Source organism: Ischnura elegans, chromosome 2 (genome assembly GCF_921293095.1).
Source record: "Ischnura elegans chromosome 2, ioIscEleg1.1, whole genome shotgun sequence".
NCBI lineage: Eukaryota > Metazoa > Arthropoda > Insecta > Odonata > Coenagrionidae > Ischnura > Ischnura elegans.
This window is the reverse complement of record NC_060247.1, coordinates 144,680,784-144,752,872: the sequence shown is the minus strand read 5'-3', so window position 1 is coordinate 144,752,872 and position 72,089 is coordinate 144,680,784. Positions and strand designations below refer to the sequence as shown.

General features: G+C 38.9%; 1 protein-coding gene across 2 annotated transcripts; it reads right to left on the bottom strand.

The window, feature by feature from the left end:
* Positions 1–17,039: 17,039 nt before the first annotated feature.
* On the bottom strand, positions 17,040–62,147 carry LOC124154745. Of its 2 annotated transcripts, none has more exons than XM_046528651.1 (2): positions 61,761–62,147; positions 17,040–20,481 (listed from the first exon to the last, which is right to left on the bottom strand). In XM_046528651.1, the coding sequence occupies exon 2, from the start codon at positions 20,474–20,476 to the stop codon at positions 19,910–19,912; it is 567 nt and encodes a 188-aa protein (XP_046384607.1). In that variant the 5' UTR covers positions 20,477–20,481; positions 61,761–62,147; the 3' UTR covers positions 17,040–19,909. The 2 variants fall into 2 exon arrangements, with proteins under 2 accessions (XP_046384607.1, XP_046384606.1); XM_046528650.1 differs by having other exon boundaries at positions 61,765–62,147.
* Between the last annotated feature and the right edge of the window lie 9,942 nt (positions 62,148–72,089).

Below are 72,089 nucleotides of genomic sequence, written 5' to 3'. Positions count from 1 at the left end.
GTTGTAGCGAGAGAACGAAAAGGAGGAAAACGAATGCAAAAGGTAGATAAAGTAACCGTCCTCGGAGGAAAGAAGGACTCTTGCCAAGTGGATAAAATGCGACCCCGAGTATTATGTGATGCCAGATTAAGAGGCCCTTTCACTAAGTAATTGTTTCCATACAGCTCACAAAATTTCAGTACAAGGGTCTTCGAAAATTTGAAATGCCATTGATATGATCTTAACCCCAGTTATGAGAGCATACGATTCCATTTACGCGAGTGAAATTATTGTAGCAGAGGCTATACATGAAGTTTCCAAAAATGGTTTTGGATCATACCGCGTCTCGAATCACAACGTGCATTTCAACAGATCCAAGTCTCGCGTCGCATATGTGCACTTTAATTTGCAAACACGGCTTTGACAGCAGTTAGGACATGCGCAATATAATCACATGTGGGAACGGGAGCGTATGTCTCATGAATTCTTGCTCGTTAGCACCCTTGTGCCTTCTTGTTTTGGTGAAAGATGCTCTTCGTTAGGTAAAGGATGAAACAGGTACGAGTATGCAAAAGTAATCACAATTATTCTAGATTTCCTCTCTTAATAGCCATCACTGACGCTTTAAAAACATTATTGCATGCCACCGACCGTACATAAGATCTTCATTCACGGAGCTGACATTGCAAATGAGTCCATTCTCAATTGTGACAACTGTCAGGGGAAGCAATGGAGGCACGCAATAAGGACGTGAGAAAGTTCTGTGAACGGTTGACTAGAAAAATAGCACGAGTAGCCACAAATCAGGATTTATTCCGAAGACAACTCCTAACGTCATATCTGATAATTACAAAAATTACGCCAATTAAACTGGAAGAGACATACAGCTTGCCGAAAAATGTAATGGATGTGTTTTTGAAAAAGGAAAACAAAGCTTGAGCTCAGATAGTGAAAGTGATAAGGACTCGTCTGATAGTAAATGAAAAACAGTAAATTTTTATTGCTTACAGTGCTAATTGCAGTATGTTAGTTGGAAAAGTGTAAATTGTGTTACTTTTGTATATGATTAGTTTTTACGGTAAAATATTTCTAAGAAATAACGATTTTGTCAGCAGCGCAGTTAATTAAAAATAACGACTGTGATATATACATGAGAGATTTAAATCGATACTTTAAATTGAGCATAAGGCATAAATTAAAATTAAGTGTATTTCTTTGAAATCATACCTTATCCGATGTAAGTAAAATGCCAATATTTTCGGTAACAAGTTTACCATCTTTATCAAAATAACGAATTCACGGTTGAAGATTTTCCCTGACGCTTTCTCTTCGAATAATTCGCCAAGTACTTTTTTCTTGAACTTTCGCATTTCATTTCGCATTGATTTCTTGGTAATTGAGCGTTTTGTAGCGTTACTTTCTTTTTCTTCAAGTTCCTTTGATTTATTACCGACCGTATTGGACTCTATATAAGTTATATAGCTTTCTCTGTTTCCTGAATTTCCTACAGACATCATTTTTGTACCAGGGTGGTTCTTTATCATCAATGTTTTAGTTTTTGCGGAATATATCCATTGATTCCTTGGCGTAGGAGTTCTTAGAAGTGCTTCCACGTAACATCTGTGCTTTTATCCTCCTTTCTAACTACGAATGTTATAACTAGAGGGATAAAAAGATAAACATGTGTTGTTGTGAATTGCTGCCGAAGGAGGGCAGTGATGTACTCCCGCACGGGCAAGACGACCTTGGGTCCTATCCCTCCCTCTTTCCCTCCCAAGAAGTGCTAAGGTCGCTTTCCACGGGGCAAGGAATTGCGCAGGTTAAAGCTGCATTCTTTCTAAAATGCCGTGGAATAGCGCGAATGCTTGAACGAAATTAGAGCAGGGACGCATTCTCGCATGTGTTCTAGCAATTCACCGCTTTACACGACGCAATTTTGATTGCGCCTTCGCACGTACGTCAGGTTGCGCAATTCCGTGTACCGTGTAATACGGCCTTTAGACGAGGGATAGGGAAGACAGTCGTCCTCTCGGCCCCAGGGAAGACGAATACCCCGTTTACACTACGATCGTATCGACGTTGATCGCAACTACGGCGCGTTTACACGTCTAAAAGTTACCATCGTAACTCAGGGCTGCCCTCCTTGTGGAATTGCGTCAGATAACAACTGACGACATGACTGCACGAGGAAACTGAAATCCTGGAAATTAAGAAGCAAAAAATCAATATTTTCTATGCTAAAATTACAGCTAGACCGAACTGTTGGTAAAACTTTGAAGAATGTAGGATTCATTATAGGAATGTGTCCTAAGTACAATATTCATGCAGTAAAGACAGTAGATATGTCGCTTCGCTACGGATTTAGGTGACCAGTTAACAATATATTCCAAATTGGAATGTATGGTTAACTGGTCATCTTATTATAATATCGACTCAATCCGGCTTGAACGTACCCAAAATAAATTTCTCAAATTAAATAATTACGATTTAGGAATCTCACTGTCTGATTACAACACTTCATATCTTCAATCCCTAGTCAATTTGAAAAACCTTACACGACATACGATCCTCCAACAATGCCCTATTCCTCTACAAAATTATCAATTCCTATTTAGATTGTTCCTATCTCCTTTATTAGTAAATTTTAATGGATCCTGTCACAACTATACAAATCCTCACCTCCTTGTTTTTAATTGCCATAGAGCAAATAATGTCTTCAACTTCCAGCTATCCAGAATGATGAGGTATAACTAAAACTAGTCATAACAGTCCGTGAAGCCTTTAAGGGGGCGCCCTAGCGTTTGAATTTCCCAATTTAACGGCTCATGAAGGCCTCCAGCCGCAGCGCCGGGATATGGAGACAGAAGCCGAAGCGCCGCGAGGGAGAGAAAGGGGGGGGAAGGCTACTGTCGCCCACCTTCACCCGCGACGACTCCGAGGAGAAATTTGATACTCAGGATAAATTTGATACGGGTCGCTGGAACAGGGGTCGCAGTCGAAGTTGATATGTGACACCTAAGTGGCGGCGAGCCAATTAAAAATAGTAGAAGCCAACTTCTGGTTCCTCTCTCATGCCCTGAAAAAATAGGCTTGTGAATGCGAAGGTCCTTTCGAGTTTACACCTTTTCCGAAATTGTTGGCTTTGATATCTTCATTATGTAAACAGGCATTTCGTCAACATAACGCCGCCGACCACAGTGTCGGCTGGGTAATGTCCTCGCCTGCCAAACATGAAATCGCGGGTTCGAGTCCCGCCTGGCTAGGCTTGGTCGTTCGTGTAAATAATTGTCAAACTTTTTGAATACTCAATACAAAATGGCTCAATTTGAGCTATATTCGGTGGTTTTGGAATAAAACAAAATTAAAAAATAAAATTTCAGAATTGAATTGTGGTTTATGATGTTATTTTAACGGAATGTAGAGTCATTTTACGTAATGAAAACATCGCACGCAGTTTTCGAAACGGAAGGGAAAAACGGGTGGCAAACGAAAAATGGAGAGGTTTCTCATTTGATATATACTTACGTGAAATATATTAAACCAACATAATTAATTATTAATAAAATGTAACAATATATGTCAGCTAGCTTGCTTGAAAATCACACTTGGATGCGCAAAGCAATGGTGACTTAAGTTAGAGCTAGAAATATTTTTTTATTAACACCGATGAAAAGAAGCAATAAAACAGAACATGATAAAAAAAACTCCGTGGGAGAGCCGAAACCTGCATTTTAGACAAAAGTAGTAAGTACTGAATTAGAAGTTGAACTTTGTGTCATCATTTTTTCTGATATAACACTCATCAGAAATCACCTCGCAAACATTTTATATTTTGAAAATGCAATGGAAAACATGAAATTATATATGAATCATTATAAATTAACAAAAGTATTTAAATCATAAGGTAACATCAAGAATAAGTTCACCTGCTCCACAACTAGTTTTCATTTGCATTCAAGGGAAAAGTTGACCCCGTGATTATCACTGAATCTTGGCATTGATGCTATGATGCGCGAGGCTGTGTGATTCAGAAGCCCTTGAAGGTCCACTTTAAATTTTTTTCTTCCACTGATGCCCCCTCTGGGTATGAAGATTTTTTTTCGTCCAGCCCTTTCATAACTAGGATAAAGCTGATAGCCACGGATCTTGGCAGTCTTACGAATAATTTTGGATAGAAATTTTGTCAAATTGCCATCAACAATCAGCGAAATAGCTTCTTCTGGCGTCAGTGCATTTTGAATTGTAGGTATTTTCCTCAATTTCTGTAATATCCGTTTCCTTCGGGTGGGGGTGGTCGTGGTCATTTCCGTGATTATCTTCGCTGCCGCATCATTCCCTTGCGAGCGCAGTGTCACAGATGTGGCTAGCGATAGCTCAGCTGCTGTTGCTTTCTCGAACCAGTCACTTTTCTGCTCTTATTGTTATACCTATCTCTAGACCTCTTAAAGTCTCTCTTAAGCCATTCTTTGCTGCTTTACCCAGAAAAACCAGGAATTAGATAGCAATAGTGACATAAAATCGCCTAGGAGGAAAGTAAAGCCAATACGAATACGTTAACCAATAATAGGTTACAAACTGTGCAAGGAGTCTCAAGGAGGTTATTATGCATGTCAGGTGGGTATACCCTTCTCTAACCAACATCGACGTTTTATTTCAAACCTGTCGCTGGTTCTCTTGCATTCGTCCCATTTCTGGAAATACGTATTGAAAAAGTATATGTTCATGACATTCAGCATCACTTCCTTCCTCTTCACTTCCTGCTTCCAGTTAAACTTATTGAGAAGATATTGAACGGCAAATTTACGTTTTGAGGACAACGAATTTCCACTTCCATTAACAATAACGTCATGTATTTCTTTTCGTGTTACTTCCATTCGCTCAATTTTTCTTATCCGAAATATCAACAATCTGGATCATCAAAGATGAAAATCGAAATTAGAATATAATACCCTGCACAATACAGCACACGAAATCAGTGAGATATTTATCTTGGAAATCATAGGAACCTTTTTATCGTTGCGAGATATCCTCCAGTAGTGGTAGTTCGTCCTCAATGCTGAAATCTCACGCTCTAGGGAAAATAGACTTTAGTTCCTCGCTTCCGTAGCACAAGCACTGATATCCTTTGACACTTACTAGTAAAAATTGACTAATTTTCTCGGTAAAATCGTGAAAGGAATGTTTTTCAATCAATTGGGAAGAGCATTTGTGGAAAACTCCGGGCTAGCCACCTCGTAGAAATCACCTGTATCGAAGATAAGCGATCCTAAAAATGGCAAAAACCCTTCATATAACGAGGCAATAAAGCAGGTAGCGGCATTTCTACAAACGGACAGCTATGCTTTCAATAGAAAATTTTTTAAACGCTAGATAAAAATCGTAAGACTTAGGTAGGGTTTACGGTCACTATAGGGGTTACCGCGGTGGGCAGGGTAGTGCCCGCCGCCACTCTTGAGCCCTTTCCAATGTTTGAGCTAATGGGAGCTATGAAAGACCTAGGAGAATGTGGTTACCAAAATGCGGGTGCATTGCGGTAAGATATGGGTTCACCAAGAATAAGAAACTATTTCCTTGCAGCCGCGCGCTTTCCGAGACAAGCTTCTGACTTGCCAGCGCAATCATTGAGTCCGTAACATATATCTCACGAATAAAATCGTAATTTGCACATTCAAAAAATAAAAAAAACGCTTATATGGAATTTATAATGTATGCAAGTGTAGAAAACTAATATCGTCTCATCTTAAGCGAAATATCCTCAACTCTTAACTAATGCTGAACTAATTTCCGCATCTAATCATCGCGTCGGGTGGTTGGACACTCAGGCACATAACTTGATAGGAGAGGTGGGGTGGCAGGTTGGTGCAAGATTTCTCTTCTGAGAATCAAAGTTGATAATTTTTTTGCTATGCGGTGTAAGATCTTATGCGTAGCAATGTGAATAAACATGAAGTTTTTCTCTCACCATGTTATCAAGACGTGAAAAATAAAAAATTTTCATCGTTTCATAAAAAATAATAGAAACTATCAATAGAAAAGAAATTTTTACTACTACGGAATCTAATCATATTCATTCTTGCTATGGCATCCTTAAAAATTACTCATTTTAAAACAAAACGCACTGTTGACATATACTTCTGACAATTTTATCAAAAGATAAGAAAACATTATTGAGATCATTTTATGTTAATTTGACATAAGTCTCTGTTTGTTGCACGTCTTCCTTTTCCAAGGCTTTCATTCTTTTCGACGGCGTCGTTTCCCTTGGGGCTTGCTAGACACTTCCATCGCGCCACAAAAAGAAATTCGCAAAACGAAAGAACGACGATGCGACCTCAAAATCAAGCAGCTAAGAAAACGTATAACCGGGCGGCTGCTGGTGTTGCCTTTGAGGGGAGGGCCTGCGCGCCTAGGAAGGGAGGGCCAGGAGGGGAGGCAAAGAAGTGAAGGATGACTCGCGGAAGAAGGAAAGGTGTTTAGGATGACTCGAAACGACTGCGCGTTATCGAAAAACTGGCTGCAAGGTCTCACTATTTCCCAAATTGTAGCTTTGATTTACGACGTGTGGCATACGTGCAGCCTTTGCTTGTAGTTGAAGGATTAAATTACGCTTTGGCTGGTTGGATTTTCTTTACGCGATTTTGCGCCGTGGTGATAGTCATTGAAAAAAATCGAAATTCGTGAAATTAACCGTCAAGTATCTCCTGTAGGAAACCTGGTAAAAGACCCGTCTTTGTCTCAAGGCACAGATTTAACCTTTATAAATATTCAAGTCAAGAAACCACTATGTACCTATAACGAACGAAGCACAAACTGGTTAATAGAAAGGGTCTGCATCGCCTTCCGCGACCGTGCTAGGGCGCCCCCTTAAGAATCTAGATTCATCGAGAGAATATATCAACATATTAAAGAATATTCACGCATTAAAGAATACATTTATAGTGCATAGAATTTATTTACAGTACATACAGTATATATTTGCTCTTATTATTTAACTATAAAAGGCTTACATTTCGTCTTAATTCGGTACATGTATCCATTTCTCTATGTCTTCACCTAAATGTTATAGTTATTTGTGGCGAATGTTATCGTAAAATCCTGTATACAACGATTTTAATTGGTTAATATTTTGTGTATGTTTGTTATTTTGCACCATCTGTGAAGTATAATGTAAGGATACATGGTTATAGGTTAACCTGTAAATAAATAAATGCATAAAACCGGTATGGTATAGAATATCCGATATCATTTGCTAAATAGAACAGCAGTAAATTCTTTCCCTTAACCTCCTTCCATTACCTGCTCAATAATGCCTTCAATCGTTGCCATATCTATATATCATTAAGCCCACTTACGACCACTCACTCACTCATACAAATGTTTGGGGTGAACTAGACGGGATACGACAAAAAGTCTTATGAAGACCCCCTCTAAAATTGTCTGAAACCCCAGGAAAAATTATGAAAACACTAAAATTCTCGCTATATATCCGTATAAAGCCCACTAACGACCACTCACTCACTCATACAAATGTTTGGGGTGAACTAGACGAGATACGACAAAAAGTCTTACGAAGACCGCCTCTAAAATTGTCTGAAACCCCAGGAAAAATTATGAAAACACTAAATTTCTCGCTAAATATCCGTATATTCATAAAAAATTGAGTATGAAGATTAGTTCCAAAAATGGCCACCAAAATCCAATGTCGGCGCGGCGGTCATAGAAACAAATAATCATAGCAACACCTTTGTTTATGCAAGCAAGAGGGTCTAAATTGGAAAATAAGATAAAGGAATTAAATCGAAAAACTGATAAAGATAAGATAGAAAATTTAGAAAGTAATTTTTGAAAAGTCGATTTCTTTACGTCTTCTTTCCACATGAACAAACATTTGTTTAAATCAAAGCGTATTCAAACGAAAAGAGGAGAAATATAATATAAACAAACCTTCCTTAAAAGATAGGTAGGTAAAAATGATTTATTTTCATTCTTTGTGATGGTGATATCGTTTTATTTTTCTTTACGTCCTTTTTCTGTTACTAACCTTTTTAATGTGAAGTGTTATCCGTGAGCTGGTGCATCAATGACAGTTAACGATAGAATATGGAGTATAAGTGCTATTATAGAATCGAAAGTGTGGTTGTTATTAATTCCATAGTTAACAAGTGCGCATAATGTAGTTCCTCTCTTGTTGCCGATACACGATTGCAGTAGAAAGCTATCTGAACAACCTTTCCTTTAAAGATAGGTAGGTAAAAATTAATTTTAGCGTTTTATTTTTCTTTAAGTTCTTTTTCTGTTACAATTTTGTGAGCTGGAGCATCGTAGGAAATGAATCATAGAATATGGAGGATAAGTGCAGTCATAGGTATTTCTTATTCAATTATTTGTCCTACGAAAAGCACGTTTCATTGAGTGACTAAGTTATTTAGCTTAAATATATTCTAAATCATGACATTTATGATGCCTTGTTCATCAAAAGTTGTCATCTGCTACTCACCAGATGATTTAGTTTCGCATTATATTGGATATTAAAGCTGTAAGGAGAAGTTTGTGTATACCAACTCATTAAAAAATTTATAGAGGTTTTCCTGAAGTGGTATCATTCGCGATCATGACGAATAATTTTTCAATAAAATTGTCATTTCTAAATTCGTCATACTAGGCCCAATTCATGCTAAGGATCTCCACTTTGTGCATTATCTCTAGATATTGATAGTTAGTTCCTACGTAATTCTATTGTGTGTATCGTCCTCTCCTAAGATTACGTAGGGGAACTGCAGTAACACCTTATTCCTATTTCAAGAATTTGGTTGAATGATGAGAAAAATAATTAGTAAACGTGTTTTTAATATTTATCAAGACAACCGATTAGCTTGGTCGATAGAGTCTGTTATGACGCGTCAGGGGCCCGTGTTTAGTACCCTATCTTCTCCGCTTTCTTGTATTTATTTTGAGGTAACCTATATCAGAGAGGAGAACCTATATTGAACTCCTAATTTTATGATTTTCAATCAGAGCAATATTTTTCTGGGAGGAAATTCTTTCATATGCTCACGCTACGTCGCGTTTATGCATTTGGTCATTGTTGTTTTATCGATCTGATGGGCGCGATGTTGATAGTATTTATCGAACTACACTTATCAAACTTGTTTGTTAGAAGTAATAGAAGTACTATTCAATTCTCGATATTAATCCAAATTGCGAAGAGTTCGATCAGAAACTGGTATTCCTAACTAGGTTTTTTGCGGTGTTTACTCGCTTTCTATTATTCTTTATCAATTAAAATGTAGTTTACTGTAGTTCATTGTATTTCGTAAATTCGTTGTTATGATATTAAGTAAGTATAAATTGAGTGTTACAGGGGAACATGCTCTCGACGTTATTTTGTAGTTGAATGAATAAGATAGAAACTCTGTCAGACTCATAGAAATCCATTTTATTTTTTTAGTCCCTCAGAAAAACGTTCCTCTTCATTAATATTTTCATATTGAAACCGACGTACCATACGCTCGTTTTACTTGAAAGTGGAAATATTACTTATATCTAATGTAGCCAAATGAAAAGTAATAGATCCGTAAGTAACAAGCGGCATAAAAAAGTATATGACCTTCCCTAGCGACCACAAGGCCGAAGGCCTTTTTCGGGGGGTCGAGCAAAGAGAGTATCTTAGATATATTAGTTAATAATGAAATATCAATTATTGTATCAAAATTGCAACGGCGCGAAAGAATTGTATAGGCAGCGATCTTCATTTCTTAACTCTTTTTTCTAACAGTAGCGCTAACCATGGTAAGTTCGGCAGTGTTAGGTACTAAGGCCTACGATGGTATCTCTGCGCGTTTACACTACGTTTTGAGGTTACGCGCGTACGGATCAACGTCGATACGATCGTAGTGTAAACGGGGTATTAAGCTATTTATTCCGCCCACCGGGAAATCCCAACCACCGCCCTCTGCTCACTTGCAATGAATTGCACTTCGGCCAATGGGGATGAACGGAGGAAGGGACGAGGATAATGGACCTTTTCGCTGACCGCTTGGGCAGAGAGTTGGGACAAAAGAAGGCGGGGATAGGAGAGATCGCCTGGCGAGCTGCGTCTTCCACGAGTCCTTCCCTCTTTCTTCAAAGTCAAATTTGAAAGATAATATCACTGATTGTCTTTTGTCGGAAGAGATGATATTAAGCCACTTTGTGAAACTTATAGGGCTCCATTTAATGAGGCAATGAAATATTATCCGTGAATATTTCCACGCTGATAAGTTGATGCAAAACTAGAGACAAATTTATGATAGGAGGAATCCTTCGTTCAGAGTTTCTTATTTCAGGAATGAAGAGCAAATAAAATGTAAATGATTGCGCTCAGCTACATGCGAAAAGAATTACTCACAAAATAATTCACCTTCTCAATCCATTTCACTAACTCAAAAATTCTCCTGCAAACGGGTGTTTTTGATGTACGCCGAAAATAGGGTATTTGCAGTCCAATTCTAAAGTAAACGACCCCGTATACCCTCCTAGAAAATGTTTTTTCTTTGATGGAAGTATGTTTAACTTCTGAAAACATTTCACTAGTTTTCAATCTTCGGAAAATAAGTCCCTGGGAATGGAGGAAAATGAGGGTTTTACCTTGGGAAAATTATTGATAGATGGCATTTCAGCCACTCAGAGGAAGTATATCTGGAAAGGCTCGTCAACAGGTCATTTGCAGTTTGAAGTTTGAACTTTATGTTGCACTACACTTGAAATAAATCCTGTACTAATGTTGAAAATCAATATTGTAATGAATAGTTTGCTATCTAAGACAAAAGCATTACTTTTGGCCCGTTACATTCTTCGCAAAAAGCAATAAATGTCTACGGTACATAACATCACAACATCGGTTATAAGAACAATATGTGAGATCTTCGAATTTATTTCCACCAAATGGAAAGTAATTTCCAATGAATATATAAAAAGGTAGAGCGTTTTGAGACAAGTTGGAAGATAAATAACCTGTACATGGTAATTAATTGCATGAAATAAATACCACATTAATGTCATAAATAGTAAATCATGGTGTTTAAAATACTTAGAATCAATCATAAGTTGAAACAGTAAAGTTAACGGTTCACTTTCTAGTATATTTTCCTTCGATTGTGGTCAAATTCTTTGGCACAGAAACAATTCAAGAAATAAGAATTGAGTTCAACTTATTGACGGATAGATTCAGGTGGTGACTTGATGTTGCTGTATTGTAGTACGCAAAAACACTGCATTGGCAGAGAAAAAGCTTCAAATGGAAACTCAGATGAATTGTGGCAACACCCTTCTGAAAATATTACATGCTATCAATATATCTATGGACTGCCTTGAAATATTTTATGCACGAAATAATTCTATAAAAATGTTTTAAACGAGTAAACGTACACAATTAACAGAATTTAATGTGATCAAGAAATTTTAATGTTGCTTTAAAAGAATGCAGAAGCTAATCTGAAGTGACGGGAAGTATACGTGAGCGTATAAATGGAGTTTCTATCGGTAAAAATGGAAACCATGTCACAAAAATAATTTCCTCATCTATGAAATAATAATTTTCGGATTTTAGTCGAAGTGAACGTTGGGAAAATTTACAATGCATGCCACACTGATGCTATTCAAGAATTTAGGATTTAATTACCGCAAGGTAACACAAGAAGCTCTTCTCTATACAAAGACAGAAATTCAACATTACTGACGCGGTAAACGCTGAAGGAAAGTGATAGTGAATGGAGCCAAGAGCACACTGAAAATTGTGTTATACATTATGATACAGCAACAGATGTTTTTAAAGTATATACAAGAGCCGACTACAGCAGACCAGTCTTCCTACAGCCAAACTTGGTAAACTTTCTCAAAATGAAAAATAAACCTTAAGCATCCTCCGACAACATTGTCTTCGGTCGGCATAACTCACAAAATGAGTGCAAAGAAACTTTATATTGGGTAGCAAGGCCCCAGAATTCGAAGCCATCTAATTTAAAAGAAGAGCCAGGGCGAAATGCGTCGTTCAAAGCCGTCAAAATTTGCGCATCATTGTATTGAAATAACAACATTCCTGTTACGACGTATGAATATTATCCTTTCGGATATGTAACAAATAAGTACACATTTCCAAAAGTATACGTTGACAAAAATCTTCTTTTCCGCCCGAGAATTTTCCCTCCGCGCGCGTCGAGGTTGCACGACAAAGCGAGAAGTTCAACTCAGGGACGCCGTAATATTTTTTCGTAAGATCAAAACCTTATAATTCCCTTCCAAATTGGAGATGGTAAATGATTTTTTCAATACCTTTACAGTTTTCTTCAAATTTGATTTACAGCATATAGGGACTTATGACGTAAGAAACGTAAGATAGTAGGCGACTGCTTTTGGCCTTACAAATAATACAATATTCTTGTCCTAATGGGTGTAAAATCGGTAAAACAAATTTTTTCCCCATCAACTGTGAAAAAGGTGAAAACCTTAAAAGAGAAAATAGTATGAAGAAATTTATGCAGAAGATTCAATTCAATAGACTCAACGGTTGAGCGTTAACTGCGAGAAGAAAATAAAGTAAAAAAATACGCGTTTCTAACGGAAATTTAACGAAATGTTTTTTTATAGCTTTTTTTATAATTTTTATGGCCAAAATATAGGCTCCAATAAATGCAGCATATCTTTCTACGTAAGAATACATTTTTTTAAACAACGCAGAGCACAATATGAATTCTAATGCTTATGGAGATTAACATGGGAAACGAATCTCCATAAGAACACATACCGTCAACTGAATGTGAAACACTCTATACGACGAGAGTCAAAAAGCCCGCGCGATTGGAGCATTGAGCACTAGAGCCATCTGAGCCACAGCTCCAGAACTACGTCAAAAACGCATACGCTCGGATAATCATAATTGGACGGCATGAAAATCGGCCCTGACACCATTCCTGTTGATTCTAACGTAAAATGACCTCCTAAATTCGAATATTCGAAAATCCGCTCCTCCTCATCACCCACCATTTTCGGGATGGGAGCTCCCCCCATCCAATTTTTATCACTTTTCGGTCATTTGGAGGAATTCAAAGGATTATTTCAGCATTTAAATATTTCCTGGAGGTTTTGAGGGGTGCAAAATTTAAAAAAAATGAATATTTATGGTAAGGAGGTAGATTTAGGCGTAATTAGTCTCCGTTAATTGTATAAAAAAGCATTTATAATGATCAATTTTCTCAAATTTTCACGTATTTTTTATTTTTTCAGCTTCCATTTCACATCATCCTAACCCGAATGATACAAATATGTACCAACAAGAAACAGCAGTAAAAATAAAAATATTTTACAGCATAGCATAGCAACAATATTTAAAATATGTGGCAAAGGCTCGGTAGATTCACTTTACTACGCTGGCGCTCGCAATGCGCCGCCCGCTCAGGCTTTGACGGCAATTCTCTTGATTTCGCAGCTAAAGAAGGAAAAGTAATACTTTCTAATTCCACGAAAAATATAACATTGACATTTTATATTCTCATTGGAGTTAAAAAGTATTATTATTTCTCCTTAATCATAGAGTTCCAAAAAGTATCAGCCTCTCAAATTAATTATGTTCATTGAAGTTGACGTCATCTTCCCTCGGAATATCTCTAGCGATCGCAGAATCAATTCTTCCAGTTTTCTAGACAGGGATCCCTATTTTCCATCCCAAAGGGCATAGCTGAATAAGAGGGTGAAAACAATCGGTATGAGCGTTTGCGCTAGTGAGAGGACGAAATGTTTGTAAGTTTTAATAGGGTGGTTTCCTATTCTTTTTTTATTGCCTAAATCGAAAGATTATTACTCCTGGAGTACGTATTTCACGCTTTTAGATTTTTAAATGACGATATCTATTTTTCGCGATTAAATGAAAAGTGAAAATTTTTAAGCGCGCGAAAGTCTAACCCGGTATTTCTAAAACAAAATAATTTGTATATTATGAATACACTAATGGTGGGTAACGAATCGCAATCGATGCCTTTCGTTTTCTTTGATGAAGGAAACCACCCTATTATGTAAAACAAGAGAAATTGTTTTACTCTTGTTTATTACGGTTTACAAAGATTATATCCATCATTTAGTGCGTAATTATGCTACGCGTGTGTAAAAATCGTCCTCATCGCTTCTTCTTGGCTTGCGATGAATTGAATTAAACATCGCAACAATAACCTCTTTCCTTGATTCTTAAAACTAGTTATAAATTTTACTTTTGCTGCCTAGTTTGCGGTCAGGGCTAGGATTGGCCTACAAGGGTTTTCTGCGCCACTTGCTACAGTAGTCTGACCAAATATACGGTCAAACTACAGTAACATACGGCACAAAGTCAAGCGTAAATGGATACCATATCTTTAGAAAGGGCATAAAATCTTTCCCAATAAGACAAGACAGTCAACACTGAAATTACTTCTTACGAAAGATGAGGGCTTGGTTCTTTACTGTAATTAAATGCATTGTTGATAGAACTGATGATGTCATGTGTCCCAGAAAAATGGAGACTTTATGTATTCGTCAAAGAAAATGTTTAAAATGGTCCTGTTGGCTAACGGAATGAGTCACCTTCTGTCCTGTCTGCATACTCTGCTGATATAAAGGAGACGTACGAAAATATTAGCCGAATCGTCACTCATGTTTCCCTGTTTTTGACAGAAATTTTTCACTTGCCACCATTGCACATCAAACTAGGACAGATTGTGAAAGCAATCGACTAGACAGGAGCTGAATTTCAATTTTTAACTTACTTTTCTCATCTTAGTGAGGCTAAAATCAAGGAAGTAATATCCGTCGGTCCCCAGATTAGGAAACTTTTCCAAGATTTGACGATTATGAAACACCTGAATCATAAAGAAAATCAAGCTATTCTTGGATTCTGAAACGTGTGTTAGAACTTTTCGGATAATAAAAAAGCTATGGTTATGTCGCTCATGCCGAGGAATTGCTGTCAGTGTCTGAGGCCATGGGAAGTAACATATCACTAAAAATGCATTCCCTTCATTCACACCAGGATCTTTTCTTAGAAAATTTAGGAGCAGTTTCAGAATAACACTGGGAACGGCTCCATTAAGACATCACCAAATGGCATAGCTGAATAAGAGGGTGAAAACAATCGGTATGAGCGTTTGCGCTAGTGAGAGGACGAAATGTTTGTAAAATTGTCAGTAAAGGGTGTTATGGAGGGCATGAACATAGAGAAAACAGGAAAAATTGGCCAAAATCACATATTCTTCTCTTTTCGCGATGTTCTACCACCTAAAAAATTTACCGATGCACTAGCCAAAAGGTATTCAAAAACGCTCCCGAAACATATTTTTTCTTCGTGGCCCACTCAAAAATATTTTGTGAAAACATGCCTTTTTTTTGCTGCACATCAATATATCGATACTGAAAGACGAAGACAACGGAAGAATTTCAGCCGATTCAGGTAAGTGCACGATTTATTAAAGCTGATTTAGTTTTCTTTGGTTACGATCGGGGACCATGCTTTTATTAAAATCATTTAAACCTCAGAAAGAAAACCTCAGAAACCCACCTGATAAACAGAGACCTCCTAGAAAGATATCAGCTGAGGTATTTATGCCGATATATGTACTATTGGATAACTTATGCCTGTGTTAAATTTTCCACGTCTTCTTACCCGTGAACCCTAAGTGAACCTTACCAGTGGTTATCCAATGTCATAATAAGTTCAACTCTTAAGTCTCTGTATCTCAGTGACGGGTAAGAATAATGTCAAATCAGGTATATTCCCATCAAGGTCACCCTGGCTTTTTTTCCGATTTCCGGCCCCTGTCATGACCACCTAGATACTCACATAGCCCACTAGATACTATGTATATAGGTGGTCATGCCCCTGTGCGGCGGCCACAACCAGACCCGGAGACGACGTACACTGGGCTGAAATCGAAAACAGCTGGACAAAACCCCCAAAACATTTTTTGAGTACGGAATTCGAAACTTTGCACAGTTGTTGTCAATACGTTGGTGCATTTTTTGACGTAAACAATTTTTCAAAGGTTACATTTGTAAACAAATAACTTAGCGTCAAAGTTGAACAATTTTCGCAAAAATTACCCGCACTGATTTTATTTTGAAATTCAACTTGTTGAAACTAATGCCACAATTTCTGTAGCAATTCAATACCAACAAATACTTGGAATATATTATGAATACAAGTATGAACAGGAGTTTACTTTATATCCACAATGCAGAAGCTTCATAGAAAGGCGTGGTATGCGTCGCTTGGCTACACACGGCGGAAGTATCTACTTTTTCTTCACGTTTATGTAATACAATTGGCTGAAAATAGGTTCCATCATTCTGCTAAATATATCTAAGGTTAATAATAAAATAAAATCAGAGTAAAGCCTTCAAATGGAAGAGATACTAGTGCTTTTTAACATGGTTTGACTTTTTTGTCAATAATGCAATTCACGACACCACTGCAAGAGAACAAAGTTGGCAATTTACATAAAGAATCTACGGCAGTCGATTTTGGCGACATTTATTCTACTTTGACCTCATATATATTGTTAACATGAGGGCACTGAAAAGAATAAGTATGTGAAGTTGTGCACAATTAATTTAAAAATAATGCGAAGTTTCAACTTCCTATCGCAATAAAATGGCTTTTGAGGTTTTGGCCAACTTTTTTCGATTCCAGTCGCCATCAGTCTGCAAAAGCCGTTTTTTTTACGGGTCTACAGTACTTCTTTTACCTTTTTGAATGCGTCTTTGCTACTACATAGTATTTCTGGCTAATAATAATACCAGAGATTTTCCGTATGCAATCGGCAGTGGTAAATTTCCATTTAGGAAGATTAATTTTCCGGAATTCGTCATTTCTTAGGACAGTAGTGGCAAGTGTAAAATCTGTAGTATTATCGGCAAGACGTCAATTAGCCTCCGACACGAAGGGGCGCTATGAATAGCGTACTTCTTCGCTGACCTACTCTTAATGACAGGCAGGGAAGATTTTTATATGTGCTGTCTAATTTCCCAAAAAGAAAGGCCCTTCCGTGAAATGAAAGCAGTCATTCTGTATTCATGAATTTTATTATGATTCACATCACCTTGGTGATGCTTACAGCAACGTAGTAGATAATACATAGAAAGCACTTTAGTAAAGATGATATATGCCTGCCAATGAATGGGCTAACGCCATAAAACTTACCTCACTTTGTAACGCATTCCTCAATATGTTCCTCACTCTAATTATTCATGTATAAAATGATCCATGACGGCACTGACACTTTATTTCAGTACACGTACGCACAAATATTTCGCACGGCTCGCAGCCCCCATTCGCTCAAACGCAAGTCACAGTCTCGATTGCTCGAATGCTACATCAAACAGAAGAAACTGTAGTTATTTCCAACATCAAAAATTTTCATTGATCAAATGCTTCGTCCAGCAAAAAGGAAGTTGATTGAGATAGCTGTGTACAAACGCGATGTCACTCGTAAAATGATCACTTCTTGTCTTTCGTCTAATTAATAATTGCATTGAGAAATTGAAGAACTCGATTGCTATTTAGAATATTTATTTAGACCTTAGGAGGCTTTCAAACATCGGGCTAATTTTCTCCCTTGCTGATCCGATCGCGGCATTATTATAATGATCTAGATTCAATGCTCCGAATGAACTTTTCACGAACGTTCTGTGCTTTTTGGTGTGTCTTGCGAATCAGCAAACTTGACCACTATGTATCGTGATCGTTGAATTTGCTCTAGGAGAATAAAATGTTGCATTGCCTGCCAGAATGGTAAAATGACTATCAGGTACTTGGCATGGCTTGCTGCCATAAATGGAAATAAATTAGCTGCACTTTATTACAAACGATACTTTGCAAGTACCAATTTTGCGAATTAATTTTAATACAATACAAATCTGAGTCAATTTTGGAAAAGTTTATTTCAAGATTCCAAAAATGTATATGAAAACTTTCTCGTAGCTCAATAACAGAGAGCCACAGACATAAAAAAATAAATGCATATCCATTAATGTTGACTCTTTTAATAATTCATCACTGGCAAATATTCATATCATCATATAATTTGAAGGGTGAAGTAATTTCATAAGATGACTATCGCTCATCCATAAATATTCAACATAAACCAGTCTCACTATCCAATTTATCCATTTCTGCCAAAAAGGATTAGTGATTTTTTTCTTTAACATGAACGAAACACATTCATGCCACTATAATCATCAATAACTTTATCCGTAGGCCATTAAGGCAGTCGTGCATTAATGCAGCTACAAGTCAAATGCCTGCCTCCTCCAAACTGCCATTTGTCAATCACCATCAGTTACCTCAATCGAGTGAAATCCACCTCTCTTTTTCCACATACCTCCCTTTACCTTGATTGGTGTACTAATTGAAAAGAACATGGTTATAAAAATTTAGATTAATGCAATTTCGGACAACGCTCTATTTTTAAATGTAATGATATTAACAGCAAGCGATTACGTAACATACTCTCAGTTAGTTAAAACTTCCCTATTTATACACATTTTTCTTCAAACAACGAACATATGACACCAAATTCCACGCTAGATTATTTGTGTTCGCCAGCATATCAATCATCTTCAGATTTTTTTTTATTTAAAGCATTTCGGTTCACAATTTTTCAAATATTTTTTGGGGAAGCATCACAAGTACGCGATATGATAATAATCGGCGTAAATCTCTGTAGTGGACTCGATTCCACGGCTTGAATGAGATGATAAAATATGCGTTAACGATAACTTTATAGATATATTTCAACGAAGTTAAAGTTTTAATTTCCTTGACCAAAGTATTTCATTAAAAATGAAGCAATTAAAAAGGGCACCAAAAATTACTGCGCAATATTAATCAGCAATATATCTTCGTAATAAGTCCCCACAGATATATAAAAAACATCTCAATAGAGATGCAAGGTACCTGTACATAACCTTGAATACATTGGTAGACACTTCTATAGCGAAAGCCCAATTCATCCGATTTACAATACCCAAACGCCCTAGTTAAGAGCATTCATACCAATATATACAGGGATACGTCAAATCAAGAACAAAATTAAAAATTCTTATCACAGATATGTTGTGTGTACACTTGACTACTTCGCTGGAACTCCTTACAGGTACCAAAGAATTTGAATTATGATTCCAATTCACTGCTCGCGAAATTATAATATTGACCTTTTTTCTCCTCAGGTTTACTGTGATTACCACAGACCCTGAGCTATGACTATTGGCACATACCTCACTCATTTCAATGCTATTTTGACCTCAGAGCTAACATTCGACTCCAGTGTGAACACCCAATATCCCAGACTCCAGTATTCCCACCGTTAATAAACCAAGAATTGGATGACCTGCCATGGTGACTGACAGGGTCAAAAGTAAAACCAAATGAGTAACACGATAAGGAGTATGTAATTTGTGTCCTGGATGAAAACTCAAAATGCAAGTGTCAAAACCGCTCCACACAAGGAGCACAAAAGAGTGCGTACACACCGAGTTCCACCCCAGTTTTGCATAAACGATTGCGTTTGCACAAAACGTTGATTTGAATGCAGCAAATGGACTGAGCGTAAAAAAACGTCAGCAAAATGGCTAGGAGTTGTTCACGCACTAATACTTCAGTAATATCGGCCGGGGCATTCTCCTCAAGCACGACTTCATTAACACATTCTTTAATTTCTGGACGTTAAAAATATAAATACCCGATGACACTTGTCTACTTTTAAGGCCTAAATTTATCCCAACCTAACCATTAAAATGAAATATTGGTCAGCATTCCTAGGAGTGTCCATTGTACTTGAGTTGCCTCGGGCCCAGATAGATATGGCGCCGAAGCGTCCGAAGAAATCACAGCGAAAAAGACCTCTCCCGATACGAGAGAGGACGCGCAGCAACGCTACGACTCAATGGCCGAAGCGATCAGGTTGTGGAAGACGCACGACGTGGATTCTGCGTGCAGCATAGCGGCGTGGTGTCCGCAAGAGAACTGAGGTCCTTCCCGCCGAGGCACCTGCTCGGTCACAGCCGCTGGGCAACCGCTTCGAAGGAGCTGCTGTTCCGCTTCTTCCGCTTTCCGCTTCCTCCGCCGCCTCGCCTCGCTCATGAGCAGCGCCTCGTCCTGCTCGTCGTCAATGGCACTGAGCATGCGCGGGGGCGTCCGCGAGGGCGGCATGCAGAAGAGCACGAGTGGCTCCAACGCCACCTCCTGGCCCTTGCTCTTATCCTCCCTGGCCTCCCGTTGCAGCCTTCGCACCGTGTTGTTGATGAGGACGGATCGGCGCAGGGAGCTCTCCGGGTCTTCGATTCGGCGCAGCTTTGCCACCGAGATCTTGAGTACCTTTCGCCGTTCCTCCTTCAGCCGGTACTTAGCGCTGATCATGGACGGCCGCGCATAACAGGGGCCCGCGCCGATCCGACGCCGGCCTACGCCGAACGCCTCTTCAGCTCCCTCGGTAGGCTTCATGGCGCCTGCAATTAAAGACGCAGAGAAGTGAGTTAATTTAGGAAAAAAGGTTACTGAAAGTCATGCCGATGAAAAATTTCAATCAGTCTTTTCACTATTCCTTGACTGTAAACATTAAATTAAATGCAAAAGACAATATTAAATATATGGACTAAACAGGAGTATAATTGGGTGCCTCGTTTTGCCTCTTTTTATAGGAAAGAATCGTTACATCCGGCAAAAGTTGTGTGCCGATATGAGTAGGTACTGCAAATATGATTTTTTTGTCAAATAGGTTAATAACTTCTGCCCGCCATTTTGCCAAGAAATTTCAAAACTTTTTACGAAAAATGTTCAAAATGTAAGTAATTTGAATTTGGTTTGATCGAGCGCTCATTCATAGCAATGAGGTATAACTTTGGACTGTAATTGATATTTTTTTAACAAATTCGTGAGCTAAATTGCTTTTAATTATCGAGAAAATGACATTTTATTATGTCCTCGATAACAATTACGTAGGGCAGGAAACCAGTAAACACGTCGCCTCGTTTACGCTATGCTTGAGATAAAAACACCAACAATTGACGTTTATTTCAATCAATATCGCGGAAATCATGTCTGAAAATGTCAAGGACTACTGTTGGCGTCAAAATTATGTGCCGCTGTCATTTGCAGCTTTATATCTGGGCTTCAGTGCATGCTACAATGATGGGTGATGCGTCATTTTAAAGATAATTTTATTTTAAATTCTAATTTATTTTCTGTTTTATGAACAATTCAAAAATGTAGACACTTCAGTGCAACAAATGACTCCCTGCACCGTAAAATTAGCCGTTTTGTCAACTTCATGGACTTTGTAACTCAGCCTAGGGAAAACTACAACGCCTACAGCATTCAGCTTCCACAATAAGTTGCTCACATCTATGTAAACTAATAAAATGGCTTTTTAGATTTTTTTAAGAATGTGCGAGTACCCTAAAATTCAAGACGAGTCGAGTAATTGGTACTCGCCTCGAGAGTTTGAGTAGCATTACGAATGTCGAGTCGAGTAGTTACGGCTACAGAGCTTTCGAGGCTAGTAAGTCCAGCAATCTGCCGACCGGAAGCGATATCATGATACTCATGAAATAATACAGTTTTTAAAGCCGATAAGTCATTCTAATGCCTTGACCTGGTAGTTTCGACTTGCTGTATACACTACCTGTAGTTGTGGACGTGGGCGCCGAATACCTTTACGTCAGCCGCAGCGGCCGATCGTCTTCCGACCCGGCACATTAATTTTCATTCATCTTCTACTTCTGACTAGCCGTCCACGATCCTTTTCCTCCTTACATTAGGCTAGATATTCATCATAGAAAATTGGAGTAGAATATATTGTAGTATGCATTGCTGTATTGCCTAGTTCAGAAATTATCATACTCGACTCGACATCAAAAAGTGCTAATCGAATATCCGAAGTATTTTTAGAACGCATATTTTGTTTTAAGTTAACAAAAATGTTTAAACATTATCTAATCCTATATTTAACCCCGAAAGAAGAAATAAAACTAATATAAACACTTTTTAATTTCCAAGTAGGCTTCCGCGGAGATTATGATGATAAATGCGGAAAAATACTCGGAAAAATCACCAGATATCACTTTTTAATTTATTTGAAATTTTTTTTGATCTGAAAATTTATTATTTATATGTACCATAAATTATATGTGGGCATTATGAAAGTGCGCCGGAGTGAACGAATGCTGCGTTGCCACGTCTTGAGCGCGGAACTAAAAAAAAAAAAAAACATTCGGGTGACTTGCGACTGAAACATTTTCCTTGGAGCTTCAGGAAACGTTCAAGAAATCAAACTATTAAATAAATCCATCATAAATGCTTGACATGCGTATTACCTTATTTGTTCCTCTAATAAAGTAGCCCTCTTTTCATCACTTTAAGAATGTTTCGTTGCTAATTCCTCTCAAACCAGGAGCTAGAATGAATGTAAATAACCAATGAAAATCTACCTTCTCAATCCTTTGAGCAGCCTCACAACGCTATTCCTATCCTCCCTTGTAACCCGTGTGCACAATTTCGATGGTACACACCCGTGAAACCCATCCACGCCCCTCAACCCGCCCCGCGTCCACGCGAGAGTGCTCCACGAAGAACAAGACTAGGGTTAAGCGCAGCGCCTCAAGGAGACAATGCGCATACGAGGGCACAACTTCCCTAAAAATACTTCAGAAAGGTTTTCAACCCTGCCTGCTTTCTAACATGGCCCTACGCATGGCTATGATGATTCGGACTCATCACGGTGTGACACCCAAACCTACGATTCTCATATCGAAATCATTTTTTCAGTCTAACGTTGCCACTTTACCATGGCTAGGCGCTGCAAAATTGGAACAGGAAGTGACAAGAGAAGGACGAAAAGTTTGTAAAGCTCATCGCTCAATTGTTTTCATGGATTTGTCCAAGCAAGGAAGAATACGGGTGGAAGAAAAATGATAGATTAAATACACGGTCATACCATTAATTTTTTTTTTTTTCAAAATCGTCAATCGTATTTCGATGACCCTTGGGTACACAAGGATAGGCAAAAAAATATTTTCGAAAAAATTTAAATGATTAGTTAGGGGGAGGCGCCTAAATACCAACACCCTTAATTTGTCATACGATTCCGCGACAACTGCCAATATAAGGGTAATCGGGGTAAGTTATGACCCATTGCACAAAATTTTCGCCGGTTTTAGCGTATCTTTCACCATTTAGGCTTTGCGGCCCGCGCAGCCTGGCGCCAAGAGTGGCGCAAAGCGATGCGGCTCGCGCGACGCATATCTCAGCCGCGGCTGAGGCCGTTCCCCTCCCCTCCTCCTCACCCACGGTCGACCGCCATGCTCACATGCTTGTTCAGTGACTCTCTCTCAAAGTCAGATTTTGAACTCGTTTCGTAGACCAAATCATGTCGGCACGTATGGTAATCTATCTTCAATTCATTCTGGAAAATCGTTACAATTTGTTAACCTACTGAGAAAATTATTCAACAAAACCAGGTTTCAGTTGAGCTCTTTCTTCTTACCCTCATTTATCATTTTTCGAAACTGGTAAACGGTCTGCAGCGAATACTGCTTTTGTTCTTCGTCGTTGGTTATGCTGCTATTGAATTTGTGATTAGGTCCACCATGGCTCATCCCTTCTCATCCATCCCCACCTATGGTCGGTATAGGCTTGATGATATCCTTACAATAACTGCAAGCACAATTACAGAGTTCAGATTTTTTCAGATATAAGTATTTTTGGGCACTGTTTGCACTGACCTGTACGAACAACTTGACTGATCATAACTCTTTTCTTTTTAACATTGATTTCCCGTGGGCCTACAACTTGTTCATCTCAATAGGAATGGTTTGTTTAGTTCATTACATTGTTAGAAAGATGTTAGTTAATTACATTGTTTAGTTAATTACATTGTTAGAAAGCCTTTGGATTACATTGCTTCATGATTTTTACATGCTTAGTTTTCTAGTAGCATGATGCAGTGGGTATTCATGAACTGTTTGAAAATCGGCTATTCTTAATCCAGGATGAGAATGTGTGCTCCTAAGGGTGAAGTTCGATGTGTTGACCTTATTGCTACTTTTGCCAGCATTTGTGAAATCTTCTTTCCATGAAATCTAGACATGATTGCAGTGCATATTTACAATATGTTTTTAGCCAATGACCTTTCAGCCTTTCACTCATGTGCATCGGTTTTGAAATTATTTTAGTCAACTTGCACAACATTTTCAAAAAGTTATATTTTGTTCGTCCTGAACTCATGTTCTATTTTACATGACTATCCCTCTTTAATTATCAAAACATACTTCAGTGAAAATAGATAAAGTTTTGCGATTAAGTTAACAGTGAAGATTGTAGTGAATTATAATGTAAGGATTTGATTATGATGCGACTACACCTTTTATTTCTCTCCTTTACCGAACTTGAGTCTCTCAACTCGCTGCTGGGGACACCCTACGACGCACAGTGTTCCAAAATCGGAAAAAGCCGGACAAATGTCCAAAATGGCTTTTTTTGGGATAGAGATTTAAAACTTAGCATAAATACTCATAAATGATGGCTGATTATGAATGTGTATGCCATTTTTAAATACATTTGATCCATTGCTGAGATACAGCAGCTCAAACATGACCAATTCTTCAAAAACGCGCGCGATCTCGTTTTTCCCTGAAAATCTTGGAACTTGGAGCAGGTGGTGTTGCAGTTGAATGATTTTTTCTATGGAATAAAAAACACAATATTCCTTTGACCAGATGCCTTGGCTATCTTTTCCATGATTTTTGAAGATTTTGGTTCACATCTGCATGGTTTTACAACACAAAATGGCGTATCTATTTTTCGCGTCAAATTTTAAATAAAGTAGACATTATCTTCCATTTACGAAATATGGTAATCGGGAAATTTACATCACAGTGTGAAGTAGAAATTTCTTCAGGAGAATGTGAAGAAATCTTGGAAAAAAGTTTGCGACCAAGGAAATGAGAGCGATTTTTCGATCGCGCGTCAAGTCTGAGCTACGCGACGCGGGACTCTGAGGCTCGCCAACTGCGGTCGATTTATCAAGTTTTTTTCAGAATGAATTCTTGAAAATCGTCATTTGAAGCATGGCACATAGTTTTTATTGACCTAAACCACTATTACCACGATTATGGATCGATCGACTTGACCGTTAAACGCATTACCGCATAACGCGGTATCGTTGACCTTAACTACGCCTGTGGATTCGGTAGTTGATTCATTCAAGGCTATAGGGATGAATTTGAACCATATTGTGTTACTCTCCACCGTAGTTGGTCGAGTGCGAGACCAAGCAGGCAATTTTCAGCGGGTGAAAATCTTGCTCGATAGTGCGAGTCAAGGTTCATTCATAAATAACGTTTGGGGTTGCCTATTGAAAGGACAACCACATCCATTTTCGGTTTAGCCCGAACCGCCGGGGGTGTCGCGTGGGGTAAAATGACCGTCGTATATAAAATGACCGACCTGGATGGGCGGACCATTAGAAGTCGAAGCCTTGATTATTGAGAATATTGCGCGGTGCCATAAGATTGGGGTACAAAAGAAGCAGTGGCCACACATACGCAATCTCGCATTAGCGGATCCTCAGTATTATCGGCCAGAGGCTATTGATATTTTGTTGGGTGCCGAATGGTTGGGCACTGTAATGATTGGGAATACAATAGCAGGTCCAAAGGGTATTCCGAGTGCCATCGAGACACTGTGGGATATTGCCTAGTGTGAAAGGTGCACCAAACGGCCGAAAATACAGATTCCTTTTGTTGAGTCACAATTGGATTACTGTATACGAAAGTTTTGGGAGGTAGAGGAACCACCAACCGTTCCTTACCTGAGTGAGGATGACAGGAAATGTGAATCTCACTTTCAGGTGACGGTACGTAGGGAAGAATGTGGTCGCTACGTTGTAGAACTACCTTTTCGAAATGATGCGCCGCTCTTGGGGAATAGTCGAAATGCTGCATTGCGTCGGTTTATTCCACTTGAATGGCGTCTGGATAAAAATCCCAAACTCAGGCAATACTACAATGTTTTCATGGCAGATTACGAGTCACAAGGTCATATGATTCCAGCCTCCATGACATCAACAATTTCTGCACCTTTCTATATCCCACATCAGTGTATTTATCGCGGAGAATACGCATTGGGAAAATTTCGAGTGGTCTTTGATGCCTCCATGAAATCGGAAAGTGGGCCATCATTAAATGAGATATTGCATACTGGGCCAAAACTGCAATTGAATATCGTAGATGTTCAGTTAGAGTTTAAAATGCACAATGTGGTTGTTATCGCAGACATCCGTCAAATGTACAGAAACATTGGTAGGTATTATTGAAAGACATTATGATTTTCAAAGAGTGTTTTGGAGGGCAAGCAGTGACTTGCCAATTGCTGAATATAATGTTACAACTGTAACATACGGCGTTGCATCAGCCCCATATTTGGCAATCAGAACGTTGCATAAATTAGTAGAGGATGAGGGGGCTGCCTACCCGGGGGCATCGCATGCCCTTAAGAGATCAACCTATATGGACGACACAGTGATATCGGTTGAATCAACCGAGGAAGCGGTCATGCTTAGAGACGAGTTGATGAAGCTGTTGTCTTTGGGTGGATTTGAATTGCGAAAATGGGTGAGCAATTGCTCTGCTGTATTAGATGGTATACCGTAATTTTGTCGGATATTTCCCGGCTGTATGATCCGCTGGGATTCATCGCACCAGTTGTTAATTGGGAAATGTATTATTCAGCAGTTGTGGGAATTAGGGGTGGGATGGAATGACGTGTTGAAAAGATGGGAAGTATTTCGCCGAGAGTTGCCAATGCTAAGTAGGTTTACCCTTCCAAGATGCCTAAGGTTTGATTCTGCAGTGAATGTTCAAATTCATGGCTTTGCAGATAGTTCAGAGTAGGGATACGCAGCATTGTGCATTCAAGAGTGACACTTAATATCGGGGAAGTGGTAGTAAGTTTGATAATGGCAAAGTCAAAGATGGCGCCCCTTAAAAGAGTGACCTTACCACGTCTTGAACTTTGTGGTGCCTTGCCAACCGCGAGATTATTGAATTACGTAAGTAAAGTTATCGCGTTACCTGGTGGGATGAACTCCGTCACCTTATGGAGTGACACTATGGTAGCTATTAATTGGATCCGGTCATCACCGCATAAGTGGAGAACATGTTTCGCTAATAGAGTTAGTGAAATACAGGACTTGATTTCTCCAGTTAATGTTAGGCATGAGCCTTCCGAATATAACCCAGCAGACTGCGCTTCCCGGGGCTTGCTCCCCTCAGAATTGCCATCCTTTAGCCTTTGGCTTCGTGGGCCTCGCTGGCTGTCGAGCCCTGAGTCAGAGTGGCCGTCGATAAGTGTAATTAGCGACACCCAATGTCAGCTCTTGCAACTGAAAGAAGAGTAGCGTAAATTTAGGTTTCGTTTGGTGTGCACTTTTTTAGGTTTAGATTTTTATGATTTCCTTTCCGTGGGCCTCCTCTCCTTCGGTTTAGTCTCCCCAAAGGCCCCTAGGGAGTGAAGATTAATTATTAATTCTCCTTCAATGTTTTTACCCTCTCCTTTCCTGGTAGGAGAGAGTTTTTTTTACAAAGGTGCACACCCGTTTTGTTAGTGGGTAGATTGTTAATTATTTAGATTTTTTCGGTTGTAGTTCAGTTGGTAGGACGATGGGGTTCCAATAAAGGCTTGGTCAACAATTAAGATCAAATAGGCTGGTTTAGTTGGAACAGCGTTCCAAGGTGGGCGGGTTGTTCGCGCCATAGGGAGTCTATGCTTTAATCGCCACTTGCTTCATTTGTTGTTTGTTGGGCGCCCTTGTGGGCGATAGTTTAATTGTTTAAAGTTATTGTTTTCGTGGTTGTTGGCCGTGAATGGCAGTTGTGAATGTGTCGTCAAGTCAGAAGGATCTCGAGCCAACGCAGCCTGAGGAAGCCATCGACGGGAGCGCCACACTGCCAGGTGAGCGGTGATTTTGGATGGTGTGGGATTCCCGGCGAATAATAATAAAATATACAGTCCACATTTTCATACTCTCGTGTCGTGTCGCGTACACGTGCCTTTTTTATTTTAGTGAGAGAAATTAGCTACTTTTCCCTCATTAGACTCCATTTAGAATACGCTGCCAGTGTTTGGGATCCTCGTGAAATAGGTTTAAAAAACAGAGTTAGAAAGCGTGCAAAGAGGAGCTACCAGGTACGCGAAAAGTCGTTACGATAGTCTTGTTAGTACAACTGACTTCTTATTTAAACTCGGATTGGAATCCCTGTCAGACCATAGATTAAAAAATAGACTAAATTTATGTGATAAATTCAAGAGCAGTGTATTTTCGGGCGAAGTTAGCCATATCAGGGTTCCCACTCTACCTGAATAATGAAATTCACGGCTTTTTCCAGGTTTTCACGGTTGTTTTTCAGGTTTTCACGGTTTTTTCAGGTTTTCACGGTCTCAATTTCGCTAAATTCACGGTCCGTTAATAATAAGCGACCAATAAGAAAATGACTGGCCGTATATCAACAGAAAATTAACGTAAGCGACAAACTGCCGTGAATGTTAACGCCGCAATGAAAAGTGACATCTGTTATCACGTGATCTATCGTTTGTAAAATTCAGGTCAGACAAAAGGACCAGCCCAACCGCGCCCTTGCCTGGACGCCGAATACCCTTTGGACCTTCTTCCGTCCGGACACTCGAGGTCCTTTTTTAATTCCTCGCCGTAAGATTGTTTTTTGCGCACGCTGTTATTACTGCACAGTAACCGAATTTCCCCCACCCCAATATTTCTTAATTAAGGAAAAATATTTTATTTAAATTGTTTTTAGAATATATTTAAAAAAATTGATTCTTTCTTATTTAATGGAAAATATTTTATGAAAATTGTTTATAGAACATAATAATTCGAAAAACAATTTCATACACCGTATTAGCACGAATCGAATCTAAGACGAACACGATTCTAAGACTACCCTCCTTTTTTGGAACTCTACTAGGGGAAATTTTTCTTTCCTAATAACGATACGATTATAAAATGAATGCGGAAAAACGATCAATGCTATATTTTTTTGCTAGGTTGCCTATGTCCCAGGAAACGCAGGACTTTGGCGAGTAATTAAGATATTCATTAAAGGTTCCAAACAATATTTTAGATAATAACAGGAATAGTAGTACTTTATCAAGACACATAGGTCATATTGTTGATTCGACCCATATCTCTTTCAAAATTCTGAAGGAAAACGCCACCTCACTAAAAAAATGTTTGCTCTCCACTCGGCATTTACACTGCTATTATGGATTTCAGTCAGATGTAAAAGTTCTTATCCATCAAACACCATTGCCAGCATACGTATTCACGAGAGCAATGTGCATATTGTGCCTAAAACAACCGCATTCGCCGGCGCAGTGACTGGTTGTGAGATGGATCACGAAGGCCAAAAATAGTCTATTACTTGAATTGTTCCTGTCTAATGAATATATTATTAATATAATTGAGGTAGTGTGTAAAGCGTGAACAATGTTGCGTTAATCGTCAGCGGCACGCCCAACTGGATCTTCGCCTTCATATCTCTACTTGTTTTCTCCAGGTAGCTCACTCTACCCCCACCCCTACCGTCATGTGCTAGCGGACAACCCAAGCCGCTCTGCAATATTCACGCGCATCTAGCCAGGATTCTTTTCGTCATGTTCAATTATTTTCAGTCCATCTCTTAAAGTTCTCAATAGTTTCTTTGGAGGCGCCATGGTCCGAAGACAGATAAAATTAAACCAGTGAAAATGAAACCTGACTTTATTAAACCCACATGGAAAACACTCGGTGGTTCGAAGTCCAGCCACCCTGGAAAGTAGGGAACCACTCGTACGAGGTGAAATTCGGAACTGATGCAAAACATTAACATAGCACTAATTTTATCACGGCTACTTGGTTTTTTGTATAAACTGTGGATGATTCTTCTGTCGTTATAAAGAACCCCAATTTCTTTTAGGATTCCAAGCATTGTGCTCCAATCCACGTTGTCAAATGCTTTCTCTAAGTCCACAAACGCAACGAATGTTGGCTTGTTCTTTTCCATTTTCTTTTCTATGAGCAGTCTTAGGGCCAATATTGCTTCCCTTGTGCCTTTGTTTTTTCTGAATCCAAATTGGTCCTCATCCAAGTACTCTTCTGCTTTTCGTTCTATTCTTCTATAGATTATCCTTGTCAGTATCTTTGATGCATGTGTAGTAAGGCTTATGGTCCTAAAATCTTCGCATTTCTCTGCTCTTTTCTTCTTAGGAATAGTCATTATAATGTTCCTCTCGAAATCCTTTGGTATCTCACCATTTGCTCATCATTTGAGAAATGATACGAAAATATTCCGAATAGTAATAATTTTTAATTCAAGTCGTCAATTTGAGGTCATAATTTACTAATCTGTCATTTTTGTCCAGACAGGAATTGTCTGAAAATTGTAGATTATTTTTTATCAATCTAAATATGTTTTGGTTCAATGATTTCCGAACCAAATCCACGCCCTATCGTCTTCTTTCGGCCAATATCTTGTTGTGGAAGTCGGTGATATCGCCGATTCGTGAAGTAAGAAAGGACTAATTCGGAATGTATGTTTAAAGTTTTGGGTTCCATTGCACCCAAAATGCTTTCATTTTTTTCATAAATAGTCATTCTTTGTTACAATTCAATCTGTTGCGATAAAAATGTTAAATAAAACTGAAAATAACGTTATCTTCTGTAAAAATATTCGCTTTGACTAATATCTTTCAAACCGTAATATATCTATCTGTATTTAATATTCGATTTAGGTTAAATGATGCAGAATCTCATGGCTCGAACCTCGGCTGAAAAACCTCCAACGTCTTCACCATAGACCATTTGAGAATCGGTGTCTTGAAGCAAAACATAAAAACGGTGAATGCTGAGCGTTAAAACTCATAAAGCTTCAATAACCTTACCGCGTCGCGGCTAATCCAACTCCCGACGTGCGAAGACGAACCCTGCCGCGCGATCGAAAACTCTATGTAATTTCCGGCGACGCAAACTTATTTCAAAGATAACTGCATAAGCACCTTAAGAAATCTTCAAAGAATGCTGTCATATAAGTTACTCCGCGTGACTTTGCCGAAAACCCATTTGAAACTCTACCTAAATGTAAAACTTTGTCGAAAAACAGTTTCCACCATTTTGTAGCTGCACGGTAACAATTTATCGATGATATTCTTTAAGATTACGGGAAATTGAAGAAAAAACCCTATGCCAACAGATTATATGGTTTTTTATACCGCAAGAATCCATCCATAACTTCACCATCTACTTACTTTGGAAGATTTTCAGAGAAAATTGAAGACGGGCGTTTTTATGGAAATCTGTTCACGTTTGAGCCTCTGTATCTCAGTAACGGGTGGGATCTATGTCAAATGAAGTACATATCCATAAATTTCAATCCTTTTTGACTGTAATAGCAAAGTTTCAAGTTTTTAACTCAAAAAAAGCCATTTTGTAATTTTGTCCGGCCTTTTCCGATTTCCGCCCACTGTGCGAAGTTGCGAAAACGCAAAATTATTTTCCTGATCCGATTTTCGCTTAATGTTGACTTCCTGACAAAATATAAGCTGTAACAGCTATTACTTGAAATTTCTTCGTTAATATGAATGAATAAAAAACTTAATAAAGGGAATAGTTACTCTTAGGAAAAAAATATTTATCTTGCGTAACAGGTGAATTGAAAATTGACTCATTTTGAGTATTTTTTATAAATATTAAAATACGTATGAAATGTCATTATAATCCCACTAAAAATCAGTTTACACTTACTTTTATCCAAAAAAGCGAATTCTATATGAATAAAATTCAAATGAAACATTTTTTTTTGCATTTCACAATAATGTTGCGTTTTCGCAACTTTGGCCGTAAATTGGTTAGAACTACGGAAAAAAATATGCAATGAGTGATCCTAGCGAGCGACGCCATTAATCCTATCAATTGAGACAACGTTGCTATCCTTAATAGTACGAGGGAAGAATGACATTTTAAATCTCTCTGCTTTGCAGTCTATTTCTTTTATTTTATTCTCATGATCACGTCTACTATAGTATGATGGTAAACGAAGGACATGATTCACGTCGTCTGAGAAAATATCTTCTTCGAATTTCCTAAGTAAGTTAAGCCTATACTTCGATCCACGCTCCTGTAAAGATTCCCATCCTAACTCGTGTAACATACTGGAAACGCGGCACTTTTTGTCGTAACAACTCATCACAAATCTGGCCGCCCTGCGCTGTACTCGATTGATTTCAGCTCTTAGTCCTACTTCGTAAAGGTCCCACACGCTAGCAGCATATTCCAAGTGAGGCCTCACTAGAGTCAGGTAGCTTATTTCTTTCACCTTTTTTAGGCATTTACCAAGAATTCTTTATACAAATCCCAGTTTACGGTCAGTTTTCCCACATACTTCACGCATGTGTTTACTCCACGAAAGATCCCGGGTAATGGTGACCCCCAAGTATTCAACGGATTGTCTGCTTTCATGGAGGTATTATAATAACTTTTCTGAGGATGAAAATGTCATAAGACAAAACATATTTCATAGATTATATTTCACTCTGTATTAAACGCAAAGTGTTTAGTTCCCATAACAATAATCTAACCTCGGGCGGGGGAATCTGTTAATCAGCTCACCGGTCACTAAGTTTTGAACGATAACATTGATGTGATGCTGCAATTACGTCGTTATTACATACATTAAATTAGTAATTTAACATTTTTCCATATCTTTCAGGGTAATTTTTATGAAAAGCCCTCAACACACACATAATCCTCGTTTGATAACTACGCTAGAATAAATCGAAATCATCAAATCAATAGATTACGTCACTTTTTAATCAATCTATTGGCAGTGAGTGCATAAATACTTACGACAATATAAAGAATAAAAATCCCACGAGCAATGAATATTCACGCTTAACCAATTGATACTACTGTTAATAAAATGCCAGTTACAGTAGATAATGCGAATAAATTACATCATGTAATCGAATTTATTCATATATGCATGCATAATGCGTGAAGTACCTGGGAGTTACGATAACCTCGAACCTCTCGTGGGGAACACATATAAGGAAGGTAACTGTGGCATGGCCCTGAAGAAATTAGGATTCGTCAAGCGTATTGTGGGAAGATTTTCGTGTGAGAAAGAGAAAGAAAAGTGCTATTTCGCTCTCGTCCGACCGCACCTTGAATATGCAGCGAGCGTATGGGATCCGGTGCAGAAAGACTTAATCCGCGAACTGAATAAAATACAAAGGAACGCTGCGCGTTTCGTCAAAAACTGCTACGGGCGTATAGACAGTGTTACCCAGGTGTTAAGCGAATTAGGCTGGGATCCGCTGGAGACTCGGAGGCTGCGCGCTACGCTTAGATTGCTTGAACAATTGAGAATGGATATCTTTAAGAGCGACACGGAGAACATAATATTAGAGCCACACTATATTTCTAGGTCCGATACAAGCGATAAATTAAGAAAGATATTTTGCCGAACAGATAGATATGGGAATTCGTTTTTCCCCCGAACCATAAAGGACTTTAATAAATGCTAGTCCCAACTTCGTAAAGCACTTCATTTTTTATGCGTAGACGGCTGGTGTGCTAACACCCCTTTTAGGCGGCTTGCGGGGTATTATGTAGATGTAGATGAATGTATAGAAATCCTAGTCCTAAGGTCCGTGTATGCAGTCCATGTTTATCGAAATGTAAAAGCACGCATGAAAAGGCAGTGGAATTATGCAAAGTTGATTTCTTCTGCAACGTAATGAATGTATCAACAAAAAATTGGCGAAATTTTCTCATCTTTGCCATAAATCAATGGACACCACCAGATGTAAGCGAAAGCCGTCATACTTCCATCAGGTACCTCATTCAACCGGCATTTATTATCTTCACTGATTGGCTGACGTTGTAACGGTCATGTAGCCTATAGCTGAAATCAGGCACACATCGTGCCCAACCTGAATTTATCAGGAATAAGATTAACTATGCGTTGGTGTGCAGCGTAAAAACTCCACACGAAACTCTTGACAAAACCGAAAGAGACTTCAATAGGGCTGTTTCCCATTGCATTTCCGCATTGAATAAGTCTGCGTCTACAAACTCCTCTTTGCCTACGACGTCTGCGTCTTCACTCCACATCTGCATGCCGATAAATGACATCACTTAGACTTCCTCCCTTCAATAAATAGGTATTTACGTAAATGATTCATTCACAGAAAAAATGAAAGCAGCAGGGCAAATGCATGCATAAAAATTCATCATCACTTGTCAAAATTCAAATTCCCTCTCTTGATTTAAGCTGTTTAGCTCTAGCTTTTCTCACATGTAAGAGAAGCAGCAGCTGCACTTCCTCCGAAAATGACTCCTGGCTCACATCTCTGATTGTGAGTTAAGAAGAGGATATTGGTTTTTCACAACAATTTTGGAAACTTTCGTGAGATTCTTTATACCTTAAATTTCTATTATTTTAATTATGTCTTTCTCTCGCTGGAAGCACTGATGAAAATGTATGCCCTTTTGGTTTATAACTGGTAATTGAAATAACATTTGGTTGTTTTTAAAACCTAATAATACATGTGAAATACAAAATGGCCCTTACGGGAGGTCTGGAATATCATATAGGTATGTGGGAGGAATGGGACATTGTCCCACTCCTTCCAAGCACAATTTTTTTAAAGTTTTATTTTATAAGGCATTTTAATTTTAAGTATTAGGTAATTATGCCTAATAAGAAACACTGGACGGCATGAAAATCGGCCCTAACACCATTCCTGCTAATTCTAAGATAAAATGACCTCCTAAATCCGAATATGAACTCCATTTTTCCCCATCACCCACCATTTCCGGGGGAGCCCCCCTCCAATTTTTATCACTTTTTCGGTAATTTGGAGGAATTCAAAGGATGAATTTAGCATTTAAATATTTACTAGGGGTTTTGAGGGGTGCAAAGTAAAAAAAATGAATATTTATGGCATTAAGGTAGATTTGGGGGAAATTAGTCTCCGTAAATTGTATAAAAACGCATTAAGAATGGTCAATTTTGTCATTTCTTCGCAAATTTTTGAGTATTTTCTAGATTCTCCAGCTTCCATTAACACCATCTTCCCCCGAATGATGAAAATATGTGGGAACAAAAAGCAGCAGTAATAACAAACATGTCACGCTGCTTAACATAGCAACAATAATTAAAAGCTGTGCCGTCTTCTCACCCAAAGAGAGCCCCCGCCATCCAAACATACGTTGGTATCCTTCGACGAGAAAGATTTATTCACCAACATTCCAATTCCCGACGCTGTTAAAGTAGCAGAAGAAACACTGAGGAAAGCCCGAGCCGATCCACCCTTCCTCGACGATTATGTGAAATTACTGACAGTGTGAGTGGAAGAGAATTATTTTAAATTTAATAACAAATTCTACAGACAGAAAGAAGGTTTGGCAATGGGGTCTCCGCTATCGCCGCTTTTAGCGGAACTATGTATGGACAAGTTTGAAGAGAAAATTTTCAGTGAAGATTCAGTGAACACCAATTTCATTCACTGCTGGTACAGGTACGTTGACGATGTGTTTGCCGAATGGACTGGTACTATGAGGCAACTGGACATATTTTTGAATAAACTGAATACACAAGCCAAAAACATAAAGTTCTCATGTGAAAAAGAATCCGACCATAGTATCAACTTTCTCGATATCACTATTTCAACCTCGGAAAAAGGCAACGACTTCAAAATATACAGGAAAGAGATACCACCGACCATGTCATCCTCTCCGACTCCCGCCACCACCCCTCTCATAAGTTAGCCGCCTTTCATGCCATGTTAAACAGAGCACTCAACATCCCCCTCTCTGCCGAGACCCTCGCCATGTAAATCAAAACCATCAAACATATTGCAGTTAAAAACGGTTACGAAGAAAGTGTCATAAATAAATTGTTAAGGAAGAAATGCTCTCTCCGGAATCAGAAAATGATGTACCATTCATCCATTCATAATGAGCATAAGAAACGCTGGTGCAAATTGAGTTATAACGGAAATGTTTCACAGGCAACCGCAAACATCTTTCCCCGAGAAGAATTTAAAATTGCATATTAGAACACATCTAACTTAAGGGCGTTATTATGCAATACGAAAGATAAAATTGACATAAATGATAGAAGTGGCATTTACAGACTGAAGTGCAGTGACTGTGAGACCTGTTACATAGGCCAGACTGGACGCTCGTTCCGATTAAGAACAGAGGAACACGGAAGGTATTTGAGAAACGGGGAGATAGACAAATCGCATTTCGCGAAACACTTATGGGAGACTGACCACAGGAGCGATTTTGTTCCGGCAATTCACCATCATCATCATCATCATCACTGGTCAACAATCCTAGGATTGGTTTGACGCAGCTCTCCACTCATTTCTCCTATCAGCTAATCTTTTCACTCCTACGTATTTCTTCTCTTTCACATCTCTCTTTACTTGTTCCATATATTTCGTTCGAGGTCTTCCTTTTCCATTCTTGCCTTCCACCTGTCCTTCGACGATTATCTTCATCAGGCCATCATGTCTCAAGATGTGTCCTATAAGGTTGTTCCGTCTTCTTATTAAGGTTTTCATCAGGCTTCTCTTCTCTCCTACCCTTCTTAGGACTTCCTCGTTACTAACTCGGTCGATCCATTTGATTTTCATCATTCTTCTGTAGCACCACATTTCAAAGGCCTCTATCCTAGCTTTCTCCGCTGCGGTCATTGTCCATGCCTCACTTCCTTATAGGACCATACTCCAGATGTAGGTTCTTATAAATTGTTTCTTTACATCCATATTTAAGTTTCCCACTTTAAGCAGGTCTCTCTTTTGGTGGAATGCTCTCTTCGCCTGGGCTATTCTGCTGATAATTTCTTTCTTGCTTCTCCCGTCACTAGTTATCTTGCTTCCCAAATAACAGAATTCATCCACTTCTATCAGTTTTTGCCTCCCTATTTTAATGTTGGTCTTGACTTCTTCTCTTCTGCTGCATACTAAGATCTTGGTTTTCTTCGTGCTTATTTTCAGTTGATATCTACTCATTACCCTAACCATATTAACCAGAATATTTTTCAAATCCTTCTCTGTTTCTGCTATAACGGCTATGTCATCGGCAAATCTTAGCATGCTTATTTTTTCTCCATGGATATTCACTCCCAATGCCTTTTCTTTGATTTCATTAATGGCTTTTTCAATGTAAACGTTGAAAATTACGGGTGACAATGCCTTGTCGCACTCCTTTCCTAATTCTTGCTTCTTCACAGCTGGGCCCTGATTTTATCACGGCTACTTGGTTTTTTGTATAAACTGTGGATGATTCTTCTGTCATTATAAAGAACCCCAATTTCCTTTAGGATTCCAAGCATTGTGCTCCAATCCACGCTATCAAATGCTTTCTCTAAGTCCACAAACGCAACGAATGTTGGCTTGTTCTTTTCCATTCTCTTTTCTATGAGCAGTCTTAGGGCCAGTATTGCTTCCCTTGTGCCTTTGTTTTTTCTGAATCCAAATTGGTCCTCATCCAAGTACTCTTCTGCTTTTCGTTCTATTCTTCTATAGATGATCCTTGTCAGTATCTTTGATGAATGTGTAGTAAGGCTTATGGTCCTAAAATCTTCGCACTTCTCCGCTCGTTTCTTCTTAGGAATAGGGATTATAATGTTCCTCTCGAAATCCTTTGGTATCTCACCTGTCGTATACATTTCACTAATGATTTTGTATAGCTGGTTCAACGTCTTCTCTCCTGAATTTTTAATTCGTTCTGCAGGAATGTCATCAATGCCAGACGCTTTATTTATCCTGAGGTCTCTTACAGCCGCATCAAATTCCGATCTTAAAATTGGGGCTCCCATGTCATCGGCATCCTCTTCCCTCTCGTTTTCGATAGCATTCGTTCTGAGGCGACTTCCTTTGTACAAATCTTCCAGATATTCCTTCCATCTCTTCCCCTTTTCTTCGTTTTCAATCAATAGTTCTCCGTTTTTGTCCCTAAGGGTATTACATCTTACGCCCCTTTCCTTAAAGTGGTTCCTCACTATCCTATTAGCGGCCTCTACTTTTCCATGTTTAAGATTGTTTTGCACGTCTTCGCAAATGCTTTTCATCCACGTTTCTCTAGCCTTCCGCGCTTTACGACATATTTCGTTCCTTATTCTCTTGTAACGATTCTGTCCTTCCTCTGTTTTCGCAGCCTTGTATTTTCTTCTTTCTTCGATGAGATCTAATACTTCCTGCGTGAGCCATGGTTTTTTCATAACGACTCTTCTTTTACCAAGAACTTCCTCAGCTGCCGCCTGCAGACCACTTCTAATGGTTTTCCAACTCTCTTCCATTGGTTTGTTGGTCGTATCCTCCCCTATTTTATTTTCTACAGCCTCTTTAAAAGCCAGTTGATGCTGAACCTCCCTCAATTTTTCAACCTGCCATATGTTTTTCACGGCTTTCTTCAACTTTTTAAATTTAAGGTGTCATTTCATCATAACTAAATTATGGTCACTATCGATATCTGCCCCTGGATAGCTTTTGCAGTCCTTCACCTGGTTCCTGAATCTTTGTTTCACTCGAATGTAGTCGATTTGGAATCTTCTACGGTCTCCTGGCATCTTCCACGTGTATCTTCTTCGCAGGGGATTTTTTAATAAAGTGTTGGCAACCACTAGCCTGTGCTCCGTGCAGAATTCAAGTAGCCTTTCTCCTCTTTCATTTCGGTTACCCAACCCATATTTCCCAGTTATTATTCCGTCTTGACCTTCGCCGACGACAGCGTTCCAGTCCCCTAAAATAATAAGATTTTCTTCACCTCTTACCTGCTTGATAACTTCCGCTATATCTTGGTAGACATCTTCTACTTCTTCGTCTTCATAATCTGACGTAGGCATGTAAACCTGTACCACTACAGTAGCTACGGGTTTAGTATCTATCTTCACCATTACTATCCTTTCATTAAACTGCAGGTAGCTTTTAACACGCATCCCGGCGCTCTTTCTAAGCATTATTCCTACTCCAGCATTACCATTTAGCGATCCCGTGTGTATCATTCTGTCGCTTCCACTCCAAAAGTCTCCTTCCTGGGGCCACTTCATTTCGCTGATGCCTAACACATCGAGGTTTATTCTTCGCATCTCCACCTTCAAGTTCTCTAGCTTACCGCAGGTACGAAGTGATCTGACGTTCCATGTTCCTATCCGTAACATTCTATCTCGTTTGACCGATGTACCCTCTCGAGTAGTCCCCGCCCGGAGACCCGAATGGGGGACTAGTTTACCTCCGGAATATTTTACCCGAGAGAATTCCATCATGTCATTATATAAATTGAGCGGAGTAGCTGTGACTCCTCGGGATGATAATGTGGTGGTTTCCCCTTGCCTTCCACATCGCAGTACTACAGCCGTTAAAGTAAATGTTACCACGCCCGTAGTGGAATGTGTGTCGCTGTACCGACCAGTATGGTCTCCACCTTCGCACATGTGAAGAAGAGCTGCTGCCCTCTCCCCCGGGTGATGAGAGGCATAATTATTGGCGGCCCCCAGTCGCCAAGTCACGGTATCTTCACAGGTTTTGGTATCTTTTAAATGGCCTACCTTACCCAAGGGTAGCCCAATACCACCTCAGAATACCGCCGCTTTTTGTCCACGACTGCTTATTCGACGAGAGAACTCGCTTATCTCGCAGCTAACCTCTATATCTAAAGGTCGAACCACCATCCGCAACCCGGTGGACCCACTCGGTGGCTTTAAGCTCAGCCGCGAGGGCAATTCTCCACCTTGAGAAAAAGGGAAGAAGGATGGACTGCTTGGAGGAGTTGAAGTTTAAGAAGCACATCAAGAATGGAATTTCAGCAAATGAAAATATTTTTGTCAACTATTCCCCCTCTTGGAAATTCCCCTGAAGCTGAGTAACGCTCCAACCCCAACGCAACCCTCCCCTACCAACGCGTAATAGCAACCAGATAAACAACAACAAAATAACTGTTATTATAACGATTTTGTACCTGATGATGTCGCCTCTCCGACGAAACCGGTCGTACGGAATAAATCGTGTGAAAAAATACCATAAATTTTATTGCTCAGAATGGATTTTCACAAAGTAAAGCCAGAAAAAATCGAGAACAATAATTAAAATTAGAAGCAATAGCTCGAAAGATTCAATTTACTACAATGGCCCTCGCAATGCCTCGCCCGCTTGAACGCTATTTCTCTTGCTGTCGCAGCTAAAAAAAAGGAAAAGTAGTACTTTCTAATTCCTCGAAAAATATAACATTGAGATTTTATATTCGCATTGGAGTTCAAAAATATTTTTCTCCTTAATCATGGAGTTCCGCAAAGTATCACCTATTCAAATCAATTTTGTGTATTGAGGTTGCCGTCATCTTCCCACGGTATACCTCTAGCGATCGGAGAATCAACTCTTTCGGTGTTCTTGACTAGGATCCTTTTTTTCCAAGTAGTTTAAATTGTGTTAAACAGTAGAGGTTCTTGACTAGGATCCTTTTTTCCAACGGAATGTCATTCTATGGGCTTGAGGTGTGATTATTATCGTGATTTCATGAGTAATTATGCTACGCGTGTGTAAAAATCAACCTCATCGCTTCTGCTTCCTTTGCGATGAATTGACTTAAACATCGCAACAATAACCTCTTTCTTCAATTCTTAAAACTACTTACTTATAAACTTCACTTTGGTTGCCAAGTTTGCGGTCAGGGCTAGGATTGGCCTCCAAGAGTTTGCTGTACCACTAGTCACAGTAGTTTGACCAAATGTCACGAAGTTACGCGTGCATGGATGCCAATCTCTTGTAGAAGAGCGTAAAAATCTTTTCCTACGGGACAAGGCAGTCAATACTGAAATTACTTTTTACGGATTATGATAGCTTGGTTTTTTTCACTGTAACTAAATGCATTGTTGATAGAACTGATGATGCCATGTGACCCAGAAAAATGGAGAACTGTTTATGGTCAAAGAAAATGTTTAAAGTGGTCCCGTTGGCTAACGGGAATGAGTTACCTTCTGTCATGCCTGCATACTCTGTTGATATAAAGGAGACATACGGAAATATCAGCTGAATCCTTGTAAATATTAATTATCTTGATTATAATTGATTTTTTCGCTGATCTACTAACGGGACTGCAATCAGGCTTCACGAAATTCTGCAGCTCCTTTGTGAATACGACAGCCGCGCCCGAGAAAAACATTTCATCGTACGAAACTGGCTTCTGCGACGAAGCTTCACTCATGGTCATAAAAAAAGTCACTCATGTTTCCCTGTTTTTGAAAGAAAATATTCACTTGCCACCATTGCACATCAAACTAGGACAGATTGTGAAAGCAATCGACTAGACAGGAGCTGAATTTCAATTTTTAACTTACTTTTCTCATCTTAGTGAGGCTAAAATCAAGGAAGTAATATCCGTCGGTCCCCAGATTAGGAAACTTTTCCAAGATTTGACGATTATGAAACACCTGAATCATAAAGAAAATCAAGCTATTCTTGGATTCTGAAACGTGTGTTAGAACTTTTCGGATAATAAAAAAGCTATGGTTATGTCGCTCATGCCGAGGAATTGCTGTCAGTGTCTGAGGCCATGGGAAGTAACATATCACTAAAAATGCATTTCCTTCATTCACACCAGGATCTTTTCTTAGAAAATTTAGGAGCAGTTTCAGAATAACACTGGGAACGGCTCCATTAAGACATCACCAAATGGCATAGCTGAATAAGAGGGTGAAAACAATCGGTATGAGCGTTTGCGCTAGTGAGAGGACGAAATGTTTGTAAAATTGTCAGTAAAGGGTGTTATGGAGGGCATGAACATAGAGAAAACAGGAAAAATTGGCCAAAATCACATATTCTTCTCTTTTCGCGATGTTCTACCACCTAAAAAATTTACCGATGCACTAGCCAAAAGGTATTCAAAAACGCTCCCGAAACATATTTTTTCTTCGTGGCCCTCTCAAAAATATTTTGTGAAAACATGCGTAGACATTTTCAAATCGACGCCATTTCTCCTTTTCCCACTGAAAATTCTTGAAAACAATTGGGCACTTGCTCCATTAAATAAGCTTTTAAATGCAGCAAACCGCATTAGAAATAAGCTTTCTTGACCGAGATATCTAAAAAAGAATGAAAATCGTATAGTCGATCTAGCCGGCCCTGGCGGGGCTCCAGCGAGCTGAATGGGTGGAGAGGTTATTTCTCTTTGATCCCAAATCGTATTCCCTGAGTACGTTAAAAATCCCGGAGTGGACATTTACACTTCAGCCCTGTGAGAGGAGATTGTCAGAGAAGGTGAATGCGGGCATGTTGGCATATTAGGCCTTCTGCTGGTTTTTGCATGAGAAACTTCTACGTAAGTGTATAAAGGGAAATTAAATAACAAATTAAGGTGCTTACGTTTTTCATCGTTCTTCACAATAGTTATTTCACTCTTAGTTGATGAGCTTGTGGTATTGCGGGCGCCAGCGATATAGCGAACCTTCTGAACTGTTGGCACACATTTTCATTATTTTTTTATGTCATGTTCTTAAATATTTTTATTATTGTTAATGTAAGATGTTGATATATTTTTCCATCATTCTGGGATATTTCGGGTAAGAGAAGATGAAATTGGAGCTGAAATATGAAGAAAGTAAGTGAAAAAATTGCGAAAAAAGGAAAGGTTGATAATTCTTAATGCGTTTTTTTAATTATTAACGGAAACTAATCCCCCCAAATCTACATCCTTACCACTAATTATAATTTTTTAGAACTTTTCACCTCTCAAAAACCTAATAAAAACTCTAATTGCTAATATAATCATTTTCATTCCTCCAAATTATTGCAAAGTGATAAAAATTATAGAGTGTCTTCCCCCCGAAAATGGTGGGTGATGGAGGAAAACGGATTTCATATTCAGATTCAGGAGATCATTTTACATTAGATTCAGCAGGAATGGTATCAGGGCTCGAAAAAAATTATAACAGAACAGAATGGGCCATTACTCATCCCGCTATCACAAAATCAAATCAAGGCCACCGACCACCCCTATTCCCAAAAGTATAATGCTGCTGCTGCTGATGCATACCTCTTGTGTTCGTTTGCAGCGGCGCTCTTAACAATTTGATCACCAAATACTTTTACAGCTATAGTTACCAACTGTGGTGAAGAGGCTATGACCGTTAGCGAAAGGCAAACTGTGGATTGTTTAGAGATCCAATCTCGCATTCCTATTTTAATGTAATTTTCCGGCACTTAACGCTGTAAATACGTGAAGTAATGTAAGGCTAACAGCAGTTCTGAAAACTACACTAAATCCATTTCATTCGATATGCTCATCGTTTGACGAAGCGATGAACATCAGCAGATTTATGTAGTCTCTTAAAGCGAAAAAATCTTCCCTCAAGGAAAATCTCTTCCCCGTCAAAACAACAGCCTCTGCCAACCAACTCTGCCTCCGGCGGAGGCCCTCCGCCCCCACGCCAACGGCAAAACAATCTCCTTGGGAGAGGCTTCAGCGCAGACTCAGCCCATTGCGGAAAGTCTGTGCGGCCATTACAAATTCATAAAGACTCCCCTTGCAGTCGAGATAAAGTTACAATTCTTTCACCAAAAATAAATTTGTACTTTTAACCATAGATGGACCTATATCATATGATACTACAGTTAGTTGGCGACTGCTACCCATCACACAAAAATAGGCAATTTAGGCCAAAAGGTATAGCAAACTGAATATAGCAACGTCGAAACTCAGCTGAAAACACAAAATGGTTGTCCTAGGTATACAGGAAATTAGGCATTAAAACTTTCCCTGTAGTTTGAAGGTTGCTGTTGAGAGCACATCACGCCAATCAAATAAATAATTTTAACAATCTTTTAAATTCCATCCACAGCAATATAAAATTTACGACTGAATTTGGAGGAGACAATATCAATTTCTTAGTTTTGAATGTTTCTATAAAAGGTGGTAAGTATGATCTATCCATATATAGAAAAAAAACCTTTACTGATGCTATTATTTCTGTAGATTCTTCGCATCACCACACACATAAGTTAGCTTCATTGAGGTGTATGATCCACCGGCTAATGAATACTCCTATGACAGTCCACAATTTCAATAAAGAACTCCAAATTATAAAAACCATAGCAGGAAGAAATGGCTTAAATAGCGTGTGTTTAGACAAGACGCTTAAACGCTACCGCTCTAAAAGATCCACAAAGTTACTGACATCACTGTGTATGGTCCCGACAAAAATCACCCGCTGGGTCAAACTACCGTTCATTAGAAACATTTCTTATAAAATCCAGAATTTCTTCCCTAAAAATAATTGCAATGTATTATTTTATAACCCTATGACACTTGACAAGATTTTATTTAATTCTAAGGACAAATATAATCGAATGGACAAAAGTGGAGTACATAAATTAAAATGTGACGATTGTGGAATTTGTTATTGGAAGAGAAATGTGAAGATTGTGGAATTGTTAAATGACTGGAAGAAGGTTCAAAGACAGAGTGAAGGAACATAGAAGAAGTTTTATATACAATGACGGGAAATCTTGTTTCGCTAATCATTTATGCCTCTGTGACCGTTTTAGCAATTTTGACATACATATTTTACATTGTATTGACAAATGTATGTATGTTTCGTCCTTCACTCACTTGTTCACCAAAACCGTTTCCCCTCCTACTCCCCACACCTAATTCCATGTGCCCCCACCTCCTACCTTGGCCTGGGTATATATACCGAGAGAGTACTGGGTTTTTTCACCTTGAAAATGACACTTACGTGTTGAAACCATGGTCGGTTGCTGAGTTGCGACATTAAAAGTGTGGAAATTACCATTGTGTTCTTCTTTTTATCATGGATATAATAATTTCTGCCTAAATACTCGAAGGACAACCACTCAAAATAAAGGCTTGGCATGTAATCGGCAGACTTTCCTCGCATCACCTAATAAATACTTCGGAGTATAAATAACTTCAGAACAATAGAAAATGCGTGAACGGTTATAACCGATATCCAATTCGCCACCCACATGTTCTCGAACAATGACAAATTCAGTGGAGTGGGGGCGGAAGGTGCTCAGCCAATAGAAAACGACCGCGCTCGACGGGAGCTATTCAAACTCACTGTGGCAGCCGCATGGAAGAAGAGAGCTTTGAAGAATTGTAGAAGCTGTCTCGTCTCGTCCACACCAAAAATACGTACACGGACTAAATGTTTCGAACGCCAGACAGGAATCGTAAGAGCAAAGAAGGGGCAATAGGTATTATGGCGCAGAGTGAAGTGACGCGGCCACTAGAGTACTCTCCTTCCTTCAAGTTTGGAGCGGCTTAGAATAAAAAATTACTTTTGAGCGCGTGGAGGGCAAATTTGGAAGGAGTGGTCGTGTTATTTGTCTTTTCCGAAAACCTTGACGGGACAAGTTCCCAACTTGTTGGCGACCGCGAGGCCTAAAATCGTAAAGTGCTCGCTTAAAAAATAGAAAAAAATATGCTTACATGGAGGTCGTATTTTGGTAAACACGAGAGTAAACAGCCTACTTAAAGCGCAGAAGAATAGGAATTCATAAACTACAAACTAAGTGAGCCAACGACCCCATCGGCAATGTTTTTGGCTTGTGCGCGCTATGGAGTGGTGCTGACAGCAGAACTATTCCTTTGAAAATTAAGCTCATTTGACATTTAGCTTCATAACTTGGTATAAAAAATTGACTGATTACAAAATTAATGACTGACTGATTTAGACTGATTTCAAAATCTTTCTAATACTTCGTAGTAAAAATGTACTGCGAAATTAGTAAATATCATAACTTGCATTTAAATTCAAAGGATGAAGGCATTTTTCTTATGAAAATAGAAAATAATTTTTTGATAATTTTAGAGGAACTTCATAGACGTTATACTAGCTAAAAAAGAACTAAGAAATAAAAAATAATGTTTTCATGTATTAATTAATGCAATATTTATTGCATATTCAAAAAATATCCTTGTCTTTCCCATAATTTTGGACATGTTTCTTTGATTTCAGCCCACGTTGCGGCTCAATCTATGAGTCCGTAATCATAATTATTATTATTCCCAAATGATAGGTGATATAGCTCTTATTGGCAATTTTATACCGGGGTATTCAACATATGTAACAAGTAAACACGTACAACCATGCTAAAGAAAAACCTACTCAGGCGGGACTCGAACCCGCGACCTCTTGCTTGGCAGGCGAGGACGTTACCCCGCCGCCACCGAGGCTGGCAATTATAAATTTACTGTACGTAAAATCGTGATTTTTACATCGAAAAATAGCCACAATAAGACTCACATAGAGGGTATAATGTTAACTAGTGTGGGAAATGGGCAAAAAATACCGGTACTCGGTAGTACCGAATACAATTTTTTCCTACTCCGATAGTACCGGTCAGTATTTAAAAGCAGTACTAGAGTGCTGGTACTAGAAATACCGGTACTTCTACAATGCTGCTATTTTATCTTCATCTACATCTACATAATACCCTGCGAGCCACCTCTAGGGTGTTTGGCAGGGGGTGATCAATCACCAGCATGCAGCATGCATTTGGACTCCCACATGCACACCACACCGTCTAAAAAAACGTCCCGTATACTAACAAACTATACTACTACTAGCTGACCCGGCGAACTTCGTACCGCCTAACATTCAATGAAATTATAGTTTAGTTGCACCATTTATAAAGAAAGAGCGGCTGTATCGTTTTAATCATATTTGATTTATAATAAATTAAATGAGAAAATATTGATGAAATAAAAATTATACGCATTCAGTTGTTGGCTATTTGTGTTATTAACCGTAAAAAAATGTTTTTAGGTCTAAGTCCGTAGCGTAAACTTGGCTCGTTCACGGGGCAGGTTAATGCAACGCTAGACCGACGCTTAACTGATGCTCAAAATAGTGTAAGAAAAGCCCCTATGAAGCAGCATTCGTATCAAATGACTTTAGGCGCGCCAGTTATAGTAACTCTGTTTGGAAAAAATGCACTGCGTAAACGTGTTTCATGCGTAACCGAACACGGTGTGCCCTACACATTCGGGTTTAATGTCTTGCATCAAGCGCCTTCTGATAAACAACAGTTTTTGTTTTGTTATCAGGCGCAAGATAAAGCAAATGAAGCTAAATAAAAATAGCGAAGCGAAGCAGGGACGCAGCGAGGGGGGTTTTTGGGGGTTAAAACCCCCCCAAAAGCTCAGAGAATCTTTTTATAAAACATTTGGTTATTTATATTACGGGGACGGATGAGTCACAAAATATTTAACTGTTCACACAGCCGCAAAACCTACCATTTTGAACCTGGCATCCTAAAAAATGTCTTGGGAGGGACCCCACACCTCTCGCTTACCTTGGCGAGTTTTCTATACCGTACAGACCCGCCAGTATTAGCGGCGCCTATCCTTAATTCCTAGCTGCGCCCTTGAAGCGAAGGAAGAAATACAGCGGATGGTTTACCGACTCGTAAAAATACCACATATTATTTACCATGAGAAAATCATGGGTTTTCACTGACACATGAGACCAAACATCACAAAACTGAAAGACTGACCATGCGATTTGTTAATTGTTATCACGAATGCAACACGAATTGGAAATTGAATACGTTTAAGCTCAAAAGGGCATTTAAGTTGGGATCATGGAATCTTTGATTTGAGAACTTCCTCATCTTTGAATTTTACTTTGAGTATCACTTTCATTATCAGTTTTTTAATAACCAAACACGTTCCGTTGGATAGTTTTGGTTGGTTTAGGTTTCGAAAGATCATGAACACAAAGCCTACCTTTAGCTGTAAATCGTGCCGTGGTAAGCCAGGTGCTTCCAAGGACTTTATATATTCAGATAGATAGTTGGTGACTTCGTGTTCGTTTATTACAAAGTTAAAAGATTTGAATTCATGCAGAGTACACGGACATTACTATTAATCAACAATTGCTTGGATATTTGTTTACACACACGGTAGTTATGTGTTTGTTGGCAACTCAATTCGAGCTGAGCTTACCTCTAATTCAATTATTTTAATACTATTTTGATATTACTTTAATATTCTTAATATGTTTGAATATTAAAATTTTTTTAATATTGTTAAAAAGATAAGTCAATATATTAGTAAAAACGAAAAAAAACTCATTTTTTTGACCGTCTTAACAATCAACTCCTACAAACATATCTCAAAGATAAAGTTGTATTTTTTGTGTGAAATTTTCCTATCTTTTAATGTCCTATATGTTATCCGGGGCTGAGACGAATCCAAAGAGCCTAATGTCACTAAAATCGGTGCAGCCGTTCTCGAGTTATAAGTGTTCTAACTAACATGATTTTCGACTTTCTTTTATATATATAGAAGAAGAAGATAGAAGAAGAATAAGAAGATATGCTGTTAGAAATAATAATTGAATTAAGAAACATGCATTAATTTTTACATATGTAAGTAGGCTATACTACAAGTCATGCAATCTATTTACGAGTTCTATTGCAGCCGTTATAATCTCTTATTGATCGTGGAAAAAATGACATTCTGAACCTTCTGCTCTACAATCTATCTCTCTTATTTTATTCATATGATCTGATCTTCCGTAGTATGTTGGCGTCCGTAAGATATGGTTAACTTCGTCAGAAAAGACACTGCTCTTGAATTTATCTAAACGGTTTAGTCTATTTTTCAATCTACGGTCCGACAGAGATTCCCATCCGAGTTTATCTAAGAGGTCAGTTACACTAACAAGACTATCGTAACGACCTTTCACATACCTGGCAGCTCTTCTTTGCACGCGTTCTAACTCTGTTATTAAGCCATTTTCATGAGGGTCCCAAACACTGGCAGCGTATTCCAGATGTGGTCTAACGAGGGAAAAGTAGCTAATTTCTCTCACTTTGTCGTCGCACTTTCCTAATATTCTTTTAACAAAACCCATTTTACGATTAGCTTGACCGGTTATTTCTCGAATATGTTTATTCTACGATAGATCATTATTGAGTCTAACCCCTAGATATTTCACGGATTCAACTGCCTTTAACTGCGTGCCCCGAATGATATAGTTACGCTGTAGGGAGTTATTCTTCTTCCAGAAATTCATTACGACGCATTTTTCCAAATTTAATTCTAACTGCCAAGCATCGCACCAAGCTTGGATAGTAGCAAGGTCATTCGTTAGTTCATCTATATATTTGCTGGAACGGATTTCTCTGTAAACTACAGCGTCGTCTGCAAATAATCATACTTTACTGCGTACTACTTCGCCAATGTCGTTTATATAAAGAAGGAATAGGAGTGGGCCTATTTACCCTGAAGGACGCTAGAAGTGACTCTTACCTCATTAGAGATGCACCGTCTAATACTACTCTTTGGACGCGGTCGCTCAAAAATTCTCTTATCCAGGAAATGACATCTTCGTCCAGACCAGTGGCGGTTTGCCCATAAGGACTCTCGGACGCCGCCCCTCCCAAATATTTGAAAAAGTAAAAATAATAATTATCCATTAATTTATAATTATACATTGATTAATGAAAGTGTTTTTCAGTCCCATGCATCGAAAGTGTTGGAAAAACACGAAAAGAAATAGCGCGAAAAGTTCGTATTTGTAGCCGTGGGGCGCTGGCCAGAACGTCCCAATCCATCCCCATGCAGTTATATGGAGAGTAGTAGTGGTGGGGGCTGCTGGTGCTATGACGCGTCTAACATGCTGCCTTACGGAAGCCTTGGGACGTCGTCCGAGATTGCGCAGAGCGACGAGTGAGTTAACATCGCTGCGCAGGCCGGCGGGCGTATAATCTGGCGTCTTCTTGGTGCTGCCACTGAAAAGGGACCTACGGAATCAGAACGGTCACTGTACTGGGTGTAGTTATACGATTTTAATTTTTAATTGCTGGTAGGTATTGCTACAGTAAATAAATTATCCCATTATGATTGCGTTTTTTGGTGTTTGAATTCCGGAACACATAAAATCCAACCAGTTAAAGGCCGTATTGACGAAGAAAAACTATTCTCGATTATTTGCCACATTACGAATTTCAAGAACCTTGGGGAAACTAATATTATAATATTTAGGCCTTAACAATGCATTAATATCTTCCCGATGATTAGAAATGCGGTACCTATTTTTCAGATAAATTTATCAAAAGACCTGCAGTATTAGGAAAAATCAGTTAACATTCCCCACTGATTTATAATTTAAGAAATAGGTGCGAGCGTGATAGGGTGAATGATTAAACATGATTCAAACCGTAAAACGTGACTTTAAATAGAGTCATCCAATGAATGTCAAGAAGTGCCGCGTACAATGCACCTTTTGTGTGTAGGTTCATCATTTTTCTAGCCGTCCTTGTTGTATTAGTTCATGTTCACCTAATTCATCAGCGGCAGAGCGGTAGCTGTCTGACGGAAAATGTCCACTTGGGTCTGATTTAAGTGGCTTCGAAGAGTTCACATCAGTGCGGAGATCCTTACAGCTCCCATCTGTGGCTCACAGTCGTCTTCTTTTACGATCTAGAATTTATATATTATTATATCATGGCAATGATTTCGAAGTCATGGTTATTCCAAATGCGACCCGTTGGCGTCTCGTGTGTTTACCACTTATGAATCTTAGACTCAAGGAGATGGTTCATGACGTCCTTTGTTTGCTTGAATGCCTTTGCTGACCTTAAATTCGTCCCTCAGCTGAATCAGCATTAGTGGACCACGACTTCTATCTCCCTTGAGTCGTCCTTATAGTAACGGCAAGACTCTCGAAAAGAACGGAGTGAAATGAGTTCAGACATCATTTTCGAGGATTTAACTGTGCGTAAATGCCGATTAAGAAGTTTCTTAGTGCTGTGTGTACATTCAAGAAGACAATTTTGAATTGATCAACAGTGCTCGTTTTCTTTTAGGGAAATATAGGGAAAAATTGTCCCAATTCTGTGTCCAGGCACCTTGTTCTTTTTGGTGGTATTTTTCGTCGGCCTATTTTGTGTCGTCCCTTGTTTATTTATAGACTAGTGCCCTTGCCATGTGTTCAATCGAAAAGAAATTGTTGTCCGGCGCTCATTTCAACGAACGTGTAATTGATCACTTTGCTGGACAAAAGGAAAGAAGGATGGACTTCTGCAATACAACTAAAGGCCTGTGAGTATTTCAGATTTTGTTAAAAATGTGTGAGAAATGTTTAATTATTGATTTTAAATCATACTGTATTCAAGAATCATCGCGAACACCGCCATCAAAATTTACATCTGCAATAGGAAAGCGCGTGCATTCTAGTGGTGTTTGTTGCCTAGTGGAAGTCAGTGACACTCCCCTCCCTCCTCAGGTGTTACAAGTGTCATTGCTACCTAAATCATTGCAAATGTTGTATAGATTTGACAAATAACGTATTATGATTGCAAAACGAACAACAGAAGTGTATTGCGGGCATATCCGCACGAAGAATGTATGCGATAAAACCTAAAGTTACGTATTTTCGTTTGTATTTGCAAAATATCGCAGCAAATATATTTTTATTCTTCAAGATCATTGATCAGTATAATTGAGAGTCCGGAATGAGCCGATCCGTATGACCGAGAGTCTATGGCATTTGGTATTTATTAATCAAGCTTTATTAGGAAAACTAGGTATTTTTGTTGAAAAAAACGGAACATATGGCATCACAAAATTTAATTCCTAGATTGCCGTAAAACTTAATAAAATACACGAAATATTAAAAACTTATGACCCCCCGGTGGAGTGCGCCCCCCCTTGCATTTGACTCACGAGCCGCCACTGGTCCAGACCGTAAGATTTCAGTTTTACTATTAACTTTCCGTGGGGTACTTTATCAAATGCCTTTTTGAAATCAAGAAAAATCGCGTCTACTGGAATGTTGTCTTCCCCGGAGACTAAAATATCGTGGGCGAAAAGCGCTAACTGAGTTTCGCACGATCTGCTTTTCCTGAATCCATGTTGAGTTCCCATTAATAAGTTTTGCGCGTCTAGGTGTTTCATTACAGAGCTGACTACGATGAGTTCAAGGACTTTGCAAGAGATGGACGTTAAAGATATCGGCCTGTAATTAGATACTGTTCCTTGTCTCTACTTTTAAATATTGGCTTTACATTAGCGATTTTCCAGTCGTTAGGTACTTCGTGTTGCTTGATGGATTTACTGAATATTAACTGCAAGTAGGGGGCAATTTCTGAGGCTACTTCTCTCTATATACGCGAGAAGGGATTTCGTCTGGACCAGGTAATTTATTTGGACTGAGCGATTTCAATATATTTTCTATTCCGAGCGTACTAATGTCAATAGCTGGCATCTTATGTATACAGGGATTGTCATCGGTCTCGGGTGAGTTCTCGGAAGGCTCGGTGAACAAGCTCTTGAAGTAGGAATTTATAAATTGGCTTTATCGTAACTGCTTGTCAACACATCTCCATTGTCGTTTCTCAGCGAACATACGGTAGATCGTTTACCTTGAACTTCCCTAACATATGACTAAAATGCTTTTGGGTTATCCTGTAACTGCTCTACTAGTGTTTTTCCTTTATAATTCGTGAATGAATTCCTGAACGCTTCCTTCGTGGCGGCTTTAGTCATCCTATATTTTTTAATTATTAGCTCGCGTTCATTAGGGGATAAATCCGTGCTGACTTTTTTCATTTTAGCATGACACGCTCTCTGTCGCCTCAATGATTTTCTCACTTCCGCGTCGTACCATCTCGGTTCGCTGCCTTCTTTTACTATTTTACTAGGGATATAGCTATTTATTCCCGAAGTTACGAGTGAAAGAAAGGCTTTCCAAGTATTCTCTAACTTTAATACTTATTCTTGAAACTCGGGGAGAGCATGTTTCAGATGACTCTTAAACCCATCAAAATCAGCTCTTTTATAAATGAAAACTTTACGCTCTTTTTTAAAGTTTACAGCGGTATTTAGAGAAAACTTTGCAGTTACTACCCTATGATCACTTATTCCTTCGACAGTGCCAACGTTTATTACCTGATGTGGTATATTTGTCGCTAATAAATCAAGAATACTTTCTCCTCTGTTTGGTGCGGATGCTATTTGAAATAATGAATTAGATGTAAAAGTGTGTAATAAAGCCACGCAGATCACTTTATCCCTCCCACCAGAAATGAAGCTATAAGTCTCCCAATCTATAGAAGGTACGTTGAAATCTCCACCTATAATCAAGTTTCTTTCAGGATACTTGAATGTTACGCTGTTTATTTGATTTTGAAAATCCAACATGGACGTTATATCTGAGTTAGGTGGTCTGTAATACGAACATAATAAAATAGTTTTGAAATTTGGACATTAAATTAATATAACGTGGGACAAAAATCTTTTATTAATCCACTAACAACTTAGGCCATTTAAGCTACTTATAAGTTGCTTATATGGTCTAAGACCTTAGAGGTTCCTCTATGTCTAAGACTAACATCAAAAACAAGTGAGTGTTGATAAAATTTCGAGCGAAGATATTTTTATTGAACAGAAATATTACCAAAAACGGAATAGTTAACGGTATTCTGTAGGTATATATTCGTGAGGATTTGATTTCACGACTAGGATTGTAATATTCTATCCCACTTTGAAGGATCAATTATAAATAATAATAAATCGAACTATATATAACTTGCACAGTAATTTTACGATAGTTGAAGCTAAATAGCTAATTGTAAAAAGTTCAAAATTTAGAATAGGGTGGTTTCCTATTTTTTTTTTACGGCCTAAATCGAAAGATTATTACTCCTGGAGTAAATATTTCACGCTTTTAGATTTTTATGTGACGATATCTATTTTTCGCGATCAAATGAAAAGTGAAAAATTTCAAGCGCGCGAAAACGCGACGGTTAAGTATGAGTGCTGGGAAAAGCCCGTGTGACGTCTGGCAGCTGCTGTGTGAGGCCACCTGGGTGCGAGACTATGAACGCTGCTGCGATACAGCCTGCTTGCTGCCGAGCATGGCGGTTGCGTAGAGTACCCTGCTAGCAGATAGCGTTGGGCTTAAATAAGGATTATTAATACCTTATCAAAGGAAGGAAACTTTCCGACCTTAGGCAGTTTTAATAGGTGATTATTAAGAGATTTTTCCCTGAGCTCTGTGCCTCATGTATGCATTGATTAATTGGTAATCTCAGACGATCTAAAAAAAACTCGTAAAGCATCTGGGCCCCTGTGACGTCACGTGGAGTGGCATCGCATGGGCGCCAATTTGGCCTTTTTCAAATGAGGATAAAATTGACTATTAACATTCGTCTAATATGGGACTTCTAAAACCAAATAATTTGTATATAGGGAACTTGCATATATTTCAGATATAATCAATAGCCCCAAAATTATATAAAAATATATGTTTGCATACCTCGGTGAAAGTTTTTTTTTTATTATTTTATGACGTGGTTTGCGATATTTAATGCATCAAAGTTCACGAGAATTTTCAAATGCAAGTGAGAAGCGAAAACGCCCGATGATTGGCTGGTAGAAAAGTGACGTCATAGTTCAGTACGAGGCACGGCGGCACGGCCATAGTATAGGTTGCATACTTGAATGCATGCGACGGCGTGGTTATGATTCATTTATTGAAGAACAGACGTATCGGAGTTGTTCATTGTGACTTCAGGGCTATTATTTGATCTATTTCTCCTCCATTGAAAGCCATAGATAGCGTAAAGATGAAGGCATATGGTTATTCTTAGGCTGATCCTAGCAAGCTTCCTGTTACTGATTCTATCATGATATTTTAGTATACAGGGTATTTTAGTGAAACTGTAGACTTCGTCGGCGCCGAAAGTCGATGCCGAGAAATGGAAAGGTAGCTGATGTGCATCTGTAATGTTTTATAGTTCATAACAAAGTGAGACTTGCGTATAATATTGGCGAAAGCGTATACTCATGTGAAATGTGTATTCTTTTGGCAGTCCGGTAGAGTCTTATGGTGAACTTATTTCCACCTCGAAGCTGTCGATGATACTTTCAACTTAAAAATACCTTGCCTGGAGGGCGACAGGAAGCTCTGAGGAAGCCAGACTATTAATGTTTCAATTTAGTAGCGATAATATAGACGAACTTCCAACACAATCTACCATCTTGTGACTAAAAACCCCGAAGCCACTTCCTATTCTGCAGAAAGAATCGGTCAATCGCACTTCGATCGATATAATAAACACAACGTCTTCAGGTGTTAATAAGTTACTTTTGAAATGAAATCCTTCCTAAATTAGCATTAAAATGTGCATGTTTTCCAAACATAGTCTTTAATACATTTTGGGAGCTTTTCTCACGATATATCCGAAACCTTCTCTAAAGGCGAGCTCATCGTCATTGCGATCGGTTGTCACTTAAAAATTCCGTATCGGAAATCCTAGAGGGATGACTTTCGACGATGACCGTGATCACCTGCACTCTCACTATCACTGGAACCCGTGGTGAAAATATCATCCCAATCCAATTTCTATTTGGTTTTAACTGGGGAAAGAGGAACATAGAACTGCACATTCTTTGGGCAACTTTGTGTTTGACTTTCCCTCAAACACCTCATTTCCCCTGCGTTGCACATCAGTCCTATCTTTATACGAAGGCCTGACAACCTTTAAATGGATCCTTGGTTTATCCTGACAACCAACTAAATGGAAATTGCTGATCCACACGTCTTACTCTATCTCCACAGTTTCCAAATCAAGGGCCGCGGAACATTCCTCTCGTGACTCAATTTTCTCTGAAAAGCAAGCCGGCGTAGAATAAAATCAAAGAATGCTGCGATTCATTTTTTGTGACCACCTCTGGATTCCATTCTTTTTCTATCTACAACTTCCTTTATCTTTCGGGGTAAACTATGGGACAAGATAATGTTTAAATATTTTCATTAATTTATAACAAAATATAAGTTCTAAAAATACCCATGGGCAATGGGTTTTGCAAAAGCCATTATGGGTTTTGCAAAAGCCATTTTATTAATCCGCACTGATGAGTGTAAATTAATGTGGAAGATGAATGCTGTAGACGTAATAGTTTTCCTTGGGTTGAGTTTCAAAGTTCATGAAGTTGACAAAACGGCTGATTTTTCTGCGCGCGGAGTCATTTATTGCACTGGCCGTGTCTACATTTTTCAATTTTTTTGTAATAAAATAAATCAGAATTTAGGATAAAATTTCCTTTAAAATGACGTATAGTTCATTATTATAGCATGCAGCGATGCCAGGATATAAATTTGCAAAGTACAGCGGCACATAATTTTGACGCCGACAGTAGAAGAAAACGCTGTCTTCTTGGCTGGCACTCGAATGCATGAGGATCAACGTTGCTCTATGTTTTCATATTTCCTCCCTTGATTTTAAACATCATGGAATTTTCTATGCCCTTCCGTAACTGAAATTGAACAAGTGCCATAAATAATTTGAGGCCATCGTAACCATCGAGAAACACCTATCTCGATTTTTGTTGTGAAGTTGAGTTTTTATATTACGGCGGCCGAATTATCGAAAAATCTCAGTTTCAAGTTATTCAGTCAATGAAATATGGAAATATTATTTATATTAAAGTTATCTTAGCTCACATAGCACACGGGTTTATCATTCCGTTTATTATACTCTTATTTTTCCGTAACCCTCATCCCGACAGACGGCATGCATCCAGGCTTTTCTTATCTAATTTCCTCCGTGGGAATGCAGACGAAAATTTTTTCTGGGGTGTTATTGCACAGATGAACAATGCACCACTTGTAATTTTTCCTTATTTCACCCATGTTCTCCTTTAAACGCAGCGTGGCTCTTCCAAACCTGCAGTTACTGGGCTTGGATCTTGGACTCGTACGTCACAGCCAAAGATTAGTGGGGGCGGTATTTTTTAGCCCGCGAAACTCGGGCGACTTTTGGGAGTCATTTTCTAGTGTATAAACTGAATTTTAAGCGGAAAAAAGTATGTTGCGGTACTAAGTGTTTACTGTAGTATATCAGCATACTGTTTATAAAAAGTATGCAATTTCCCTATTATGAATACACTAATGGTGGGTAATGAATCGCATCGATACCTTTCGCTATCTTTGATGAAGGATACGACACTATTGATATGTGTGTCGACTTGATCCCAAGGTATATCGAATGCAACACTCAAGTCAATGAATAATAAAGTAAGAATGAATTAATCTTTTTAGTCAAGTCCTAATTGAATTGGAGAATTTTGATAACGGCTGGTTGGTATTACCACTGCTTTATTATTTCACATCATGTTTCATAACCTGTATTTTCCTCGCGAGTGGGACTCACAAAGTTTGTAAAGCCATTAAAGTGATAGCTCTGCACCGAAATACCATAATTATATATAACGCATTTTGTTATTTATTTCTTATCCATGCAAGTAACAAAACCTTTCTTATGTTCCCCACTTGTGGCGTTTAATATTATAATATTTATATATACCATAATTTTTTAGTAAGTCTGTACGCCACAGTTATTCAAAATTCTTGACGATGCGTACAAATTAATTAAGATATGACCTAACTCCTCCGTGGGCATGTACGAAATAACTGTCTTGGAAGGGCAAAAATGGAATTATCATAGACATTAATGGAGATTCTCAAATACCTATTGCTGAACACTGGTTATTTTTCGCTTCCTTCTGGAATATTTCAAAGGTCCTATTTTCCGGCAAATCTAACGAAATGTCAATATGGCATTTGAAATCTGAATATTTTGTGATTATATCCATCATTTTAATAGTCCCAAAGCATTGAAGGTGACAGAAGAAAAGAACCACGTTGCTCGCCCCTTCGTTACCAATGGTTAAATTTTATTCGTTGCTCAAAAGGGTCTTCCCCGGTTGGTCATGGGCAGATCCAAGGTAACTGTGGGGGCAGTCGCCTCCCCCGTAATAGCTGAATTTTCCATACGCCGAATTTTCTTTAAAAAAATTCTGCCTGTCATTTTTAATAGGCAACGACAGACGATTAAGAATGGACCTGACCATTAGTATGCCAGAAAATTACGTCAACATAAAACTATGATAACCATGCTTCGTGTTCAACATTCACTGTTAGGTTACATCGGGGCGCGTTCATGAAATACAATAATGAACGCAAAAAGCTACTCCCTACTCCCCAATACATGACAATGAGCTATAGGGTAATCTTCTGAAGTACCTTTCTTATTTTCTCATCATCTTACGGTACTTTTAGAGAACCATGAGTTTGAGGCAAGCGTTATCATTATTGATATAAAGATATTTTATCATAAATGATGTAAATAGATAATGTAAATTTACATAAAGAAGGCAAGAATTCAATGTAATGGAGCCGCAACAATTTAATAAATTCTCCAATTCGCAGTATTTTAGGCATGGCTAACACCGAGTATAGTAACGTAAAGTCGTAAAATAGTTTTTATTTACACTAGGCGAGTGTAAAAATATTTTTACTCACGAAGATAGAACAAAAATTCAAATGATAATAAACTAAAATGGTAAACTTCCACACACTTTTATTTACTTTAGTACAGACCCGGTTTCGACACGTAGTGTCACTTTCAAGGTGTCATTATTACGTGTCAAAACCGGGTCGGTACTGAAGTAAATAAAATTGTGTGGAAGTTTACCATTTCAGTATATTCTCATGGATATAAAGCATTTCCACAGATATCGCCGGAAACTGTGAAAAATTCAAATAATTAGAGTATTTTCGGGCACTAAGTGAGTGCTTTTCATACAGCTGAAGTTTGTGTCAGACTGAAACGTCAGGTCTATGAATAAGAAAATGTATTCATTAAGATAATTTTAGAAGACGCTCCGATGACGGTGCAAAAGTTTGATAAAAATCGCTGGCTATAAGGGAGGCACTTACCTGATGGAGTTCCCGAGAGAACGTCATACATAAAACGCCAGGAAAACAGCAAAACTTAAAACTAATGCACCGACATTGCTTGTATGACGTTGACTTCGTCAACTACGTCGCTATAACCGAGCCTCCAATGTCATTTTTATGTGTCTCGTAAAAAATGCCTTAAATTGACTTTTTCACTTATTACTCTCTGCCTAGTAATTTAATTTTACGAAATACCAGATAATTAGGGTAATGCGAACGCTTATTTTCAACTTATTTACGTATTTTACCAATTATGAAAATACCGGTATTTTTTTCGACGGTACTACCGGGGCAGTACATTTATTGCTTTTTAATAATGACCACAAAAGTACGGGTACTTTTTTAAGTACCGCGCATGCCTAGTGGTGCCCCTCCCCTCCCCCCCCCCAGGCCACGCTGACACGGGCCACATTTCACCTGACCGGAAAAATGTGAAGGGCGTCGGACGAAAGACTTTTGACTTGATTGGCGTCTCCTTGACGACGGGCACGCGCGTCTTTTGCGCGGGGGAAGGGGAAATTCCAAATCCCCAGAGATGTTTGGGAGCCTATTTGTTATGCACCATGAAATTCGACTTAACATATTAAACTCAGACTCTTAGTCGTGGCTTAGTGAATTTAAAAGTGCTAAAAATGTTTGCGGACGAGGCCTATATTCGATCTATTTATAATCAACCATGAATGCATTACAGCTATACGACGTGAGGCGTTATAGTGCAGGCGTAAAAATTAAGTTCACGGTGTATCTTGCTAGAGGCACCCTATGCCAACACGCCACCGCTTTTTTCCCATACTATCATGTGCAGTCACTTTCAAAGGTTTTAGGACTAAGTTCTAGATGCCCTTTCCGCTTCTCAAGGAGATTTGGTTCCCCCACCTCTTTCGTCACTGGCTAAGCATCACAAATATCTCGTCCGAGCGACATGAAACGCGCGTTCGAAAGGGGAAGACACTTCTATTATTTATAGTTACACCATATCTCCCATTCAGTATCGATGCATGTTGGATTTTTGCGCGTGAATTTATTGCGTACTCGTCCCGGTTGTCAATGTGAGTGAGTAGGTACTTTACGAATTTTAAGAACGCTTCCCATGATAGTCGATAGTTACAATGTCCTAGTGAATTAAATGTGCCATGTCATAGTGAAAACTGATGGCTCGGTTCCTCCTCCCACGATACAATAACTGTTGCTTTTTCATCTCATCCCTCGTTTTGTAATTATTTACCGGTTTCAAAACAATCGCAAATTCGCTTTCATTGCTTGGTATACTTTTGAAAATACGAAATGTATATACGAAATTCAGCTTATATGAAAGTTAACGTACCCTTTGAAAAGAAAGTTTGGAAACAAGAGTAGGCGTAGATATCCTTTGTAGGAATGACAACATCAGTCACGGCTACATGAAGTTCAAGGATTTTCAAAAGGCAACCCGGCGGTCAATGATGGCTAAAAACTCGGTGTTGGTGGTATTAAAAGCTTAAATACCGGCGCAGAGAGTCACAAATTTAATTTCATACACGTAACGTTATTACTCTGCTGAACTGAAAATTATATAAATATAGCATCTCGTGACGTGGACGAAATGCATCAACCACCACTATGACAGCAGTACATGCCATCGACCAGAGGCGGATATTTCCAGCAGCCCCCTCTTTGGGTATCTTATTTACGCTAGGTGAAATGGAATGGAATTTTTTTGGATCCCCACAACTGCTGGGAGCCTTGCCCCGCCGTCCCCGTCTTGGATCCGCTACTGCCACCCACAAGGCCATTGCAACTACCTGCATTGTTTATCTTATAGTACTTCGAAAACTACAAAAACAACAGTGAAAAACGGGACAAGTGCGAAGTTAATGCACAACCCAAAAATCCAACCAGATTGATAAATTTGCAATAACTAAGCGGCTTCCCTTTTGAACGCAAATGAGGATAAATTCTAACACTCACATAGAGCATGTCCACGCAAATATTTGAGGAACAAAATTCGCTGATAATCGAAAGTGGAGCAAGGAACTTATTCCTGAAACTTTTGAAAGTTACTGTACATAAATAATTTCATTTTACACTGACGCAATGTCGTTGAGATGGGCTTTTTGGCGTCAAAACTACAACAAAAACTTTTAAAGGACATCTATGATTCGCCAAATGTAAACAAAAGTACGACTAACGAATATGTACCGCTATTCGGCCATGACACCCACTTAAGTGCTGCCACCTGAATTTCCTTTTAAGCTGACAACAGTCGATGCACCATCGCCCGCAGTACCAGAGAGCAACTGCGCGTCTGCAACCCAGGAAACTGCAGAACTTGTAGAAAGCTCTCGCAGCCCAACAACCCACACAGAAGGAACATGTTTACAGGAGCCCCAGAGTCTATAAGCTGGTTGTTGATTACGAGGCACTAACAGCCAAAATCTCGAGTGTTTCATCCTGTTGTTAATTTCATCTAATTCGATGAAATTTAGGTCACGCAGCGTGGAAAACAAGTGCAAAACGTTTATTACGTATTGATACCACGAGCAGAAATAATGGCTCCGACCAAAACTAGCTGTATCAACCATAGGCAAACAGTGAAGCTGCATTTACAATAGGAAATGCACGCGGTCATTAGACTTCAGTAATCATTTAGCAAGTCCAACGGTCGGAAATTGGCGAGCTACCCTTCATTCGATTGATTCTCAGGCGTCGGCAAGCTCCACTTCGGGCGAGATAACACGCAGCTGTTGGTTGCATTGCGATCGGACCTCGACAGGCGGCGATTCCATCACTGGGGTTTTGAGGACGAAGGTGAAAGTGGTCGCTACGGCAACAAGGCGCAGAGGACGACGGTAAGGGGAGGGGCCGAAGAAAGCGGCAGCACGAAAGTGTGCCAAGCGGGAGGGATGGCTTACTTGCCTTGGGTGCTGTCTGTCCCTGATCAAGCGTCGCTGCTAATCCAGACCACTCCACAGCACACTGCCTACGTCACATTGCGAATAGAATTCATCACTCGCTATGAGGATCGCCCATCAACGACAACAACACAATCAGCAGTCATAACTACGCGAGAACCAATCAATGGACGAAACCGAGGCACACACACTTGCTAACACAGGAGGCGGAACACAACACTAGAATAAAGCCGAGCGTCGATGGATTACAATTCTTGGAGGAACGCAGCGAGAAGAGGAACTAGCGAGCAGATGGCGAACAACGTCTGGCAGTGTCTGAGGGAGGGAGCAGTGGGTCGATTATTGTGCCCCGACTGCTGCTCCGACGTCTACGGCTGCCCCGTGGTGGTTGGCACGTTGGCCACGGCAGCGCTGGGGAGCGAGAGGGGAGGGAGGGAGGGGGGTGGGTGTGACGTCACGCCATCCCAGTCGCCTGCAGTATCTGAATGCGTGCGTTAATTAATGGGTCATACATCTCCCATTTCCATCAAAACTGGCGCTTCGCCTGAATAATTTGTGTACAAAATATTCGCGTACTCAAAACGCATAGTAGTGAAAATACCCATTTTATTTTTCGAGAAACATTTCTTGTTGAGCACCTCACGATTTACTCCGATATTCGAAAAAAATTAAATTGTGAAAGAAATCTTTTGTAAATTCATGACTTTTCAGTATCTTGTTTTCTTTCATGAAGGAAAATAATTGTGTTTTTATATTTCGGGGCGGGGTCCGCATCCCCGATCCCTCGCTGGCTGTTTCAATTAGGTAATTGCCCACCCGTATTTGCTTCACTTTGTAAACTTCAAGTCTAACCTATGACTAAAAGTCTACATAATTAGCGAGTTCTTCCATAAAAAACCACTTAAGCACTCATTAGTCGCCAACGGTAACTACATCGTAACGTATAATTTTAAATATTTTCATTTCATCATCACTATGTCCGCAATTTGCTTTCGGCATCCAAGGTCGTCGCATTAGGCATCCAACTTGTCGTGATATTTTTTACCCTTTCTGGACAACAATTTTTTTTCCTTCCAAATTTCAATGAAGGGAGTTCATAGTAAGCATACCCACCCATTTTATTATTTATTTTTCTCAAAACTGATTAAAATTTAGGCATCTTCCTAACTCGGCACGTTGGGCATTCCCGTCACAGTTAGGCCAATCCGCCATACATTTGTTTGATAAAAAGGAAATAAATTCTTATTAACTGCTCATTTAAAACATCCGGTCTTGCTAGAAAAACATTGGACCATCCCTGCTCGAACTTTACCTTCCATAACATACTTAATGGGCCGTGTGGAAATCATTACAATCAAACATCAGGTGGTAGCATAAAAAGAATATATTCAAGGAGAAAAAAGTTATTTTTCCAAACAGCAAACAACAATGTATCCATAATAACGTGTGTGATGAAATTACGTTGTTAAGTGAAGTAAATTAGGAGAAATTTATAAATCATTATCAAACACTTATAAAAAATGGATGCACTATGTGCTGTCATCATTTCAGCTAAATATAAAAATGAATTGGGAAGCATATGGAGAATTGCCGTAGATGTTCGGTATGAATAACAGTAATCCAAGTTAATTTTATGAATTTTAATGAAGCAGCTGGAATTCTTATTCAAACACATGTGTACATCGAATTTTGCACACTTGAAAAACCTCCTGAATCACTGTCGGTGACTCCGATTCCAAATCTCGATTGCTCGTTTCACCAGCATTGCAGTGCCATTGGTATCCTCACACATTGGTGGCGCAATCACACTTTGAACAACATCCCTCAACCTTTTCCCATAAAAAGTTACGGGATTCATTATTTGAAATGCCAGCAGAGTAAAAAACATCTAATAATGCCATGTATAAATGTTAGAACTTACAATTAGCCATAAAACTATTCGTTACTCTCAATTACATAACCACGACGACAAAGTGAAGTATATTTGTGGAATATTAGACATCAGATTTTCATCGCGATTCATTGTCTTACGTTGCTATCTTTCCGTGGGAGCTCAAAGGGACGAATTCGTCTCACACCTATTCTTCCTTCAATTTTAAATAATCTGAAATGTTAACATGTTACATTTTAGTAAACCAATAAGAGAGTACAAAATAAATTTTTGAAACATATAAACTTACCTTGGGAAGCCAAATACTGAAATAAAAACAGAGGATGTAGACGATCATCAACGACGCGGTTTGCTTTGACTTTTTGCGTTCGAAGCTGGAGTTCTAACTTTCCTTCCTCGGAGTCAAAACTTATTACTGTCGGCAGATAAGAACGTGCCGGAAACGTCACAATGGGCAATAGTGAAATAACCTACTTGGCTAATGAGGCAAAATGATTCTGGAGGTATGTACCGAAATCGATACATCTGAAGCAAAAGGTTTATTTTAATTTTAATAAAGAGGCACACATACAGCTAGAGTGCCAATTTAAAGTGCACTTATAACAACAAATATCAAATAATTATTATTTATTACAAATTTAAATAGCATAAAAAGGAAAACAACAAACATTTATCCGGCTATCTAGTAATTTATGCGATAAATACGTTGATGCCAGGTGAATAAACTTTTTAAGTGCCGGAGCAAACGGATCAATATCACCGGGGAAAGAATTCATTATAGAAAAGAAAGTCTACGGAAAAGTGAGCGCTCAATTACAGATAGCCTGGGTATAGGAATGTGGAGTAAAGAGGTAGATCGGGTGAGGCGGGAAGGTACTGTTAATGTTGAGGAAGGAAACAATCTTAAGACTGTCGAAGTGGGAGTTAAGGGTATTATAAATGAATTTGATGTCTGATTAAAGTCGGAGAAGGGAGATACTAGGAAGGGACAAAGAGGAATGAACTGCACTAGTAGCTGACTCGCGGAGATTTGGGTTTCTAAATTTTACAATTTTTGCAAAAAAGTTGTAACACTGTTAAGGGTGGCAAGATTAGTGGGAGCTGACATTCACCAAATTGGGGAGCAATAGTTGATCACCGGAAGAACTATGATTGAGAAGTAGGATTGAAGTGCCTTAGTACTGGAGATATCCGTGAACCGGTAGAGTAGTCCTAAGAGTGACATGGCTTTAGATTTGATCACATGAATGTGTTAAGAGAGCAGAAGTTTTTGGTTCACAATAATTCCAAGATCTTTCATGGATGACACACGATTAAGAGGCAAGGAGTTAATTCCATAATCAAAAAGGATAGGAGTTTTCTTCGCAGATATTGTCATTGTGGTGCACTTTAAAGTTCAATTGCAGCCTCCAGAGAATGCACCACTCTGTGGTCTTTTTTACGGCATCCTGTAGCATATAACATTCTGCGAGATTATTTATCTTTTTAAATAGGTAGTTTGCAGTCATCAGCATAGAGTAATGTATTGACTTGGGAAGAACGGACAGTGGGGGCAAGGTCATCAATAAATAGGTTGAAGAGGTAAGGTCCAAGAACGCCACCTTGAGGCACTCCGGAGCTAACGTAAGACCAGGAAGATGAGATACCAGCGAGTATTACTCTTTGGGATCTGTCACGGAGGAAACTGGACAAGAGACTGAGGAAGGTGCTATGGATATTAAAGTGGGAGGCGAGTTTATGCAGCAGACGTTTATGTTTAAGGGTGTCAAAGGCTTTGGAAAAATCAAGAAAGATGGCGTCTAGTTGAGACTTATCGTCCATCGATTGTACGGCATGTTGCTGAAATATTGATAGGTTTGTTAGACAAGAGCGACCCGGAAGGAAGCTGTGCTGATCAGGGGAGAGAAAGGGAGAAGTGAAGTAGTAAAATCGGTTCAGGATGATCCTTTCACAGACCGAGGAAAGAACGGGAAGTATCGAGATGAGTCAATCGAGTTAGAGACGTCATTTTTGGGCCAGTTTTATGTATAGGAATAACATTCGCTACTTTCCACTGAGAAGTAAATATGCCATAGTGGAAGCAGTTTAAACTCCAAAACAATGAAAATTTTATAAGAAACCGCTCTCGACACCAAATTTCCATCTAATCAATTTCATACGATTTCCTGCTATTGGTGGGTCACATTGTTGTAATGGGAAGTGAGTAGTCGCTGAAAATGCATTGGAACAGATGAAGTTCCTGAGAGTCTTTCTCGGAGTGTGAGCATGGGGAACGTGCAGGAAGGGAGGCTATTCGGAAAAGATTGAATCTATCCAAAAGAATACGCACCTCAACTCAGTCAAAGCGACTCCATGGTGACGTCACAGATGGGCACAACATTTCCATGATCTTGAATTCACCAACTTCAAGCCATGATAGAGTAGTACTAGTGATCATTAGAAAACGTCGGTGCATTGCGAAAGATCTTTCTCTTTTGCCATCACTGTGACACGACCATCGACAAGACAATTATGATTGGCATAAAAAATCTGGCAGACATTGTGCAGGTATTTTGGTTTGGTGATTGATTGGCGACGTCATCACTTTACATCATAAAGCTAGGAGACATTCTCATTTGACTATTAAGAAATCTATGGTTTGTTAGTGGCTGTTGTAAGTGCCGGGGTGTGTAGGCCGCAGCCATCTCGATCCAGCCGCCCTTCGTTCCCTTGGCAACGAAGGCGCCGGCAGGGGCGGCAGGGGAGGGGGAGCTCACGGTGAGCTCAAATCGAAACAAGCTGGCCAAAAATTATATTTTTCACTTTTAAATTTTGGAAAAAATGTCATGTTTTCTAATTATAGAATAATCTTAAATCTTAAGAATCTTAAGAAGAGAATCCTCCATTTATAATTAAATCATTACAGCGAATTATAAGATAAGCCCCAGCAGTAACAAGAGTAGAAGAATGCACTAGAGAAGAAACAGGAGTAGGAACTGCCATAGCAGCTGGTAATCAAGAAGAGAAAGGAATTTGATTTTATTTTTTAGAGCAGGATACGTCAGCCAAGTTATCATAAAATGATTTCAAATTTTTCCCATTTTTTGAGAAAATTGGCCTTTAGAAGTATTTTGCTGCACCTGCGTTTTGTTTTAAAAAGACTAAATTTCAAGCATTCCATGATAAAATTGAACATTTTTATATTCCGTTGCAGTGAAAGTTTTGTTCAGTTAAACATATTGATAACTTTTTATAAAACATTAATTTTCACGTATTTTAGCATAGTGTATAGGAAACATTTATGTTTTTCACTTTGCTACGCAAAGCGTTTTACACCACATTGTAACACAAAGTTTCAGCTTTAATTGTCAAAAGAAAAATCCTGCCCCAACGTGCCGCCCAACTCTTCTTTCAAGTATTGTTCGCGAGTGTTCAGCCGCCCGGCGCGCAATATTTCAATGTCACTTCCCCGAGCAATGGAAAATAATTAATTATTCGGAATTTTTGAAGAAATTTAATATTCTTTTTAGTTAATTATGAGCTAAATTTGATTATAGTAAATCGTTTGCGCATTTAAGTTTTGCTTCGTTTAACATGTCACCGTTATTCCCTAATTTTTCACCTACTGCTAGGCAGTGGCCGCTCGTTAGTCAAATACTGGGGGGGGGGGGATCTAATACTCTACCAGGGAGTCAAAGTTTTTGAATATTTTGTGTAGTTTAGTGAGTTTTTAAGGCAATCTAGGTGTTAAATATGTGATGCCATATATTCCTTTTTTGTAACAAAAACACCTAGTTTCCCTAATAAAGCTTAATTAAAATATACAAAGAGATAAACTATAGCTAAAATTGTGCGCAATATCCACAAGGAAAAAAATCATTCACCTCGACCGGGATCCCGTTTAAGGCCAATGATTTTTTCTCTGTGGATTTTGCGCACAATTCGTGCATTGCGGGTGAATCCCGTGAAGGTTATCACCTAAAGTGGCTAGTCCCGGTATACTTGAATCAATAAAGCTCAAATACACTATAGGCATCCATTAATTTACCACATATGTAACGGTTTTTAGACACTTCCTAATTTGAATTCTTAATCTGTACGCACTATTTAATCGGACTCTTGTGTCAACTTTGCCTAATACGGCATGCTCAATGCAAGCATTAATTTGTTATTCACTCATTTTATTTTTTTGACCTTATCATTTAAATGTTTTAAATCCGAGACACCACCCACCGTCCATGCACGGCCTGATCTTCTCCCATTAACAATCAAGGATATAAAAAAAAAGAATCTTTAACTTTGCACTCACACAACCAATCAGCATAGTAGTACAAATTATTGAAAATTTTCCGAACGAAACTGTAAATTCGTTTCGTGCTTTAAAGGCGTTTTCTTGTTGATTTATATTTAGTATAGGCCTAAGGGGTCCTAAATATTTTAGCTCGACCCTATCTTCCAGGTCCTTAATTCCACTAATATAATAAAATTCACATCGTTGGAAAAAGACTGGACCATTACGACACACTAATACACAAAACAATCACTAACACGATTAACTCAACTATAACATGGACTATTTACATGCCAATCACACATTCGATAAAATAAATTACACATCCAAGGAAAAGGAGCGACTATAACTTCTGAGATATACATACCTCTCACATCACTGATAATCAGATTGTGACACATACACGTCATTTTGCAAATTATATCAAAATTTCAGAAGTCTACGTCGAATACATTCACTGTCTGAAAACGGAATTCCAAGGGAAAGGAGCAACTATAACTTCTGCCATATACTGGTATTCCGACTGTAATACATGCGCGTCAGTTTGCATATTATATCCAAATTTCAGAAGTCTACGACAAATAAATCAGTCACAACAATAGTTTCCACGAATTTTACTGTAAAGAGCGACTATAACTTCTGAGTTATACCTTCCACATCACTGAAATTTAAGACAAGGTTCATAGTGTATTCTTGCCCTATTCTTTCCATATGTGTTGGATATGTGTTTCCATAGTGTATTCCTGCCCTAGGGCAGGAAACACTTATTACTTGGGAAGCACGAGGATATTCCAATGGAAAGATGAAGCCGGGTCAGCGGTGTGGCTCGACACGAACAACGCCGAATTTTTTGAACGAATATGCTGCCTGTGTCTTATTTAGCTGTTTAGTACAAGTGAAGTGCCACCGTTTGCGTGGTCACTGCCATTTTCCGGTTATCAACAAGAAGCCCTAACCCTGGTGGAGAAAGGAAAAACTAAAACGGTCCCGTTAAATTGGGTTCCTTGCGCATACACGTGTATTATCCGGTTTTTAGCGGACATAAGATCAGATTTATACAGACCAGATACGCCAGATTTATTCCGTTTTTACTCGGGTAATAACGGTTTTTACACGAGATAAAACACGTGAAATACACAACCTATATGCCAGTTTTGCAACGCACACACGTCGCGAGAATGAATTGACGAGAAATAGGCGGTTAGGAGTGAAAAAATAACAAACAATAGGGTTGATTTCCAACAGTATAACACTAGGAATACCGGACTTGACACCCCTCCTAGAACTACCAAATGGAGTCATTTTGACTCCTACCTTATAATTGTTTATTTTTCCAGTATACCTATGTTTTTATTCATACATTGCTTTAGTTTATCATTATTGTTTATTATTGCATTATTTCAGACGTTATTTAAACAAAAAAATCATATTTTTTTAAAATGCGAGTTTCGACGGTATTGCTTTGAAATTCTTTTTTCCTACATGTTATGTTGTTTTAATAGGATTTTCACACAGTAATTGGATAAAACAGCAAACATAGACATTTCAACACATTTTATCATCATGTTTGAATGATCAAAAATATTACCTAGGCTACATGGAAGTTGGGAAGATAATTAAATACAGCAAAAAAACTGCATTTGATAAGCCACGCATTTGGCTAAGGTGCTTTACAGTTCAAGCATTGTCGTTCATTGTCCACAGTTGCCCACAGAAATACTTTTGGCAGGTCATACAATTCCAAACTGAGCGATTCTTTCTGCACTTTGGTATTGCCTGGAAATATTTTTTTGCAGAATCCCGTCAGAAGAATATGCAGCATTGGACACGCTTCGCTTTTGTCGAGATCTAATATGAGTATCAGCCAACTCTGTATCGAGCTTTTTCAAAAGCGTCTTGCGCGAAATGTTTTAGGTTGTCTCCTTGTACACTATCCATGGATACCTGCTAAGTCGGAAGTATTTTACAACGAGTGGATAGGCCATCGCTGAGTATATGTTCTTGTGGTAATAATGTGATTTCATTTCTTTTGATAATTCTATTCGAATTATTTACCTTTCCCATAATGCTAGTACCCTAGCTTTTTCGCTGTTCGGCGAGATTGACTGAGGTAATGTAATTATCTACGGTAACATTTCACCCTTTTTCAGAAACGTTTGCATTAGTTTCAGTACTAATAAAACGGCAATCTGCATGAAGTGAATAATCTTTTCCATCATTAGGGAAGGTATTTGCAAGATATTTGCTATCATTGTTAACAGCTAGCCAATATTCATGGCCGTATTTGTCCGGCTTAGATGGAATGTACTGAGTAAAATACACCTGATTTTACTGGGGAGAATTTGTTCAACAACCGTGATGTATGGACCAGGTTTGTAACAAGGAATGTAATTATTTATGAATCTATCCTACATTTGACAGTTTTGAGCTGCTGGAATCGATTAGATTTCTCATCAAATCTTAGATAATGCAAAATTTTTACAAACCTTTTCCCAGTCGTTCATTTTAGATAATGGTATTCCCCAGTCGTTTGACCAAATACTTGCAATAGAGAGATCATTTGTACCTGATATTCAACGGGCATAAAATATGGCTATACATGCATCTAGCTCCCCACCAAAAAGAGTAAAATCTTCATAATTTTGTTTGCGTGCTTCTACAATTTTACATCACTTCATGTGAGTCAGTATACACGAATCGATAAATAATTGTAGATAATATCTTTGTTTTGTAACTCCTTATGAAAGGGAAAGTAAATGTAAATTACTGCATGTCTTTTGCACGTATTATGTCTGAATCTTCAGACTAGCTAGAAACGTTTTGAGGAATAAAATCTTTGACTTCGTCAGAGACGAAATGATCCTCCTTTTCGCATTCCGATTTACCTTCCGGTATAGAATGCAACATAGAAAGGACTTTTTCACGCTTTAGCCTACTTCTTCTGGTCATACTGCCAGTCAGGAAAAATGAAAGCCTTACTTCACAAGAGTTCTGCAGTCCACTCCAGAGTTCACTGGATTCACTAATGCGAAGGACAGCGCACGATTTTCCTGTGCGGCGCGCGACAGCCAGCGCTGTCAGTGCCGACAATGCTAGGACAATAACTTTATTTCATTCATCCTTATATCAATGGAAGGATACAAAGGTACTTTTTCAGGTTTGAAAATGAACTTCCACGAGGTCAAGGGTGAAATAAAAGCGCTGCAGTGCAATACTGTGTATACAGTATTGAGCTGTAGCGAGCCTGATAGGCGGGGAGAAGGGAGGGGTAAGGGATGAGGGCAAGACACGACGGCTTCTAAACACATGAATTGAAAATGCTCAATATGAATGCCATATTCTCCACTTTATCGCAGGATAAAATTATATCAGGACATTCATATGGTTTGTAGTTCGAAACACGGACCCGTAAAATTAGAAATGCCTTCAAATTCTCGCAAATATTGGCCTAAAAGCGAAATAATTATATATTTAAGCCATCAATTGATTTAAATTAATTATTAACATAAGAAGAAATAAACTCTTGAACAAATATTACTATTTGGCGAAAATTCGAGCAAAATACAATAGGGAGTCAAAATGCCTCCTTTGGTAGTCGAAGGTAAATTTTCAAAAATGAGTACTATTTTACTTTCTAGAACTATTTTGATCGCAAAGTTTTATTTCGTGTCAAAAATGAATAAAAGTCACAAAGTTTCAGGCCGGAATTCGGAAAAGTTTAGTCAGGGCAGAGAAATAAAAATCGCGAGGAGTCAAAATGACTCCATCGGTAGTTCTAGTGATAATACATTTAATAACCAAAGTAAGCTTTAGGAGCACAATACATAAAATACTAAATTGCCTGAGGTTAATGTACTCATGCCGTTGGGAAGATGCCGGGCACGAGAGATTCCTTTCTTGTCCGAGGTCCGAAAAGCAGAAAGAGCTGGCCGGCTCGCTTACAGCATAGCGACCGCGCTCGAATCAGGCGTGAAAGGGGAGGGGAAGGCAGAGGAGGGGAAAGGTTTCACACTGACGTTTCACCTTACGATTGGCGAGGTGGTGGCGGAGGGTAACGAGAGTTCACACCTGGCATTAAAGAGGCCGACACCGTTGATGAATTCACTATAATTGTGAGTCACAGGACGCGAGAATCTGCGGCGCGCGGAATCTAGCTGGCGCGACGTAC

Excerpts from the sequence above, each read along its gene's own strand:
- LOC124154745 (XM_046528651.1), bottom strand. The coding sequence starts at position 20,476 with ATGAAGCCTACCGAGGGAGCTGAAGAGGCGTTCGGCGTAGGCCGGCGT.